This window comes from Papaver somniferum, chromosome 5, assembly GCF_003573695.1.
Source record: "Papaver somniferum cultivar HN1 chromosome 5, ASM357369v1, whole genome shotgun sequence".
In the NCBI taxonomy this organism is placed as follows: Eukaryota; Viridiplantae; Streptophyta; class Magnoliopsida; order Ranunculales; family Papaveraceae; genus Papaver; species Papaver somniferum.
Genome location: NC_039362.1, coordinates 182,815,801 through 182,887,889, shown reverse-complemented (window position 1 = coordinate 182,887,889; position 72,089 = coordinate 182,815,801). Strand labels below are relative to the sequence as shown.

Below are 72,089 nucleotides of genomic sequence, written 5' to 3'. Positions count from 1 at the left end.
AGGAACACGCCATTGTTTCAGAGAGGTAAAGAAAATCTAGAGAGAAACAGAGAGACTGGTTTTTGTGTAAAAAACAGAGGTTTTCTTTGTTTTTCTTATTCTGTTTCTTGTTCTCTTTCTTGAAGTGTTTGTAAATTGGGGGAGAGGGAAACCGGGGAAGAAAGATTTATTATTGAGACTGTTGGAAACGATTGTCCCAGATTATTGCGGATTAGTGAAATAATCTTTACAGATCGTTACATATTTTCTTTTCATTTCATTACAGTTTGAATGGGAATAGATTTTTGCAAGCAAGGGCGGTCAATCCCTTGTTGGCAGGTCAGATAGCCCCCAAAAATGAAAACGACTGGTCGGAATTGGTGGCCGGGTCAGATCAACAGCTCGATGGATCTAGTCTGGGCGGCTGTTCCGGACTGGACAGCACCGGTAGGGTGGGATGTACTTGGCAGGGGTGTCATCGAGGAAGCAGATTAATGCGGAGATTTGAAAACGAGACGGAAAACCGAACTGTCGGCATCGAGAAGGGTCGAGCGAAGAGTGTTTCCCTTGACAACAAGGGGGCTGAGATGATCTGACCACGCCGACGGGACATCAAATGTCCGTAACAGTCACGGTCTAAATGGTGCGGATTAGCTCTCCCTAAAACCACCCAACCCGAGATAACAAAGGGTCATTTTCACTGTTGGAAAAACGCTGAATATGACCCTAGTTTCTATGGCGTGGTTCCGACGTGCAGGTGCAAATTGATTTTGTTTAGGGTCTTTCCGGCGGGACCTAGAAAGGGCAACTATAATGTTTCTTGCCAGACTCCAAAAATTATTGATGTACTTTTAGACAAATTTCTCCAAGTTTTTAATGAGATTTTTTTTACCATCAAGCTGTAGTAAAAAAATAAATAGTAAAAAATCACTAAACATCCCCCACATTTATAGTTAAATTTTTCACAACCAATTTTACATGGTATTGAGCCTATGTATCGTTAACATGGCTTAAAGATAGACCGTTTCCCAAGTGGGGTTCTTCATTTCGAGATTACTGGTGACACATTTGGGCAACAAATACTAGTAGCTTTGGGAATTTAATCGATATGTGTATCAAAACTACTTTTTGGCTTTCGACTTAAATAAGTCAGCAATTTATTTATTTTTTCCATTATATTCGGTTTCGATAGCACATCAGAAATAATTTTTCAACTTTTAGGGATCGGTTTGGCTGTCCAATTTAGAAACGATTTCTAAAAGTTGAAAAGTTAACTTTTTATGAAGCAAAATAAGCTTGCTTCTGAATTCTGCTTCCGGAGAAGCAGAAATAAGAAACAAATTTGTATCCAAACGCACTATAAAGGTAATAACCGGTATAACGGGCGCTTAACCTCACAAACGGAGATAAGAATCCATCCTACCAAAAGTAAGTTCCTAAATAAATGATTGATGGTTGGAAAATTGACACTAAAACAGGGTGAAGAAAAGAATGTTATCTCTGGGTTCAAGGCTCTAATAACAGATTCTTTTCGACAATTATTCGACCCTTCCCGATTGTATTGGCGAGTATAAATAGGTCAATGAATATTGCCGTCAGGATACTTGAAGTCCTACGACAATGTTGGATTCAAAGCTTGTACAACCTTGACCCAACCAAGAACACACATGTTTTGATTCTGATGATGCTTGTTAGACAGAAAACAGAGAGTTTTTGATGTGTTTTGAATGAAAACAAGGACGCTATTTATAGAGAGTTTAACATCTGTTGAAGATGATTCTTCATCTCCAACAAGCATCTTTTCAGAGCGAACAGACATCTCTTCAACAATGGTGTCTGTTGGGAAAACAACGTTTCTGTTCGGTTTTCTAACTGTCATAAGAAAACCCTAAAACAAAAAATTCATACAAGACACTATTTCGCACTCTGCTAGGAGGCGCTGCCTCTAAACCCCCACGACCTTACTGGTCAGGTCGATCACCGAAAATTCTGTATAGTGCCTACAAATTAAGAATTTGTTGAAAATATCCAACAATTGATGTAATAGCAAATTACTACAAACATTCAAATATTTTTCTAAAAAATACAACAAATGTCCTGAATAGACATTTTTTTTATTCTTGAGTAGGCATTTCTAGCCATACTATTGCTGGACTTAACTCTATGGATGCAACATATGTCTTGAATAGACATTTTTGTCCGTAGAGTTGACGGGATTGATCGGATAAAATATCGGATACAGCTCGTATCGAACAAAACAACTGCTATATATAGAGCGACAGCCTTTCTTATCCTTGCAGAACCCAGCATAATTTCCAACGGCAGTTGCTAAACATTGCGAGCAAGCAAATTTAGATAAATCTCTAGTGCACTGTACAAGAGAATACAATGTTTCGAATTCTGATAACTTAGTTTGTCCTTTGGCGAATGCTATTCTATTTTTACGATCCAAAGCTTCCGCTGTAATTTTATCCGTTAAATCTCCGAGTACCTTCTCGAAAGCAGTAAAATCACCATTAACGTTTTCGACGTTAGCGTAAATTATACCGTTAGAATTATCCAATTCTCCTATAAATTCATGAGTATCGTACCGTAAGAAACAGAATTCGTACAAAATTCTTGCGTCAGCTTGGTTAGGACATAGTTTTTGGATTTGGACTGATGCTTCTTGGATACACTTGGAGCATTCTTTGGTGTTTAGAACATCTCCTCGGCATTGAGCTTGACCGTAAACACGGTCATTGCCGGAACCGGAAGATAGAAATGTGTAACCTTGGACTGAAGTTTGAGATACTAATTTGGGTAGTATATCATCAATGTTGGATGAGATTTTTGTACTGTTTATTTTCTTGTTGTCATTGCAGAAGCTCCACCAAGGATCTTCTGCATTGACGTAAGTAAAAGCAAGAAAAAGTGAAAGGGTGAAGATGAGATGGTATGAGAAAAATGACGCCATTGGAGTGTTGTACTCGTTGGAGTTTGGATGTGTTCTTAAATAGATTTCAGAACATAGATAATAAGAGAGATGCGTGGAGGAGAAATGGTGATGCCATTGGCCATGGAAAATACTATTCAATGGCAGCCGTTGTTGACCGTTAATGGGACTTAGTTTTCAAGTTCCAGCAAGATTGTAGTAGACTAAAGGATATTCCGCACTTTTTTAAAATATTGGTTTCTAGTGATGAAGATTGTTGCTCCTAGCAAACGTTCAAGTGCGCACAAGTATTTGGCTGGCCTAATAAATATGCAAGTTTTGGCAACCCCGGAAGTCACTAAGTCGTGTTTGTCTAGTTGGACTCCTAACCTATAACTTGCGAGTTCAATTTCCACTGCCGATCCATCAAGAAGAAAGCTAGAAAATAATGAACGTGACGAACCATCTCCTAGTTGAGTGGTCTTCTGCCGACCTCCCAAACAGGAGGTAAGGAACAGTCCAGGGGTTTGACTTTTAACATGAGTAATTTAAGATATGTGGTATAGCCGTATAGGGTGTTTTGGTTTGGAGTACCCAAAATCATTGCAGCTCTTGGATATTTCAAGACTTTAATCATTTGAATGTTCCGCGTAGCTCATTTCAAAGGAGGTGTTCTGTGTAGTTATTAGTTGGCTGTGCAGAAAGGAGAACATGTTTTATGAGTACCTTTTTGTCAGTTGGGTTTACCGTTTTATTGTTCCAACTATGTATCCTATGTTTGATGCTATCAATCACATGGTTAAAAGCTTTAACTTTGGATTTATTTATAAATAACGGGATCTTAGGTACTTGTCCTTTAGGTAAATAGGACTGACCTGCATTACTTCAGTAATGTCCATTTTTAGCTCAGGAGAAGTATTATTACTGAAAAAAATGCCTGATTTAGCAAGATTTATCATTTGCCATGAGCATTCACTGAACTGAGCTATTAGCAGCAATAGCTTGTTAGCTTCAGTTATATTTTCTTTGAAAAAGATGATGCAATCATCTGCGAAAAGCAGGTGGCTTATGGGTGGAGTCTTTTTTACTATTTTTATTCCATGGATGCTTCCATCATTTCAGCTTTCATTTGGGTTCTAGAGAAGACTTCCATACATAGTATAAATAGGTAGGGGGAGAGAGGGTCCCCTTGCCTGAGTCCCCTAGACGGTTTGAAAAAATCGCAAGGGAAACCGTTTAGCAGAATAACAAGGCAGGTGGTGAAGATACATTGGTTGATTCTATTTCGCCATTCAATGGAGAAACCCATTTTTTTCTAAAACAACTAGGAGGAAAGGCCATTCCACCATATCGAAAGCCTTAGACATATCTATTTTTACCCACATCCATCCTTGACTATCTCTTCTAGTTCTCATATTGTGGATAACTTCGTGTGCTACCATGGTATTGTCGTTTATTTGTCTGCCTGGTATAAATGCAGACTGATAAGGGGAGATGATTTTGCTTAGAAGAGGTTTCATCTTCTGAGCCATGAGTATAGATATCAGTTTGTAAGTAGTATTACATAGTGATATTGGTCTAAAATCACCTGGGGAGGATGGAACTAGAAGTGGCCATTACTTATGGCAATCAAGTGATGGGTGATCTCAAGCATTCGACCCTACTTCTCTACTTTATTTGTTAAGGTTATCTTGTGCGGAAAATGGGTCAATTCTCCAAATATTTTAAATTATGGTTCTAATGGACCAGTAAAAATTAAGTATGGGTGAAATGGACATTAAAAATCATAGACAACTATGTCCTTCATATTTATGTTTTTTTCTTTCTTTTTTGTACTTTCTCTCTCCAATTTGAAACAAAACCACAAAAAAAATCATAACTTCCAAAATATATATCCGATTTTAATATTTCTGGATAGGATTTTAAATTATCTACAAAACAACATCCATTGTCGATAGTAAATTCAAAAGTTTTTTTCCGAAAAAAATTAGCAAGGATGAAGCCGGTTGCATCCTGCTTAAAATTATTCCAAAATTAACTAAGAAGAAACTGGTTACATCTTGGCTTAAACTAATATATGACGAATTATTCGAAAAAATAGATAAGATGAAACCAGTTACATTTGAGTTGAGCTAAAAAAAAATTATTTCCAAAAAATATATAGGATGAAACTGGTTACATCGGCTTAAACAAAGATGAAAACAAATTATTTGAAAAAATACCTAAGATGAAACCGGTTACATCCTGGGTTAATCTAAGATAAAAAAAAATGGAGAAAATACCTTAGATGAAACTGATTACATCCTGCCCTAAATTAACGCTGAAATTATTCGAATTTTTGTTAAGATGAAACTAGATACATCTAGACTTAAACTAAGTTAAAAAAAATTATTCGAATAATAGCCAGGGTGATTCTAGATGCATCCTGGCTTGAATAATCATTTTTTGCACCACCGTCGATAAAAATCACCACAAAAGCAACGACCAATAGCATTAACATGATCCGCTAACATTATCACCGCCAAGACGACAACTAGTAACAAAATCATTTTTGCTTTTGCTTTAGGGTCGACCAATCCACTAAGCTACCTACCTAACCAAACAGAGTATATGTCAAAGGAATCTCCGATTAATTTATCATAGAAATCACTTACAGCGTGATCATCTTTCACATTTACATCCAAACTCAACAAAAGAACAATTCACACACGCATATTTAGATTTGGTATTTTATCCACAGCTTCTTCATTTTTTTTCGTGCTCAAAATTAGCTCAAAGGCTAATTAAATACTTCGTGATTCATCCCTTCAACTGAACCACCAGGTCTACCTCTCTATAGTTCTGTATCAATTTATTTGAATTAATCAATGGCATATCCTTAATCTTGCTCTTATCTGAATCTAGATAAGCTTCAAGTGAACTTAGATTTGACAGTCCATACGAATCTTTTTAATAAATCTGCAAATTCACTATCTTCTCTTGAATCAGTCGAACGATTACCGGTAAAAGTTGCCGGAGTGCTATCGACCTAATGGAGGAAAATGATTAAGATAGGTGATAAATTGCCGGTCAAAAATTTAAAGGGGAAATAAGAAAAAGAAAATTGTTTAAATAAAAGGGTTTAAAATGTTAAGGGATATTTTAGGTAAAAGGTATCTTTTTATTTTTATTTTTCTGGATGGAATATCCAAACAGGATATTTGAACAGTATCTTTTTGATTCCTGTCCATATAAACAGTATCAAAATTTATTAGTCTGTTTCATCCAGTAATTATGAATTTTGATCTTTTTAACCAATTTTGTGTATCTTATGCCGAGGGTACTTTACTTTAGAGCCTACTTAGTAAGTTCGATTTGCATATTTCACCCGCACAATTTGTGAATCGAATATCCAGCCTAAAATGAATTATAGGTGTATTTATAAATTACCGAATTACATGGACAGTGTAATGTTTTTTCACGCCATCCACCGGTCTAAGTCCCATACCACCAATTCACATGTTATCTGGTGATTATATAATATATATTCAATATGTACAATTCATTTAAATAGTTAAATCATAGTGTCTTAGGTGTAATCATGTAAAAAATGATTTTTTTATAGGTTAACATGTATCGAATTTTATATGTTGAATTCGTATTTCTCAAACGAATTATACACGTATGTATGCCTGTCGAATTATCCCTAAATAACAAACTGTTGACCGAATAGTAGACCGAATTTACATTCCGTCAAAACGAATAATACTCATATGTTTATCGTCCCGAACTTTTCCTATGCCATGAATTGCTAACTAGGAATTAGACTATCGATTGGGATCCCAAATTTATGAAATAAATTGCTCCTTTCTTCTCTCGGTCACCATTTTCTTACTTATTAATTTATGGGGAAATATAAATGTATCCCTATTTTTTTGTGCGCATACAGACGTATCTCCGTTTTTTTCACTTGTACAGATGTACCCCTGTTTTAACCGTTTCTTTAAAAAAAAAAACCTAACGGAAAATTATCCTCCATGTCAGCAGTTAAGTCATGTTAAAAAGACCTTCCAGCCCTCTAAATCTAACAATGAAAATACATTTAAATCATCAAAACCATTTACAGAAGACCCAAAATCGAAAAACAAAAATGAAAACCCTAGAAAAAAATTTAATCAATCGAACACACTAACTTTTCTTCTTCTTTTTCTGGTTTCTTCTTCTCCTTCTTCTTTCCACGTCTTAACTTCACCATTTTTACTTGTTCTTTACAAATTTCTTTCATGATACAGAGAAAGCCAAAGTTTTCTAAGAAACACAGAGAATAGAGAGAGGAAAAGAGGGAAGAAGATAGATACAGTTATGACACTTCCTTCTTCTTTTTCCCCGTCATCGCATACCGTCCATTTTCATAGATATCTGATGATATTGAGATCTATGGCTAACATTAGCCCACATGTTCAGATTAATGGCCCAGAAATCCCACATGTGTTGGCGGAGGAAACAAAGAGACTACACGTGTTGGCAACTAGTCAATCTGAACCCTTGATTTTCAACGAAATCTCCTTGACCTAGATGTGTGTCCGGAATTTGTGACATGTCGTACTAATGATAAACAAACACGTCGCATCAAATAAACAAACACGTGACATCATTTTCTCATCTCGGTCAAGGATAAATTGACCATATGACCGAGAAACTGACTTTTCTAACGTTTTTGGATGGAAAACATCCAACATGCCTATAATTCTTAATTTATTTTAAATAACGGGGTACATTTTAAGTCGGATGTAAATATAGGGGTACATCTGTTTATAATCCTTAATTTATTTTAAATAACTTTCGATCGAAAAATTCCACCGTGAATGAGTAAGTAAATTATTTTCATATTTCTTTACTTCATTAAAAAATTATTTAATAACAAAATGACGGATGATGCGAGTTATTTTGATCAACACAATTCTTCGAATCGAAAATAAGTTAAGATGTTTTAGATTTTTTTTTACAATAAAAGGTTCGAGTGTGTGGAGATGCGTGTGCAAATAAATCAAAGTTAATATATCCTATTTCAGATAAAAGGCATAACCGGGAGGATTTTATCTTTCACTCTAACACCCCTTAGCCTAATTTTCTGGTGGAAATAGTGTTTTTAAACATAATTGTTTTCCCATCTAGGGAGATTTTATAAGGGTTGTCTAAATGGTAGTGCAATTAACTATATACCCTTAAATAATTAAATTACTAATATATCCTTACCTTATTATAAAAAACTCAAAATCTAAAATCAAAATCAGTTTCTATCCTAAACATCTCTTCTGCCCAACCCTCGCGAACCGTTTGACAATTTGTTTTCATCTCCACAATTAGTCATCGGTTGGTAAAATTTGATCACCGATTAAATTTAACTATATAATGACTCACACAATGCAAATAGTAAGAAGTAGGCGTCTTGAATCCTCTTCTAATCATCAATTGAAGAATAAATAGAAGATGAAGGTGCAGAAACTGAAATTGAACCAGAAATTCAACCGACTGAAGAACCAACTCCTTAAATGAGAATTAAAAAAGTATTTATTACAAACCGATCTCTTTTTTTATTGTTTATGATTGATAGAATATGTTTAATTCGAGAAAAAAAAATAGTTTTTAACGATCACAAATTGATGTTCGGCTGATAATTGAGACGAATTATCATCCGAACTGTTCATTGTTTTTCACCCTGAAGGTTCTTATGAACAGTTCGTCTTATAAGTTCATATCAATTATAAGCCGAACCTGACACCATTTCTCCATGTTCTATTAATAAGATAGGTTCGGCTGATTGATAGTTTGTTTATAAGCCGAACTTGTAATTTAAAATTGTTCAACTAGTTCTTTATTTGGTTTATAGGTTGAACCTCTAACTTGATTTTTGTTCTCAAAATTGATGTTTGTCGTTTTAGGCTTTGGATGTCTTCTTTATGATGTGGAAGATAATATAAATGATAGAATATGGTGTAGAGAGATGATAAAGATTGAAAGATCTCTTCTTAGGGCTTTGGATGTCTTCTTATATAAAGCTCTCAAAGTTAGGCTTTATAATCCTTCCGGGATCGTATTTTCTTGAGATAAAAGTCAATTTGGTGTCCAAATATCTCCCAGAACAGTGTCAGGTTCGGCTAATCCCTTTCCAATCTTTCCCGGTCGAACCCGAGAAGTGAAATTTTCCCCAGGTGGTTGTCAGGTTCGGCTGAACTGATTATACCACTTTCAAGCCGAACATCTCTCTGTAAACACTTCTAAAATATCGATTTGCGGGTTCTAGGTTCGGCTAGGTCGTGCTGATGAGTTATCAGCCGAACCTTCTCTCTGCAGACTCAAGTCTTTTGATCTTGTTTTGGCCATAACGTTTTCGTCCGATGTCGGAATAACCTTATTGTTTTTGTGTAGTGTTTGTATTTTCATCCTATTGAATTTGGAGATAAGATCTCCCAGTGGGCCTTGGTATTCTCCATCATTAGACTTCAGTTTCTTAACACTTTTAGTAATTTCCACTTTTTTTGTTTGATTCATCCTATGAAAAGGCAGCACAATAGAAAACATATGAATTTAAGTGTTTTATGGAAAATCAGTAACGTGTTCGCTGATATGATGTTTTGAATATGACCCGACTTGGAAAAATATATGGTTTGGCTGATATGATATTTATAGTGAAAATTGAACCTAACTCTCAGGAGAAGGTTCGGTTTGTATTAAAAAAAATTTATTAGCCGAACATTTAACTAGTAAGTAGGTAAGAAGTTACAAACTATAAGTTCGTCCAATAACTATTGTATTTCGAGTAAGCCGAACTGTTCATCTTCTGTAGTATACAAGTTAGGTTCGGCTGATAATTTCAAGCCTAACCTATCTCTAATTCGGCGAACTTGGGTGAACAAAATCAATCTTCTGATGATTTCAACATACATATATGTCATTAAACATAATCTGGAAGTATACTTGTTTCTTGTTAGCATTGGGTTTCTCATCGTTGTATTCATCTTCTGGATTTGGCTCATAAAAATACAAGTTTTTCTTCACTTCCCCTTATTCTTCCTCACTTCCCCTTATTCTTCCTCACTTCCCCTTCTTCTTCTTCTTCTTCTCCAAAAAGCCCAACTTTTTTTTTTCTTCCTCAAAAATTATCATCAACACAAACTTTTGTAACTTATTATTAACACTCATACAGAAAGGATAAATTTGCCATTACCAAAAATATTTGGTTAAGGGGCTATTTGATGAGAAGCGGAAGCTTACAATGAAAATAAATTGAAATTGATAACTTGAAAAGGATAAATAATCAACAAATTTAGTTTCTTCTACCCTTTGAATAGAGGAAGAACCTAATAATGGATATTCTTCTCAAATAACTTACAATTTCTACCCAATTAAATTGGGAACTATAAGATTATGAGAGGCATCTAGTTGATACTCTAGAATTAGATGATCTAATTCCCCCTAGAGATAACAATTAGGTTTGAAAGAAGAGAGCCTCTCATTCGTCACACAATGTTCTAAAACATGACTAAACACTCCCTCTCTCTAACCTTATCTCTTCTAATTTATAATACTACCAAGGACATATTCGGTATTTTGGAAATGTTATAGAAATGGGACACAAATGGTATTTCAATGTTGGTTGGCAACATCCACAATGCATCATTCTCCCCTTCTTTGAACAAATTCGTCCTCGAATTCTTAAAACATATTCTCCACTAGTGTTTGAATTTCTTCCTCGCTTGAAAAAAATCCTTCCTCTAGTCTTTCCATTATGATTATTGCCAAATTGAGCATTTTGTGATGAAATTGTCGAGCATCCCCAAGTAGTAAAGACACACCAAGCATTTCTCTCAACCTTGCACGGTTACCAAATCCATGGAGCTTGTCTTCAATGAAAGCGCAAATTGGATCAATATATATTGACTCCCCATTTTGTTGTAGGTTGAGCAAAGGTTTGCGTCCGGTAATTGTCGGTTCACATATTTGAAATTGTCCCCGAGATCTCCTCGATATGGAATCTTCCAATTTGATATCATAAATGGTTCTCCATCTTCTATTTCGTCAACAAGTACCTTTCCAAATGTGGGACACAATAATGGTTTATGTTCTTTTTTCTCTTTACTTCTACTAGGTAGCACTTGGTCCATGATAGTAAAATAATCAAAGATTTGATCCACACTCATGCCCTCTTGATAGATTGGAAGATCACCCACTATTTCACTTTCCCAATGACTCAAATAAGTATCAAATTTTGGTGGAGACATTTTATCAAACACCTTGTGTGCAATTTGTTCATCCTCATATCCACCAATCAAAATTGATACATCTAGTTCACTTACATCATCACAATCATTAGGTAGAACCCTTACTTGGTTATGGAGACTTACAAGTTTCCAATAATATTCTTCACAAATTTCTCCCATTCTTTGATACATATTATCAAACACTTCATGTGCAATATTCATTAACACGTCCTTTGAATGAATCCTACCCAAATTAACTTTTCCTTTTGAAACCATAGTGAAATCAACATAAGATTGAAAAACCCAATTTGAGAATACTATCAAAGAACACAATAATCAACCCAAAATACTTTATAAAGACATTAGTGTATTCACTTTAAAAACAAATATCCTCACCACCACTTTCCCTTGAGAATCAAACCAAAACTCTGATACCAAATGATGAGAAGCGGAAGCTTACAATGAAAATAAATTGAAATTGATCACTTGAAAAGGATAAATAATCAACAAATTAAGTTTCTTCTATCCTTTGAATAAAGGAAGAACCTAATAATGGAGATTCTTCTCAAATAACTTACAATTTCTACCCAATTAAATTGGAAAATATAAGATTATGAGAGGCATCTAATTCATATTCTATAATTAGATGATCTAATTCCCCCTAGAGATAACAATTAGGTTTGAAAGAAGAGAACCTCTCATTCTTCACACAATGTTATAAAACATGACTAAAAACTCTCTCTCTCTAACCTTATCTCTTCTATTTTATAATACTACCGATGACATATTCAGTATTTTGGAAATGTTATAGAAATGGGACACAAATGATATTTCAATGTTGGTTGGCAACATCCACAATGCATCACTATTGGATTTACTATTTCCAACCCGTTTTTGTCTTTATTTAGTATGCCCTGAAATTTTCTTGTATGCCCTAAAACATGGCTCATGTTTTCATGCAGCTAGGGGTGTGCAACAGACGGACGAATGCGGATTAGAGGTCACCCGCGTCCAATTCCTCAAAGCTGTGGACTTGGAAAATCCAACCGTGTCCGGCCCAATCACCCGTGGATTTGACATCCGTGGATTAATGGGTGATGCGGACCGCATACGGATTTAGTCTCAAAATAAAATAAAATGTCTTTAGCTATATACTTTTCATATACTGATTTTATGCTTCTTGTTACCAGAGTGTGTAGATACCAAAGATACGATTCTCCACGTGGATGTAGGACAAGACACGAATCATACAAGGGGATCTTGCTGAAAGATCTTACACCATCCCCGAAAATCCTCCTCAGTGACTTGTCAAATCAAGTCAGGATCATCATTATTGAATGGTTGACGAAGTGAAACCAGGCGCGAGATATCATATTGAGGCAAGGTAACTCGCTCGAAGAGTCTAAGTTGCGAAAAATCAGTTGGAGTACCCGGCAAGATAACGATCACGAAGTAAAGGTTGGCGAAATAAGGTTGCTTGGGTGAAAAGATAATTGGCGAAGTCAATAAATTATGGAGCAAGAAAAGAGACAGCTGTCCTGACAAACATTCAAATTTGTCAGCGAAAGAAAGGGGAAAACTTTATGGAAAATGACTTGGACGAAGTATAAAACATCTCCATGAGATCCTCACGAAGTAAAAATGAGTTGTACACCATTAGGGTCGATTGGTCTATAAATAGGGGTCCTTGGGTAAATGTAAGGGGGGGTCGGATTCGGTGAGAAGTGATAGCTTTGTTTAGGGAGAGATTATGGTTTCCTTGTACTTGAAAACTTGTATTTTCATTACTTGGAGTGTTTAATTAATAAAGAACTTCTCATATAAACCTTTATCATGTCTTAGATCTGTTTCTTTTTTTACTTGGGTGTGCTACCGGATTTTCGGTAGTTACATTTTGGCGTCCAAAAACAACGACTTAGATCGGGGATTTATCCTCATCTAAGAGTTTGAGAAAGGTTGAAATTATTAGGAGATTAGAGATCTTGGCGACCTATTTTAAGATTAGGGTTTTATAGATCTTAAACGACTTGTTTGTAGTTAATACTAGAAATGTAGGAGAGAGAGTAATCCTTGGGTGCTGCATCGGAAGATTGGAGACAAGAAACTAGTCGGAAGATATCTAACCAAGGATTAATTGATGTCAAGGACACCGAATCGGGCGAGATATGTGATGGCAACACGGAGGAGTAAACGGTTGGAAGCACGAAGAGAAGAAATAAAAGTAAAGGCATCAGTTGTAGATGGAGAAGGCACCGTAGGCCGGCGGAAAGGCAAGGCGGAGGAAAATGCTGAATTTATGGAGGAACCTGTCCAAATCATGAAAGCCAGGGCTATCACAAGAAGGGGAACAACCCGTAAGAAAAGGGGAAAGGATGTTGATAAGAGCATTACGTTGGAAGAACCAAATGAGGCATCCCGTCGGGAGAAAGGGCGAATAAGGTACAAATCTGAGAAGCAAGCGGGAACGGAAAAGCAATGAGGCCAGGTGATACGACAGGATTACAGACGAAGCAACGAGGAGAAGATGGGAAACTTGCAAGAAGAAGATACTAGTTCAGAAGCGATAACTGCTTCGTCCCAAATAAAGATTCCACAACAAGGAAATGATCCATGGGAAGATAACGAGGAAGATGGGCAAAGTACAAAAAGAAGAACGCAGAAAAGGAAGATGCGGGAAGGATATGATCGGGAAAGAGATCTGAGGAGGTTACTGCTGGAGTCGAGATGCGAAAATAAAAAACTAAAATACGAAGAGGAAAGGAGGCGCGAGGACGAAAATAAACGAAATAAGAGCGAAATATGCATTTACGAAGTAAGATAAAGAACCTTAGATCAGGAGATCTTACAGGAGCTGCGAGGTATGAGAATGGTCATCACCTTGGCTATTGGCGAATACCCACTGGAAAAAAAGGATCGAAAAGGTAAGGGAAAGATCTGGGCTATGGACAAGGTATTAGTAGACATGGGAAGCTCAGTGGACATCCTTTTCTACCGAGCATTTAAAGCATTGGGATACGAAGATTCCAACATGATGCCTTCGGCATAAAATCTGTACGGATTCAATGGGGTGGCAACAAAACCAAAGGGTGAAGTATGCGTGAAGATCTTCGCGGGAGAGCTAGAGACGGAAGTTATTGTCTGTGTGGTGGACGTGGAATCGTCGTATAACGCCCTCATGGGCAGGCCATGGATTCATGGAATAAAGGGGGTTGCGTCAACATACCACCAGGCGATAGATTCCCAATGCCGAGCTGTACTGGCGAGATAAAAGGAAAGTGGGAAGACACGAAGGGCTGCGGCGAGAAGGATATCGAAAACTACGAAGAGAGACTGAAAAGGAGGAAAGAAAGGAGGAAAGAAAGGAGGAAGAGCACATTGGAGTCAAAGAAGGAAAGGGAATTAATGGTATACATGACCAAGGAAAATGAGGGATGGACGATACCCAGTGAGCTACCCGAAAAGGATGGTGACCCGATACTAAAATTGAAGGAACCAACCGCGCTAAACGAGCCATGAATTTTTCAGCTGTAGAACCAACGAGGGATATAAATCTGGGTACTGACGAGGATCCGAAAATAGTAAAGATCGGGACAAAGATGGAAGCCGACGAAGAAACGAGGTTAATCCAGTTGCTAAGTGAAAAACGCGAAGTGTTTGCGTGGGGCATGGAAGAAATGCCGAGAATTGGCCCACGAGTAGCATGTTACAAGTTGGCCCTGGATCCAACAATTAAACCGGTAAGACAACGAATAAGGAAGATCGCAACCACCTATCATGAACAAATTAAGAAGGAACTTCAGAAGATGATGGATGCGGGTATCATAAGACCAACAAAATATCCAGAATGGATTGCAAATATGGTGATAGTACCAAAGAAGAATAATGGGATAAGGATATGTATCGATTTTAGTGATCTAAACACTGCATGTCCAAAGGACAGCTTCCCATTACCCAATATCCCGCAAATGGTGGAATCAACAGCAGGATATAAAAGACTCTCCTCAATGGATGGTTACTCAGGGTACAACCAGATACCTCTAGATGAAGAAGATCAAGAACATACAACATTCTTCGCTCCAAGGGGGATGTGTTGTTACACGAGAATGCCATTCGGGTTAAAGAATGCGGGAGCCACATACCAACGGATGGTAGAGAAAATTTTTGCCAAATGGGTGCATACAACATTGGAGGTATATGTGGATGACATGCTCGTAAAAACTAAGGACTCAGAGGATCACGTAGAAGATTTAATGGAAATATTTGAGCAAATGAAGAAGTACAAAATGAAGATAAACCCGGCGAATTGCATAGCCGGAGTTGAATTTTCGAAGTTCTTGGGCCATATAGTTTCGAGGAAAGGAATCGAGGTGGACCCAGATAAAGTACAAGCCATACTAGAAATTCCGCCACCTTCCACTATAAAAGATGTACAGAAACTGAATGCGCAGTTAGCATCTTTAGGAAGGTTTATCTCGAGATCTTCAGATAAATGTAAACATTTCTTTGACATTTTAAAAATGGGTGAAAATTTTTCTTGGACACAAGAATGTGAGAAAGCACTGCAAAGCATCAAAGAGTACCTAATCAACTTGTCTATACTGCAAAAGCCAGAGCCAGGGGAAGAATTACTTATTTGTCTTGCAACAACACCAAATGCCCTTAGTGCAGTACTACTTCGAACAGATGAAGGGGTGGAGAAGCATATAGTTTACTAAGCAAAACATTCAACTCAGCAGAAAGGAACTACCCGAAGATCGAAAAACTGATACTAGTACTGGTATACGCATCTCGAAAGTTACGAACTTATTTCCAAACTCAAAAAATCAAAGTTTTAACAAGAGTACCAATAAAATCAGTCTTGAAGAACTCGAATAAGGCGGGAAGATTCGAGAGATGGAATACACTGATTGATTTGTTTGGGGTTAAAGTACGAAGTTCAGACTTCCACGAAGTCACACATCATTGCAGAATTCTTAGCTGAATTACCATCATCAGAAGATGAAGGGGTAGAGGATATGATGGACGTAGATGAAGGACACCCGGACCCAAAGGATCTGCTACAAGAAAGCCACCCTCGAAGGTGGGAGATATTCGTCGACGGGTCTTCAAACAGCTCTGGAGGAGGTATGGGGATAGTATTCACTTCGCCTGGAGGGGCCATAATTGTATTTTTCTTTCGCTTAGAATATAAGGCGACTAATAATGAAGTTGAATATGAAGCGGTAGTACAGGCTTTGAGGATCGCGATTAAAATGGTGTTGGACAGCGTAAGAATTACCAGCGAATCACAACTGATAGTTCTCCAAATTGAGGGGAGGTATAACGCGGTTGATCCAGTGATGCAAAAGTACTTACAACTCTTGAAGGAGTATTCCACCGAGATACAAAGAATAATTTGGAGGAACATAGGCCGAGATAATAACAGACACGTAGATGCTATCGTCTTTATAGCTTCAATGATTGAAGACCAGAAAATTGGACATATCCGGATCGAGCGGTTTATGAAACCGTCAGTTAGCAGGGAAGAGAGGGAACTAAGGGTTATGATTATTGAATAAAGAGATATGAAGATAGACAACAACGATTGGCGAGCCCCTATCTACAACTATCTGACGAAAGGAGATCTCTCACGAGATAGGAAGGAGGCAAACAAGATTAAAAGCAAAGCCGCGAATTACAAGGTGCGAGGAGGAATACTATACAGAAGATCATATATGGGCCCTCTGATGAGATGTTTTTCGCAGAAAGAAGGAATTGAGATTATGAAATCGATTCATTATGGAGACGCTGGCGACCATAGCGGGACCAGATCCTTAGCTTACAAAACAAGGACACAAGATTACTTCTGGCCATATATGCACAAATACGCAAAAGACATCTCCACGAGATGCGAGGAATGCCAAAGATATCAAGAAGTATTATCCATGAAAAAAGTTGTAATACCAAAAGAAAATTTGTATTTAAACAAATGTTATTAATAAAATATCTTTCGTGTTTGAATTACATTTTTAAAATAACACAAAATCTTGGCAAAATAAGACATACGAAACAGGCAAATAAGACCTCAGATTAAGAGGCATATAAAACCCACAAAATGAACAGTTTCTAGGGAAACTAAAACCCTTCGGTTAGGAAGGATGAGAATCCACGACATGCACCCTAGTTCGCATGAAAGTGAAAGAGGAAAGACCTAACGCATGTCGTGAAAAACTCTCGGAAATGAAGCTAGGGGCAATGATAATACCTATCCGCTGAGGGTCCCTTTTATGATGGCCTTCGGTAAGGAGTGTGGAGTATGACCAAGGCGCCGATGTATTCGGTTGAGCTGCGGGTGCCTGAGACGTCTGGTGCGTTACCGGCCATGACCTTATGGAAAGTCTTGGCTAAAAATCACTCGATCCCAAAGAAACCTCACTTAGGGTGTGACTTCGTAACCTCAAGCCATATTGGCGAAGGGGATAAGAAGTCGAAAACAACTGAATATCGTAATAACTGGATGGGAAGAGATCAACACGTATGTTAGGGTTAACCTCCTTTAAGGGGGAATCAGGGGGAATATAAAGGGATGGAACCCTCCATATTAAGGAGCTGCGTGACCAAAAAAGACGGCAATGTCACGGGGCTAACATTCATGGGAATGGCTAGGTCCGCCGCATTGTCGCGAAATGGGGTTCATAAAAATGTTAAGACGAGGTTGATGGATTATTATTTGAAGAATAATAAGCGCCTGATACTTCTTCGAATTAAGATCCTTCAAAAAGGATGGGGCACAATAAGACCTTAACTAGGAGGCGCAATAAGACCTCGTAGAGCAACAAAGCTATACCTAAAACAATTCGCAGTCGGTCCAGCAAGGAAGGTGAACTAATAAGCAATAAAGGCAAACAATCATGATCATCCTAATCCTGTCTTGATCAGCTAATGCTCAATAAGAACAAGAGGAAAGTATATACTTTTAGATTTTGTGTCCTTATTTAGCATTATCCTCGCAAGACTCAGCGTTTCCCAGTATATACTTGACACACAAGGTAAACGAAATACAAACAATGGCATTATTTACGATGACACAGTGGAGGCATGAAGTAAAGGCAATTATTTACAAAGAGAATATTCTTCCCCCCAAGCTTGGGAGCGCCCAGTCAAAATAAAATTAGAAAAGGTTACAATGCTAGTCCTCTTCGTCTTCATCATTCTCGACGCTGCCAGCTTTCTGAATTAAAGGAGTCGTGCCTTCAGAGTCATTAACTTGGAGATATTCGTCCGTTTTTGTCTCCTCATTGGTAGAAATTGGTTCATCCACAGCTGGTTCATCATCAGAAAATACTTCAAGCACTAGAGGTACGCGAGGAATGCCGCGAGAATCGCAGAACTCATTAAAGAATCTGACCTTATCATCTTGAGCATTTTTGCGAGTTAACTTTGCGATCTTAGCTGCGTACTTTTCCATGGTAGTAAGGTCCTTGTACAGATATCGAACATTATCTTGAAGAGTAGAAACCTTCTCGGAGAGATTGTCCTTCACATCTTTAAGAGTAGAAACCTTCTTGGAGAGATTGTCTTTCTCATTAGACAAAAGAGAAACCTGCTCCTTAAGATCTTGTTCAGACCCTAAAAAAGCAGAGGAAGGTGTAAACCAAGGGGAAGAATAGGCACGTTACTTTTGAATGAACTAAGGAAGCATTAAAGCAATTCAAGAAATAGAACCTACCGCGAAGTTCGCTTATCTGCTTCGCTAAGTTGGACGAGTTCCTTTTCTCATCTGCGAGTTGTTCCCTCATATGGGAAAGTTGAACACTAGACTTCTCTAGTAGTTCGCGGGACGCGCGAAGTTCCACGAGATGAGCCATGTCCCGGTTGTGCCCCTAAATCAAAGACATATCAGAAAATTTTGGGAAAGAGGGGGAATTCAGGCTTAACGTTTTCAAACTCACCAAACCCATTATGGTGGCGTGCTGCTGCAAGGAGAGGTTCAAAGAAACATTCATTATGAAGGATTGATCCTCATCCAAGAAGGTATCATAACTGAAAGAAGCCAAAGATTCAGCGACAACTGATATTAGGACAGGTTTCTGGCGAGTAGAGATGAAGATATCTCTTAAAAAATCCATGTTGGGAACGTAACATGGATCCTCCACCTCGAAAGCCTTGTTTTGGATATCATCCCTGGGAAGTTCATCTGACGAAGTACTTGGAGCAATATGAGAAGGAGAAACCACGTGAGAAGGGGAAAGTTGCTGGTGATGAGGAAACGCAGGCTGGGCAGGACGGTTAATTTGATTCAAACTATCCAAGTCAAGAGATCGACGATAACGATGTTGGGGGTCTTGGACAGGAGGAGGTAAGGAATAACTGTCCTAAAAGTCACGAAGTCAGGAAATGACGCAAGAAGAAGGAGACAAGGCCAAGAAAGAAAGAAATACCTGAGTAGTAGCAGAAGGAACCACATGACGTTTGCGTTTTCTCAAATTGGTAGAAGGACCCGCCATGGCTTAAGGCTCACCCTCCTGCGAAATAGAAGGTTAGAAACCAACAAGGTAATGATTAACAGAGAGGTTGTGAAATACAAACCCGTGCTTGATACAGATTTCGCGTGCGATCCTTCACCAAACTAGGAGGGGGAAGCGGATACTGAAACAAAACAAGGACGTTGGAAAATGACGAGAGTAAAAGATGAAGAAATCAAGATAAAATAAAACTAACCTCGTTGGGCATCTCTGACCAGCGAAGTCTGCCCGGTTCATATTCCGCGAGATGGGCATGCTCTGGAAGAGGACCGGTCCGAGCGTTACCATTCTCATCAAAACCCCACACCAAAGGGCCTTCAACTACTAAAGGATACATCATCTAATCCTCGTCATTAGAAAAACGAAGATACCTATTTCGCTTCGTACCGGTAGGATCAACATCCATAAGAAGGGCCTTAGACGAGTCATCCAAAGTCTTGCGAGAAAGCTTGATAACCCATTCCTGATATACTCTCATGGTCATAGCTTTACCAACGTAATTCGCCGGGAATGAGTCAATATTATAATCCGTAGGGTCAAAATCTTGCACTAAGTGTGGAATCTGGGAGGGACCGCCGTTAGACTTTCTGACGAACTCATTGGAAAGACGAATGAAATTTCCACACAATTGGAAAACACCCCGTTGAAGCTTAACTAAGATCTCGTAAAAAAGGGGGTTCTTTGGATCATATAAGGGAAAAGAAAGGCCCGCTTTCAGTTGACCAACGGTAATCAACATCTTCGTAGGAGTCCAAATTCCCGTCTGAATCCACCGGTAGTTCAGCTCCATAAGTCTGGTAGCTGTAACTGGTGGAGAAACAGTAGAATCAATCGCTGGGGATAGAGAGAAGCCCATTATCTGAAAGTCGACTTTCAATTCCTCATAAGTCCTAGATATGGTAGGGTTAGGGATTTTCTTGGGAGCCATTGAAGCAGAATGAAACAAGTCCTAGATTTGCAGAAGATGGTAAAAGGGAGAAGAAGAAAGGTTAAAAACAAAATTCTAAAAGGACGAGGATATTTATAACTGGTTAAACCAGGTTACCCACGATCGAAGAATACAAACCGATAATCAGCGGTTACATGGGGAAAGAGGCCACGTGGAGAGCAGGAAAGGGGAGATATGGCGGTTATACAACTTCAAACGGTTCTTATTCCACCCTCACTTCGTTCGAGTAGAATAAGAAAAGACAAAATGTAGATACCAAAGATACGATTCGCCACGTGGACGTAGGAGAAGACACAAATCATACAAGGGGATCCTGCCGAAAGATCTTACTCCATCCCCGAAAATCCTCGTCAGTGACTTGTCAAATCAAGTCAAGATCGTCATTATTGAATGGTTGATGAAGTGAAAACCAGGCGCGAGATATCGTATTGAGGCAAGGTAACTTGCTTGAACAGTCTAAGTTGCGAAGAATCAGTTGGAGTACCCGGCAAGATAACGATCACGAAGTAAAGGTTGGCGAAATAAGGTTGATTAGATGAAAAGATAATTGGTGAAGTCAATAAATTATGGAGCAAGAAAAGAGACAGCTGTCCCGACAAACACTCAAAGTTGTCATCGAAAGAAATGGGAAAACTTTATGGAAAATGACTTGGGCAAAGCATAAAGCATCTCCACGAGATCCTCACGAAGTAAAATGAGTTGTACACCATTAGGGTCGATTGTTCTATAAATAGGGGTCCTTGGGTCAATGTAAGGGGGGTCGGATTCGGTGAGAAGTGATAGCTTTGTTTAGGGAGAGATTAGGGTTTCATTGTACTTGAGAACTTGTATTTTCATTACTTGGAGTGGTTAATTAATAAACAACTTCTCATCTAAACCTTTATCATGTCTTAGATCTGTTTCTTTTCTTACTTGGGTGTGCTACCGGATTTTCGGTAGTTACAGAGTGCCCTCCTTTCCCTTTGTTATTATGTCTCAGACTTATTGCAAACTGTAGAAACGATACCCCAAAAAGACATTGAGCATAACATCTGTTGAAGAGGGGTGTAGTTCCAAAGATGTCAGGGAGCGGAGAGCTGAGTTAAAAGTATCAAGATTTCTAAGGCATACTGTTGAAGCGGAAGAATTCCATATGTTGTCATGCAAATCTTTTATTTGTCTATATGGTAAGCATTTCAGCTATATATGCAACCCAACAACAGGAGAACTCAAACGTCCTACACTGATTAGTCATGAGAGAAATGGGATTGGGTTTGGATTTGATGTAACAGAAAATCAATACAAGCTATTTTTATTGCATTTAACTGATGATTTCACATCGTGTGATATTTTAACACTTGGCACCAGTTCAATGACCAGAGCCATAAATGATGACCCGGTCGTGCCTACATACGGTGCGAAATCCTCCTCTCCTACGATAATTTGAGAATCAATTTATTGGATTACCATGCCTATAATGGATGTCCTAAGCCTCCTCCTCTAATTCTTTTTGTGGTTATTGCGGGTGTAGGAGTCCAACCGCAACCAAACCGTTAAAAGTGTGGATTTGAAAATCTCACCCGATTCATAGATTTTGTGGATTGGATTTCACTCGCAACTTTGCGGATGGATACGGGTAAAATTCACGGTTTCGGACTTCTTGCACGCCCCTGCAAGCAGTGCAAACCAATTTGTTTAAATGAATTTAGGATGTCTCGGCAAACCCGGCCCATCAAACAGATACCCGTCAATAGTGTTGTAGATCCCAAGAACAAAAATCATGGGTATAAGTGTTGTAGACCAAACTTTCAACATTTTTATTTATAATAAAGATACATCTATGGGTACAACGAGTGTCTTGAATAGACATTTTGAGCCGTAGCGTTGACGGAACTAACTGCGTAAAGATCGGATACAGCTCGTATCTTACAAAGCAACTACTATATATAGCGCGACATCCTTTCTTATCCTTGCAGTACCCAGCATAATTTCCAACAGCAGTTGCTAGACATTGCGAACAAGCTAATTTAGACAAGTCTCTTGTACATTGTACCAGAGTGTATAATGTCTCAAATGGCGATAACTTAATTTGCCCCTTGCCAAATCCAATCGGGTTTCTACAATCCAAAGATTCTCTGGTAGCTTTATCCGTTAAATCTCCAAGTATCTTTTCAAAAACAGCAGAGTCTCCCATAACGTTTTCGACGTTAAAGTAAATCAAACCACCAGAAGTACCTAATTCTCCTACAAATTTCTGAGTATCGTATCGTAAGAAACAAAATTCGTACAAAATTCTTGCATCAGCTTGGTTGGGACAAGTTTTTTGGATTTGGATTGATGCTTCTTCGATACACTTAGAGCATTCTTTGGTGTTCAAAACATCTCCCCGGCATTGAGCTAGACCGTAAACACGGTCATTTCCGGAACTGGAAGCGAGAAATGTGTATCCGTGGGTTGATGCTTGGGATACTAAGTTGGGTAGTATATGATCTGTATACACATAATTCATCACTCTCCACGTGTCTAAAGAGTTACACGTGGAAGACGCACATCTTGAGACATCAAGGTACGATGCCACATATCAACACCCAAGGGGCACCTGTCATTTATATATAGTCATCATCAAACTGATTCGATGGCTAAGAATCGTGGAGCACCGAAAGAACGAGCCACCGCGAAGTACTGAAGAACACCCAAAGATCTGCTTTATCCCATCTCGAGGAAGATCCAAGATCAATGGTGAGGATTGGTCCCACTGACGAGGATGGGACAAGGGCGTCCGACACCTGTCTGACGCGTGCGGACCGTCCCAACCACCCGCATTAAACACCCTAAACATAGCGTACGTGTCAATCAGTATGTGGAAGATAATGAGGCAACCCTTCGCAACTACACATGACCGTTGGAGCCTTCGGTCAAGAAAAAAGATACCAACGGGATTAGCACAGAGATCAAAAAGATAAGGTTGCAACTATCTCTAATAGTGGACCCCATGTATCAACCCTATAAATACCCCTCTCCACTAAGAGAGAAGGGGTCGACCAGTTTTGATTGAGTATAGGATATCTTAGGAGAGAGAAATAGGAAGAGTAATTAAGTATGAATTCGATTTCCCTCTTTGGCTTCGTAATTCACACAAAGTCATTTGACTATCATTGTAACTCTTCAATACATAGCGAAACTCCAACCCTCATGGACGTAGGTCTTAGTGCTGAACCACGTAAATCATTGTCTCATTTATGTTCAGTACTTTACTTTCTGTTTTGTTATTATGCTTTAATCTTATGCATGGTTTAATTTATTCCCCCGCCATTATACGATGACGAGCCTGAAGGCTCAGAGTCTGATAGGCTTCGAACTTATATTGCTTATATGTATTTTATCTCTCAATGATTTTATATGAAATGTGAGCATTGTTTGTGAACACTTGGATACCATCGTTATTTTCGTGTTCACAATCTCTTTGGCATTAGCTCCACGGCCAACATCTCCTTGACCGCCAGGGGAAATCTCTTTCTCACCCTCCTCGTAATTGTGAGGAGAATTCCCTGTACGCTCTTCATTATCGGTAGCTTCCTCTTCCTCCTCGGCGAGCTCATCGTTCACTGGTAACCTCATGGGGAATTTCAGTCTCCTCAGCAGCAGCGGTGGAAGATTGAACCAGACCTATCTTTTTCTTCTTTGTTATCTAAGGACATAGTACAATGTTATCAAGAAGGAAATTTTCTCCGTACTACGACCAAATCAAACTAATAAGAAAAGGGGAAAATATATACATTATAAACTCACAAAGAGTCATACCTTGACATTAGCAACATCCTTCAGAGGAAGGGTAGCATCGGAGCTTTCCTCTTCGTCTACATCGGCAACATCGAAGGCATACTCAAAGTACATACCATCAAAATTTAACTGCCAAGGACAGAAGTTACCATAACGAGCTGGGGCACTATCACGAGGCTGACTACTAGCAACAGGGCGCCATCCATGCTGACCAGGTACCCAACCATAAGCCCAAGGACCGACAACCTCAATAACGGTGGCGTGCCACTCATAATCATGATCACGCTTGAGCCGCTCACGGACATGGAAAAGGTTTCCCTGAGAAGCTCCTTCAGTACCATGGACGTAACGAAGCTTCGATCCACTCACCTCACTCATGAGACGAACCACACCCTGGGAAGCAGGAATAGTACGAAGACCGACGCTCCATGGATTACGATTCCTACTATTAACATAGTCACCGAAGGAAGCATTGAAGTTCTCAGGAGTATACCAATTTCTCTCAGTCGGGTTAGGAACGTAGCAGGTCATCATCGTCTCCCCCTTACTCCTAAGGTAACACTCCTTAAGTGAACGAAGGTAATTTCCAGACAGCTGTACCACCGAGCGACAATGAGTATGTGGAGTAGATCCCTCACGATGAGCCAAGACGTCGTAATAAAAGGAATCACCCGACTTGTACAGGGGAAACATAAGGCCATCCTCGAAGGCCCTCACGGTTGTCAGCAGATGAAAGTCATCGTACTTATAATTCTTAATCAGTTCATAAGTTAGATCGTCATCGGGCGCATAAAACTTAACGTCGAAAGCTTCAATCTCATGCTTTACCTTGAACGCCTCGAGATCTATGTGTTTAAAAGTAACCTTTTTACCAACCGAGACGCTTCGTATAACTGGGGTAGCATCAGAATCATCAACTTTATCCGACGATGGCCTCTTCAGGGGACTCATATCCGAAGATTTCCTCTTGATTGGCGGATTTCTTGATGAATCAGCCTTCGACGCAACACATTTGGCGGATTTCCCTTTCACTGGAGAAGTAGGTGAAGGGACCGTAGACTTCTGAGAAGGGTTCGTGGTAGGAGAAATAGAACGAAGAAGCTGTATATCTAGCAGCTCAGCACGCTGAGGAGTAGGAGACGACACATTCGTCGGTTCAGCACGCTGAGACGCAGGAGGGCGAACAGCATATCGGGAACCCTGAGAACTCCTCGACGTATCCCCTCTCTTGGAAGATGAAACTCGAGGACCAGACGCAGATGAAGGCTTCTGAACTCGAGGATCTGGCTGGGGAGACCTAGGTGGACCACCCTTCGGTGGAGATACATCAGGACTTTTAGATAAAGGAGATCCATAAGGGCTCGATGGCGGAGTCTGATATGGAATCCGATGACGATCAGCCATATCTATGAACAAGACGAACAAAGAAAGTGAATTTCATGAAATGAAGTTTTTCAGATTTATGTCGTTCACCACAAATATCATCAAGGACACAGAAATAAGTAACCCAGTAAAATCTAGAAACCCCAAAATACACAAATCAAGGAACCTTAATTCAGTCGTGACCATCAAAAACTAGCTTCAAGTGATCAACGGGGAATCCTTAGGTTTCATGATAAAGAACAGGGTCGAGTATATATATTTTCGTATATTTGTTCTTCATCACGAAACCTAGGTGCGGTAGCAGAAAAATAAGATCAAACAAAAGTGAATAAAAGCTAGAAGAATACCATACCTGAATCAGAAGCGTTACGATGGGAGCAAAGACGACCCGCAAACACCTGATGAACAACAACAACTAAAGACTTCATATGTTTATGACTCTGAACAACACCAGCAAGAATTAATGGCTAAAGAACAAAAGAGAAGAGAAGAAAGAGGAAAAAGTTCAGAGAATGAACTGACAAGAGAATGAAGAGGGAATAAAATTTATTTCAATAGCATCCTCTCCCCTATTTATAGCATGCAAGAAACTGAAACCGTCCCATGATTCAAGAAGGAGTTATTACTAGTAATGGGAAACATGCCCTAAAATCTAGGAAAAGTTATTGAGGAGAGATGAAAAATATGAGAAGATAGTTTTCTCTAACTTTGACCGACACCCAAATCAGAAGAAAATAGGCAAGTTGTATACACATAATTCATCACTCGCCACGTGTATAAAGAGTTACACGTGGAAGATGCACATCTTGATACATGAAGGCACGATGCCACGTATCAACACCCAAGGGGCACCTGGCATCTATATATAGTCATCATCAAACTGATACGATGGCTAAGAATCGTGGAGCACCGAAAGAACGAGCCACTGCGAAGTACTGAAGAACACCCAGAGATCTTATTTATCCCATATCGAGGAAGATCCAAGATAAATGGTGAGGATTGGTCCCACTGACGAGGATGGGACAAGGGCATCCGACACCTGTCTGACGCGTGCGGACCGTCCCAACCACCCGCATTAAACACCCTAAACATAGGGTACGTGTCAATCTGTCTGTGGAAGAGAAAGAGGAAACCCTTCGCAACTACACATGACCGTTGGAGCCTTCGGCCAAGAACGAAGATACCAGCGAGATTAGCACAGAGATCAAGAAGATAAGGTTGCAACTATCTCTAATAATGGACCCCATGTATCAACCCTATAAATACCCCTCTCCACTAAGAGAGAAGGGGTCGACCAGTTTTGATTGAGTATAGGAGATCTTAGGAGAGAGAAATAGGAAGAGTAATTAAGTATGAATTCGATTTCCCTCTTTGGCTTCGTAATTCACACAAAGTCATTTGACTATCATTGTAACTCTTCAATACATAGTGAAACTCCAACCCCCATGGACGTAGGCCTTAGTGCTGAACCACGTAAATCATTGTCTCATTTATGTTCAGTACTTTACTTTCTGTTTTGTTATTATGCTTTAATCTTATGCATGGTTTAATTTATTCCCCCGCCATTATACGATGACGAGCCTGAAGGCTCAGAGTCTGATAGGCTTCGAACTTATATTGCTTATATGTATTTTATCTCTCAATGATTTTGGATGAAATGCTGATGGGATTCCGGAGAAACCCTTTATGTGATGACCGCAATCGCACGACGTCTAACTAGTAGACATCGGCAAGTACGGGTCATTCCCACAGGGAGAGGTGGAAATACTGAAATCAATATCTCTAATAAACTAACAAGAAATGATGATTTTTTGGATTTTTAGAATGAGAAATGTAAAACGAAATAATAAAATTAAACTAAACTAATAAAAGAAATTCAATGGGAGAGTTGGTAACCAGGGTTTTATTGATATCCACCACTATTTTCTTCAAATACTGAAATGAAACATAATTATGAATAAGTGTTTATTGTTCGTTCTATTGCCATCACCTATTGTAGATATTAGAGTCGCAAATATCACTGGTATACCCTAAGCATGACACATCAAAATATTAAATCCAAGCATGTACCATCAAATTGCATCAGCAAGAAAGTTGTACGAAACTAAATAAAGGTTCACAAATTCTATATGGCTTTTCTATGCATAACCCATCAAAGTTTTAAACGAAGCATGGATCATCAAATAATAAGACATTTGTATTTGTAAAACTATCAATAAAGCACAAAGGTTTTTTAAAACCGGTGAAGTAACAACTTATGTTTTCGATCAATCAATAAACATTATTCAAAAATTAATCAAATCAAATCATATTGGTCTATTACAAAATCATTCAATTTAGAGTTGCCTAATACCCAAATGATTTCAATAATAAACCCTAGTTACGAAGAAATCTAGCAATGCATCAAAATGGTTTTCTCACAACCCATAAAAATAATCAAGAAAAGATAGAGAGATTAAACCAATCTATTAAGGAAAGTGTAATACTTTCCAAGACCGTAGTGGTCAGTCTATGGAAAGTATTGTCCATGTAAGTCACTAATGTGAGACTGATAAGGTAAGTGATATATTAGGAAAGGATTGTCCATGTAAGTCATGATTTTGAGACTTATAAGGAAAGTCTCAAATCCGTTTCTTAGGAAAGTTTTGAGTCTCCAAGTTATCGGTCATGTATAAATATCTATAGAACTACTATGAATAAAATTAAGAAAGGAATTTACCAAAGTTTTAACATGGCATCACGAGCCAGTTGAAAAACCGAAAAAAAATCGTTGAGAATGGGTGGAGATGGAGAATCAAGCAAAGACAAGAATATAGATTATGATATGCAAAAGAAGAATCCAGTATATCACCTAGGATCCAGTGATGGTCCAGGTATAATTATCACGCCGGTTTTTCTAAAAGGACATAACTATGATGAATGGGCTAGAGCCATAAGAAGATCATTAATAGCTAAGAGGAAGTTTGGTTTCATTGATGGAACAATCCAAGAACCTAAAGATAGTGAACAGTTGGAAGAATGGGTGGCAATTCAGTCAATGCTTGTCTCTTGGATCAGCAACACATTGGAGCCATCACTCAGATCGAGTTTGGGAGACTATGATGATGCCAACTTGTTATGAAACCACTTGAAGAGAAGGTTTTGTGTTGTAAGTGGAACACGGACATGCCAGCTAAAGACATCTTTAAGTGATTGTAAACAAAAGCAAACAGAAAGTGTGGCTGCTTATTTTGGAAGATTGAATAAGATATGGGATGAGATGATTACATATATGAAGGTACCAACGTGTAAGTGTGGCAAGTGCGAGTGTGATATTGCAACACAGGTTAGTACTTTGAGAGAAGAAGATTTACTACATTATTTCTTAATTGGACTAGATGCTGTCTATGGTTCCTTGCGTGAACAATTGTTGGCAAGAGATCCACTACCTTCAATAGATGTAACATATCAAACAATGATAAACTCGGAACGTCTCAGAAGAGGAGATGTAGCTGCCACACCGGAAGCTCATGACAATGTGATGGCGTTCAAGGTACAATCTGATCAACGTACTCTCAATAACACTTATGATCCTAATAAATATTGCAAGCACTGTAGCAGACAAGGACACTCGGATGAAGGTTGTTTTCAGCTTATTGGATACCCTGAATGGTGGGGAGATAAACCTAGAAGTGGAAGAGGATATGGTCGAGGTGGAAGAACCGGTGGTAGAGGTCGTGGTGGATTTGCGAATGGAAGAGGAGGTAGAGGACAAGGAACGAGCAATCAGGTTCGAGCACATAATCTAAATATATCGGAGACAAAGCAGTCAAATGGTCCATATTTCTCAGACGGCTCAGATTTGATGGGAGTAACCGCAACACAACTCAGACATGTGCTTGAGTTTTTGAATGCAAAGAAAAATACGTCCCAACTTCAAGGTAAGCAAACTAAACCGAATTGGATTATTGACACAGGAGCTACAAATCATGTCACGTGTAGAAGAGATGACATGATTGATGTGAAAGATATTTTGAAGTGTACTGTTGGACTCCCAGATGGAAAATATGCACAATCTGAGAAAATAGGGACTATTATTCTGCAGGGCGGTTTGAGACTTAATAATGTGCTTTATGTGCCTCAAATAACTTGTAACCTAATTTCAGTCACACAACTTGTTGATGAATTAATGTGTACGGTACAGTGCACTAACAGTTTATGTCTTATACAGGACCGGTTAACGAGGAAGGTGATTGGAATGGGTGAACGACAAGGTGGACTGTATATTTTCTGTGGTGTGCCTCGAGTTGAAGTTATGGCAGTCAGTGGAGAATCATACGAGCTGTGGCATCGACGAATGGGACATCCATCAGAAAAAGTATTGCAAAGGTTGCCGGGTTTGAGTAGATTGAAGAAGCATAATGAAGTTTGTGACATTTGCCCAAGAGCGAAACAACATAGGAGTAGCTTTACTAGTAGTCTAAGTAAATCCAGTTGTATTTTTGAGTTGATTCATATAGATTTATGGGGTCCTTATAGGGCTACATCGTCTTGTGGAGCACAATATTTTTTAACAATAGTAGATGATTTTTCAAGAGGTGTGTGGATTCATTTACTTCCAAATAAAACGGCAGTTGAACGAACGTTTCTTGATTTCATTGCTCTTGTGAAACGACAATTTGATAAAGATATCAAAATTGTTAGAAGTGATAATGGTACCGAGTTTAATTCATTGCGTGGATATTTTAAGACTAATGGGATAGTTTTTGAAACATCGTGTGTAGGCACTCCGCAACAAAATGGAAGAGTGGAGAGAAAGCATCAACATATATTGAATGTGGCAAGGGCTTTGAGATTTCAAGCCAACTTGCCAATACGGTTTTGGGGAGAATGCGCATTGACAGCTGCGTATTTGATTAATCGTACTCCTACACCTATTCTGGAAAATAAAACGCCGTATGAAATATTGTTTGGAAAGCAACCTCCGTATAATCAGTTGAAAGTGTTTGGATGCCTGTGTTATGTGCATGATCAAAGTAATAAAGGGGATAAATTTGCAAGTAGAGGAAGGAGGTGTGTTTTTCTTGGATATCCGTTTGGTAAAAAGGCATGGCAAGTATATGACTTGGATGAAAGAAAATTTCTTGTGTCAAGAGACGTCCAGTTTTGTGAGAATAGTTTCCCATATAAGAATGAAACTCTTGTTGCAGCAGCCAACAGTTTCGACTCGCAAGAGAGTGATCAGCCTGGTCATTTATTGAGACCGAGGTGACTGGTGTATCAGCTGAGACTGATCAGTTGAATCCAGCGTTTGACTGGAGTGATGATGAAGACGTAACACGACAACAGGAGAAATGTGGCAGTACCAGGCGTAACTGCGACAGCAGGAGACGCTGTAGGCATACCGGGTAACTGCGACAACAGGAGAAGGTGTAGCAGTTCAAGATGTGACTGTGACACAGGAGAAGGTGTAGCAGTTCAAGATATGACTGCAACGGAAGAAGAACGTGTAGCAGTTCAAGAGAGATCTGCTGATTATGAGTCCGGGCAATGATGTTGCAGTAGAAGGTGATATGGGTAAAGGAAAGCGTACGAAAATTCCATCGAGTAGGCTTAAGGGATTTGTGACGCACACCACTCAGAGAAAATAGTCCATCTCATCTTCATCATCACAATCATCCTCCTCAGGTACGCCGTATCCTTTGACATATTATGTTAGTTGTGATAAATTTTCTACACCGTATAAGAAATTTCTTGCAGCTATAACTGCGAGTTCTGCACCTCGCAACTTTAAAGAAGCAATGAAACATCCAGGATGGCGGAAAGCCATGGAAGAAGAAATACGAGCACTAGAAGAACAAGATACCTGGGTTTTGCAAGAATTGCCGGAGGGAAGAGAGCACTAGGAAGTAAATGGATATATACAGAAAGTATGATGAAAATGGGAATTTGGTTCGTTTAAAAGCAAGATTGGTGATCTTTGGAAATCATCAGGTGGAAGGCTTAGATTACAAAGAGACCTTTGCACCTGTAGCAAAAATGACAACAGTGCGCACTTTTCTAGCTGTTGCAGCTGTTAAAAATTGGGAAGTACATCAGATGGATGTGCACAATGCGTTTCTACATGGAGATTTGGAGGAAGAGGTGTATATGAAAATACCACCTGGATTTGCGAAAGGTAATCCTAATATGGTATGTAGAATGAAGAAATCGTTGTATGGTTTGAAACAGGCTCCACGTTGTTGGTTTGCAAAACTATCAACAGCTTTGAAGAATTATGGTTTTCGGCAATCTTATTCAGACTATTCTCTCTTCACTATGATCAAAGGAAAGATGCAACTTAATGTTTTGGTGTATGTGGATGATTTGATTGTTGCAGGAGATAATATAGTGGAGCTAAATAAATTTAAAACATATTTGGGACAGTGTTTCAAGATGAAAGATTTGGGAAAATTAAAATATTTTCTGGGCTTGGAGATAGCTCGCAGTAAGCAAGGCATTTATGTTTGTCAACGGAAATATGCATTGGACATTATTATGGAGACGGGGTTATTAGGAGCAAAACCAGCAGAGTTTCCAATGGAAACTAATCATTGTCTAGCTTTGGCAACAGGGACGTTGCTGAGTGATGCAGAAAGGTATCGACGACTGATTGGAAGATTGATTTATCTGGCTGTGACTAGACCAGATCTAGCTTATTCTGTGCATATTTTGTCACAGTTTATGCAGCATCCAAGACAAGAACATTGGGAAGCTGCACTTCGGGTAGTTAGATATTTGAAAAAGAATCCTGGGCAAGGAATTTTGTTGCACTCTGATAGTAGTCTAAGTTTAAAAGGCTGGTGTGATTCAGATTGGGCAAGCTGTCCTTTGACTAGACGATCGTTGACAAGATGGTTTGTGCTTCTTGGAGATTCACCAGTGTCTTGGAAGACCAAAAAGCAGTACACAGTTTCTCGGAGTTCAGCTGAAGCAGAATACAGATCTATGGCTGCAGCTACTTGTGAATTGAAGTGGTTGAAGCAATTACTAGGTGATTTGGGAGTTTGTCATACACAGGGAATGAGTCTTCTTTGTGATAGTCAGTCGGCATTGTATATTGCTCAGAATCCCGTTTTTCACGAAAGAACTAAACATATAGAAGTTGATTGTCATCTCATCAGGGATGCGATAGTACATAAAATTATTTCTCCCTCTTATACTCCTACGGGGTTGCAGTTGGCGAATATCTTCACCAAATCATTAGGAAGAGTTCAGTTTCAAGGTCTTTTGTCCAAGATGGGCATTTGTGACCTGCATGCTCCGTCTTGAGGGGGGGGGGGTATTAAGGAAAGTGTAATACTTTCCAAGACCGTAGTGGTCAGTCTATGGAAAGTATTGTCCATGTAAATCACTAATGTGAGACTGATAAGGTAAGTGATATATTAGGAAAGGATTGTCCATGTAAGTCATGATTTTGAGACTTATAAGGAAAGTATCAAATCCGTGTCTTAGGAAAGTTTTGAGTCTCCAAGTTATCGGTCATGTATAAATATCTATAGAACTACTATGAATAAAATTAAGAAAGGAATTTACCAAAGTTTTAACACAATCCCTTTGTTATGCGCAAACCTCCAAGACCGCTCCAAGTTCCACCTCTCTGGCCGCCGGCCTCCTCTCTCGAAAACAGAGCTCCAATACCGGTTTCCCCTTCTTTTTCGGGAACATTAATTAAATACCCCTAGAATATAAGGCTTTCATTAATACCCTTCAATTTTATTTAAATACCTCTAAGAGGTATATTTTAAGTGGATAATGAAAATGAACTAGTACTTTTTTTGGATAATGAAAATGAACTAGTATGTTCTTGACGCGTGAAAACGTCATCCCAACCTCCTCCGGAGGTTGAATTGACTTAATATAATTTCAGATGTGCCAAAAGTTAGACCCTAAAACTTAAATTAAACCCCTTAGAGGTATTTGTAAACATCTTAAGTGTATTTGTGTAGACCCCCCAAAAAAGAAGGGTATTTATCCAATTTCCACTTCTTTTTCTCAATTGAAGCTTATATCTTGCGCAGGAGTCTAAACCTAGCACAATAGTTAGGCCCAGTCCAGCCCAAGCATCAAAACCGAAATCCATATCGGACCACAGCACCCATTCCATCTTCCGTCTGTCAAGGCTAAACTCCTAGCTACCACTGCCGATTGCGACCATCTCAGCCAACTAGTGTTGCCTGACCATCTAACTTCAACTCCGTCCCAGACTAGCAACAGGTTAAAGGTAGCCACCATTCCTTGCAGACTCTGTATCCCTAACCAACTCATTACAGATAATCCAGCTAACACCAGCAGTATTGATGTCGCCGGCAATTCATTCTTCATCCTAGCTTCAATAATATGAATTAATCACAGTCCCACTATTTTCCCCTTAATTTACAATTGAAACTGCACCCAATGTTCTCATTAATGACAGTGACCAGCTCGTGCAAATCCTCTCTGCAGAATATCTTCGCAAAACCCATGTATTCTCATGCCTTCTAACACCTTAAATTAGCAGCAACACCACATGCCTTCATCACGAGCTGCACCACCACGAAGAGACTTCGCAGCACCTCTCAGCCTTATTCAGTCCGGTCTTCTGAATTTCTTCACCTGCAGCAACAGCTTCTTAGTTTCTTCTGGTTGCTGCTTCACTTCTCAACCAATCATCACTGCATAGCTCATTGCTTGCCACTACCAGTCGATACAAGTCCCTAGAGAGAACCTTTGTAGACCATCAAACCAACCATTATTGTGCAATATATTCTCTCCATCACGGCTATGGCAGCAACAAACAAAACAAACCCCAAATAAATTTCTTGCTAACAACCACTACTGCCTGCACTTCCTGAAGCCATTAGAACACTCAAACTTTGGCCATGAGAAACTGTTGTCACTGGATTGAAGTAAAACTCTCTAATCATCAGTATCTCTTTCTTGTTTTCGCTCCATTACTGATTTCAATTCCACCAAGAAATGAAGACAAAAACTGTTCCTCATAATGGCCACCTGCTTGAGACTTTCTTTTGTTTGATACAAAAATATGAAATGTGAGGGATAGGTGGACACGTCACTTGCTTATCTCCTCTACTGGACTTGTTTTAGGTGCACTCCGTGTGACAACAAATGCTAAAAGAAACTGACTTTCATTTTGGTATCACTGAACGTGATGGCTAGGTGGAGGTGTGGTACACGTACTGCATTTTTGGTCAAAAACAATCTCTTTGCTTCTCTTGATTTGCTTCTCTTGATAATTTATTGGACAGGGAATCAAGTAATCAAGCAGGTGTCCGTGACACATTAACTCTATCTATGAGCCACTTTGGTGATTTTCGCCGCAAACGCCATTTAAGTTTCAATTTAGTCGTTTATTTTCGGAACGATCCAATTCAGTTGTACTTTTTATAAAAGTACTAAAATAGTGTTATTAGTTAAAATATCGAGTCCTAATTAATATAAATATGGATATAAAATGTAGCACTTACGTGTTTATCAAATGCGAGTATTGTTTGTAAATACTTGGATACCATCGTTATTTTCATGTTCACATGATCAATGTTAGATGAGATTTTTGTACTGTTTATCTTCTTGTTGTCATTGCAGAAGCTCCACCAAGGATCTTCTGCGTTGACGTAAGTAAAAGTAAGAAGAAGTGAAATGATAAAGATGAGATGATACGAGAAAAATGACGCCATTGGACTGTTTCTTTTTAGTGTTTACTCTCTGGATTCTGGATGTGTTCTTAAATAGATTTTTGAGGAGGTGAGAGATAGATAAGGTGGAGGAGAAATGGTTATGTCATTGGCCACGGGAATACTATTAAACGGCGGACATTGTTGACCGTTAATGGGACTTAGTTTTCAAGTTCCACCAAGATAGTAGTGGACTAGAAGCTATATTCCACTCTTCTTTAAAATATTGTTTCTTGTGTTTGTTTGTCGCTGGCTCATTGATGCTATTTTGCTCCAAGTAAAGGTGAAAGTTCAATGCACATGCAATCTGGGTGTTCGGCTTACATGGCCTAAAAGGTCTCCTGTTTTTTTTTTTTTTGTGAAAACTACGGGGAGACTCATTTTTCGGATCTTTTCCACTGTGAAATCCACGCCCAGAAATCTGAAGGCGCGTATCCATTTTTTAAGAAAAAATTATTCTCAAATCCATATTTTATAAAATTATGTTTTGTTCTTTTTTTTTCTTCTTCTTCTTCATCTTCAATTCCTTTTCTTCAACAGCGCCACCAACCCATCATCCATCTTCTAATTTTGGATCAATTCGATTCAACACTCAACAACCCATTCATCTTGTTAACCTCCACCTATTCACAGATTCAACCATTTGATCTTCAGAGCAGATCGATCTTCTTCTTTTGAGTTCAACAGGAAACCATAATCATCTTCATATTCAAACCACCGACCCCTTATCAACAATATCATCTCTATCTCTCAAGAACACTGAAACCCTAACTTCAATTCCTTAATCCCATCTGTTGAGCAGCGACATAAAAATTTCCTTTTCAATTATGCTCAAACCCACACAAATTCGCACCAATCTTCACCCAATTTCATATCTGAAATCACACCGAATGATTGCTCCATCGTTTCTCTAAGTCATAGTAATAAACTAAACATCACCGATGTTTAAACAATCAAAGTATATTAGGCTTTGCACGAAAAAAAAAGACGATTAGGACTATAGAAAAAGATAGTTGGATCTCGTATGTGAAGAAAGTATTCTCCTATGCCAGTGCTTATCAATTCGTTTCCTTATCTTCTTCTTTAGCTGCTGTGCTGCTGTGAATAAGAGTTATGATTCAGAAGAGAATTCAGGGTTTGGAGACGGACACAGTATAATATCTACGTTATGGTTGCCACACACTTTTAAGGATGAATGCTTACAAACTGTTAAAAGAGTAGAGATGAGTGGTTTGATGAAGGAAATAATATCTACGTTATGCAAATACTTTTTTCTTAGTATTGAAACCAACAAAAAGCAAGGTTGCATAACTTGTTATGCACCTACAATAATATCTACATAACAAGTTATGCAGTCAAAATATGACTGCATAATGCATTATGCATCGAGAAAATTGTGGCATAATCTTTTATGCATCGAGAAAATGGATGCATAATTTAAATATGGCTGCATAACGCATTATGCACCAATTTTTTCTGTACGAACTAAAATCAATCAAAACAATGGCTACATAACTTGTTATAGATGCATAACTGTGTTATGAAGATACATAACTTGTTATGCAGTCAAAAAATGGTTGCATAATTCGTTATGCATCTTTTTTGGAGGCTGCATAATGAATATGCAGTCAGTTTTCGAAAATTTTCCCTAAAACGATGATCACCTCCGATTTTTTCGTGAAAAACAAAAATTTGATATTGTTGTTTGTACTCGTTGCGTAGCTCTCTTTAAAAGATTTCCAACGATATAAAATTTGTAAAATTCCAAGGCGCGGATTTTTAGATATATTATATCCAAGTTGCGTTGCCAATTATACCTCTGAAAAATTAGGATGCATAACGAGTTATCCCTGAAAAAACAGTATGCATAACACATCATGTGGATGCATAAACCATCATGCAGACAAGTTTTAATAATTTCGGATAATTATGGGTGTCACAAAAATATTTATGGATATCACGATATCCAAAATCAATTGTGAGACTGACAATGAGAATATTTTGTTTTTGGGTCTCCCCTAAATTTTCCTTTTCTTTTTGCATTCGTAAGTCACGCTTAACTAGGGATCAACAATTCCTGCATGAACCCTTACAAAACACTTTTCCTCACCTATGATGAGCCAAACCCTTGCTTATCATAGGAAAACTGGCCAAATTAAAAAAAGAAAAAAAATCACTTTTGAAACCGAGGTCGTATAAAGTAAGATCGAGTTATGATTTGGTGCCCTGGGATATGGTACTAGTATATATGATTCAAAAAATGTCAAAAATACCGTTGATTCGGTGATCAAACCATTCACTCGTCTGACAAATGTTTAGACGAACTGATCATTAGGACGAGATTGAAAATAGAGTTTTGTTCTGCATGTCAGTATCAATACCGTTACCGACATACATTGACTTGTCCATGCTCGAAGTTATGCAACTGAGCTGAAGTAAACATACAGGGTGTTTATTTAGGAAGACCAGAATTATTGCAGCTCTTAGCGAAGAATTAAATCAATTGAGTGCTCTGCATAAGTCAAAAATTGCCAAAAATGATTTTGATTAGACATCATCTTCTAAAAAGAAGAAATTTTATACATTTGACTCATTTTGCGGCTGAAAGCCTTGTCAAGTTATTAGGATTTGTAGACTTTTAGTTCAATCATTGTCGAACTTGGCAGAGGCCAAGTTGGATGAAGCGCAATTGTTGACGTATTTGGCAGAAATAAATTGAGTAAAGCGCAATAATTGCCAAATATTGGCACGAGCCAAGTTTAATGGAGTGCAATGATTGTTGGATTTGAGTTCAAGCTGTCAGTTACGAATGTTTGCATCACACGCATGCCAGAGCAAAGGAGTTAGTTGAGATAGTTATGAATGTGTGCATCATACGCATGCCAAAGCAAAGGAGTTAGTTGAGATTGTTATAAAGAGGCTTTATAACTAAGTTTGGCATATTCTAATCATCAAGAACAGATTTGGCATCATTTGGCTTGACAACACAAAAGGAAAGGTGGCAGTTGAAAAACAGATTGGCGGTTAGAGGAATTACCATATGGGACATGGTTGTTTCATGCGTATGCAAGTGTTGTGCACGTTTTTTGGCTTTGTAACTACTATATAAATAGTGTAATAGGCATTAGAAATCAGTAGGAGAGAGTTTGTAGAGATGTAGCCTCATGTTTGAGAGAATAAGGCATCATTGAGAGAATGATGGCCTGTTTTGGTCAATGTGATGGCCAGTTTTGTAATATTCCTTTTGGTGCAATAAAATGGGTGTGTTACAGTATATCTTTGTGTTCTTATGCTGCTGATTTGAGAATTGTTTACATGGCAAACTTCTTATGCTTATGGGAGCATGAAGAGTTAGAGAGAAAGAAAAAAAGACTCTAGTTATGTATTTCCTTACGAGTGAAGGCAAATGCATACTTTGATGCAAGTATGCAAGGCTAAGTACTTATAGGTGAAGTTGATTTACTGAACCACAGAGTATTGCCGGTTATGTCCCATGAAAATTTTAGACCCCATGAAAATTTTAGACCGTTAAATGAGCATGTGACAACTTCCAAAATGAAAGTAATTTATTTATTTTTGGTATTATTACATCATATCATGTGGATATGATGCTAAAAGTAACTGCCGATATAACGATGGTTCAAGTACTTCAAGCTCTCAAAGGAAAGATAGGAATCCATCCCATCGTACCAGAAGAAAGTTCCTAAATTAATCATTATGCAATAGCAAATTATTATAAAACTTTTAATAATCTTGAGTAGGCATTTCTAGCCATACTATTACTAGGTTGAACTCTATGGATGCAACATATGTCTTGAATAGACATTTTTATCCGTGGAATTGACGGAATTTACCGGGTAAAATATCGGATACAGCTCGTATCGAACAAAACAACTACTGTATATAGAGCGACATCCTTTCTTATCCTTACAGGATCCAGCATAATTTCCAACCGCAGTTGCTAGACATTGCGAGCAAGCAAATTTAGATAAATCTCTAGTGCACTGTACCAGAGAGTATAACGTTTCGAATTCTGATAACTTAGTCTGTCCTTTGGCGAACCCAATCTTATTTTTACGATCCAATGCTTCACCAGTAATTTTATCCGTTAAATCTCCGAGTACCTTCTCGAAAAAAGTAGAGTCGCCATTAACGTTTCCAACGTTTGCGTAAATGACACCATTAGAATTATCTAATTCTCCTATAAATTCATGAGTATCGTATCGTAAGAAACAGAATTCGTAGAGAATTCTTGCATCAGCTTGGTTGGGACATAGTTTTTGGATTTGGACTGATGCTTCTTGGATACACTTGGAGCATTCTTTGGTGTTTAGAACATCTCCTCGGCATTGAGCTTGACCGTAAACACGGTCATTGCCGGAACCGGAAGAGAGAAACGTGTAACCTTGGTTTGAAGTTTGAGATACTAAGTTTGGTAGTATATCATCAATGTTGGATGAGATTTTTGTACTGTTTATTTTCTTGTTGTCATTGCAGAAGCTCCACCAAGGATCTTCTGCATTGGAGTAAGTAAAGGCAAGAAGAAGTGAAAAGATAAAAATGAGATGATATGAAAAAAATGATGCCATTGGGGAGCTTCTTTTTAGTGTTTACTCTCTGGAGTTTGGATGTGTTCTTATATAGATTTTTGAGGAGACAGAGAGACAGATAAGGTGGAGGAGAAATGGTTATGTCATTGGTCACGGGAATACTATTCAATGGCAGACGTTGTTGACCGTTAATGGAACTTAGTTTTCAAGCTCCACCAAAAGATTTTAGTGGAGTAAAGGATATTCCGCACGTTTTTTAAATATTGGTTTCTAGTTAGTTGTGATGATGATTTGCTCCTAGCAGAGTTCTGTGAAGATAAGTACTTGGTTTGCTTAATAAATCTGCAAGTTTTTGCAACTCTGCAAGTCAAGCTTAATTAGAGATCATCAACCATTAGCACATGAAGGAACCCTTGGAAAATAAAGCTAGGAATGTGATTTTGATTTTTTCTTTTGCATCTCCAAGTTGAGTGGTCTTGTGCCGACCTCCCAAATAGGAGGTAAGGAACAGACTGGGGACCTGACTTTTCACATTATCTCAATAATGTGTGGTGTATGGTCATGTTGTTTTTTTTGGAGTACCCAAAAAATCATTGCGGCTCTTGGTTATATCAATACTTTAATCATTTATTAGTTTGGCTATCAGAGAGGAGAATTTGCATTCATTTTGACTCATTACATCATTGTTAGTTTAGTGTTTTGGGATGATTATTATTAGATATATGTAAAGACAATATTTGTAGACTTTTAGAGCTGTTAAATTAGTTGCAGCCATAAGTGGCCATTATTTATGACAATCAAGTGTGGGATGATCTCAATAATTCAACCCTACTCTACTTTCTTTGTTAAGACGGGTCTAGTGGTGATTCCCAGCCATTTCCCAATCACCTTTACACATCAGTTTGGGAAGGGCCTGACTTTTACAGTTTTTCTCAGAGAAATCCAGAGACGGATAACCGTTAGCCGTTTTAAGCAAAAAAAAAAACGGACAATCAACCGTTCTTCAAATAACGGCCACTAATCGCCCGTTTCCGTGAAAACGGTTATCCATTAACCGTTATTCCTATCTTGACCAGTCAAATCATGTTGAACCGGCTAACCATTAGCCGTTTCCTGTTTAGGCTAAAGTTTCAGGAACAACGAACACAGTTCATTCTGTTCATTTCCCCTTTCTTCCCTCTCTTCTCAAACAAAAACCCTAAATAACCAAATAAACATCACCTACACAATTTTAAGATTTGGGTTTGTTGTGGAAGCTCTTAATTGAAAGTTGGGGTTATTTTTGAGGAGGTTAATCATCTCAATAATCAAAGGTAATCCAATAAACTTAAAAACCTATTTTTTTTTAATTTTTTTTTTCAATTGAAAAGATTTTCATTAATTATGAGATGAATAACATAAATTGAATCAGTTACTACTATGTGAGGACTTGAATTTGTTTAACATTGTTGATTTTAGGGACTTAAATAGTATGTCTAATTGTATAGGTTATTTACAAGTTATATGATTTGGTATGATTGAAAATGAGATAATTTAGATTGTATGTCTAATTGTATATGTAATTTACACGTTATAGATATTAACATGGTCATAAAACGCTGCACTTTTGTTGGAATTCATTTGCAAATGTTGTTAAACTTTGTTATACTTGAATTCTTGTGTTAACTTTGTTAGATGTCCATTTTGACACTATTTTATTGTTACTCCGGTGTGGTTGTTAATTGAAGAATGTCTTTAAGGAGATATATGTCAATCAAATTGGGGGTTTGTCTGACCGATTATTCAAATGACGAAGATACAAATTAAAATCTTCTCATGCTATATCAATGTTTGATGCAACATACTCATAATTTGCATCAACCCGTTCCAACCCAAGTGATGAAGAGAGAATCAATCAATAGTAATCGTGCCGAAGAGGATGCAAGGTTGATGCATGATTATTTCAATGATGGTTGCACTTGGGGACCGAAAAAATTTCATGGCCGTTTAGGTATGTATCCACCCCTTTTCTTAAGAATTATGCATAAAATATGTGAGGTTGACCCCGACTTTCGAAAAAGAAAAGATGCTGCAAGAATTCCAGGTCATAGCCCACACATGAAAATGTATGCCGTTATGAAGTGTCTTTGTAAAGGTATCCCACCTGATAGCATTGATGATTATACTTGTATCGCTGCTTCTACTATTTACTATTATATTAAGAAGTTTTGTGATGCAATTATGTTTGGGTTTAATGCGGAATACATGAGACGTCTCACTGTGAATGATATCAAGTGGCTGATGAAGAAGAACGCATCTAGAGGTTTTCCAGAAATGCTTGGTGGCCTGAACTGTATGCATTGGGGATGGAGGGTGTGTCCGATGGACGAGGTGGGAACACACACAGGCCACAAAAGTTATCCCACCTGTTTTCTTGAGGAGGTTGCTTCATACGATAGGTGGTTTAGGCATGGTTATTTTGGAGTGGGTGGATCAAGCAATGATCTTAATGTTTTGAAGTCCTCCAATTTGTTTGATGACAATCTCAATGGTATTGCACCACCTTGTCATTTTACTATCAATTGGAACCAGTACACACAGGGGTATTATTTAGTGGATGGAATTTATAAGAGTTACTATGTGTTAGTCCAAGATTACGGTGCACCCAGTGGTATTTCAATTCTCGAGTTATTTAACAAATATCAAATGGATAAGAGGAAAGATGTGGAACGGGGATTTGGGACACTGCAAAATAAATTTAGGATCCTTTACCACAGATATAACTAATAGGAAAAGCAAGATATGAAATCTATCATGAGAACCTACTTGATATTGCATAATATCATTGTAGAGGATAAACATCGTGACCCGAAGTGGAAATATGTGCCAGACCCACCTCATGCACCTATAGTCAGAAACTTGAGGCAGACGAGCGAGGCATTACAAAACCCAGTTTTTCAGGAGAGACTTCGTACGGATCTTGCAGCTCATATATGGGAACGACATGGTCAAGGTCCAAGGGATGGTGACATGCCTGGAGATGCGATAGACAACGAGTTGGATTCAGGAGAAGACACGGAAGAGGTTGATGTTGGTCAAGACCATTACGACCCAGGACAAATTTTTTTGGCCTCCGATTCAGAATAATTTTATTATATGTTTTTTTATTTATGTAAGCGGTGAGACATGGTTACTAAAAATTTAAATTTAAATTAAGAAAAAACATTACATTTGCTGGAAAATATTAAAAACATTACATTTGCAGGTACTAAGAAAAGACATTACATTTACAGGAAAAAAGAAAATACATTACATTTGTTAAATAACATAACATAGAAACACACAACAGTAAGATAACCTATAAATTAAGCATATTATATTCTTTAAATAACTTGGTAGATTATAAGATATGTTCTGGATTGATTAACAAATGCACTCCAAATATATCGTTAACGCTTGAGTGACGAAATGTTCCCCTTCCTTGCTCACTAAACTTAATTTTGGATAAAATTACGTCATTATCTGCTTCACGTAGACAAACCCTAAAAAACCCTGCATTTCATCTTGAGGAAAGCTAGGCGACACCGAAGAGCATTCAAGGATCTTTGGGTCACACCCGCTCTTGAATGAAACTCGACCGACATATTGTTCCAAAAAGTTTCAGCTAGCATATCCAAAAAATCTGGTCGATCAACTACAGTGAAAAAGCTTCTCACAAGTTGAATATCTTCTTGTTTACTAAAATTAACCATTATTTTTTCTAAAAACTAACAGAAAACAAAATGTAAACCAACAAATTTGATAAATCGAACGGTAAAACTTGAGTGGTGAAATTTATGTTTGATATTTGATGGTGATGAAGTAAAACTCAACCTCTGATATATATACGTGGTTTGAAATTTGAACGTTAGAGGAAAACGGTTAATTGTTAGACGTTCTTCTAGGTAACCATTAGATTAAAAAGACCGTTGATGATCTAACGGCAACCAAAGTATAACGGGTAACTATCAACCGTTTTAACGGTTAACTATTAGCCGTTTTATTTCTTGTCCGTCAGATCTTCAACGGCTAGAATCATCATGTGGACAAAAATCAAAAACAACTAATCATATGACGTTTTAATATAACTTTTGAAAACGCATTATAAACTAGTGGAAAATGGGGATTCTTCAACCCACTGAATCGACTTCCGATGACCGTCATTTGACCATTTACCGATCAATACGGTCCGGGAATAAGAAAAAAACTCTGAGATGGCTAAAACTAATCGCGGAATAATTACCGTTTTATCCCTGAGTCAACCGCCGACCCAGCGACCGATGAAACACGATTTACTTTTGATAAATTTTATTATTCAGCATATATATACCTCTTTATCTCTCCCCTCTCCAATCTCACTTTCTTTCTTCTTCTGCTGCTATCAGCTCCCGGTCCCCATCTCTAACCTAAGAAACTAGCTCCATGAAAATGGAGAAATCAATAACCCTAGATGCTATTTCAACCAAACTAATAAACCCCTTCTCTTTGTTCTTCTTCTGAAATCCCTCAACTCACTATTCGAGTTGTAGATCTCAAATCTTCTGGGAATAGATTCAATCCATGTTTTTTTTTTCATTTTTAGGGGTTTTATCAAAATCTCTAACTAGATCTAAAAATAATAATCATCTCATGAATGATTACTACTAAATCTGTTGGTTTTAGGGTTTTTAGAACTTGAGAATCTTTAGATGTTCTTTGAAGATTTAGATTGGTTGAAGTCGTCTTCAACCTGCGAAGTAAAAATCAATACCCTCACACCAAGAATCGATTTCTATGGTCGGTACAAAAAATTGGTTACTTTTTATTTTCATCACAAATCGATTTTTTTTAGCTCACTGGATAGATGTCCCCTGTTTAGTTGTTTTAATTGAATCTGAATCGTTTTAATTGAATCTATTTAGTTGTTTGCATTTTGTTTTCTATGATTGCGGTTGGGTCATTCGTAGATGCCATGGCAAGAAACTGAAAGTGGATTTCTGATAGGAGCTGTTGCTGGATAAATTTTAGGATATTTTATATTTGATTCAGTCATATGTATTGCTAGCCTTCTAAGTGGAAGACTAGTGAGGGAAAGAGTTGCTTCAGCCATATGTATTTGCCTTACAAATTAAGGTAATTCGAAATTTTCACTACTAGTAGATTTATGTTAATTGGTTGTGTTTCTGGAATGAAATTTTGAAGTGAGTTTGTGTATTTTACAGGACTCATATGTTAGTGTGGTTCTGGATATTGGTGTTGCTGAACATGTTGCTCAACATTTGCTCTATATTTTTCTTATAAAGATGCTAGGAGTTGAACATCCAGGTGCTAAGGTAAGATTGATACATTAGGAATGCGTATATTTTTTATTCTTTGGGTTTGTTTCTGTTCTTGAGAAGGATTGATGTCAACTTTAGTTTGAGTTATATGCAAATGGATCCACTAAATGTTGATTGTAGTGTTGCTTAAGTTTATTGTAAATTTATTGAGGAAGTTCCTTATATGAGCGAGGTATAATTACAGGGTTTAAGCAGGTTGTTCTGCTTATAAGTGATGTGGCTGAAGCTCTCACGAAGATGAGTGGAACTGGTGGCCACACCTTGGGCTGTTTTCACAATCAGTTTTCTCATCCTTTTTACTGTGGACATTAAATTTTCTGATTGATATTTCTTAGTGGTGAATATAACCAAGAGTCTTGGTGAATGCATCACAACGACATGATATTTGTATTTTGTAATATCTTCAGACATTTTAGGTTTGTATTTACTACATGTTGTTCAAACTTCACAGGGAAGGTGCCACAAAGAATCCTCTGGATTTGAGGGACCCTGGACAACCAACCCCCTAGTGTTTGATAACTCTTCCTTCAAGTAAGACTATTCTATACATTTCAAATTTAAATTTTGTCTATGTTTTAAGAATGCCTGTGTTATATGTTAAGTTGTCAATATATAAGGTACTAATGTTTTTTTCTATATTTTTTATTTGACTTCTTTGTAGGGAGCTTCTAAATGGGGAGAAGGAAGGCTTAATCCAACTCCGAACTGATAAGACACTCTTGGCTGATCCCTTTCTCCGTCCCTTGTTGAAAAATATGCAGAGGTTTGTATTATGTCATAATCAACTAGCATCCATCACCATATTTTTTGAAAATAATTATGGATAATGGATTTATAAAACCATAATTTAGAAGAGTCCATACAAAAGTTCATTGACATTTCAGTGTTTAGGACGATAATGCCATCTTTGCTGACTAAGCTGATGCTTACCTGAAGCTATCTAAATTAGGGTAAGTTTATAGAATTATTAAATTTTGAAATGACCGAAACCCATTTTTTCGCATTTAGTTTTGTTGTGGCATTTGGATTTCTATTTCACCATATTTATTTTTCTTTAATATTGCTGCTCTTTTAAAGTAAGCACAAGTTGTTTCCCATTTTTGTCTACTTATCAGAACCTTGCACCTGTATTGTGTAGATAGCATCAAGAAGCATACAAGGAGAGCTGCAATGAAAACTGCAAACGAGTTCTTATTACGTGACAGGTTAGTGAACTATGTTTATAAAGGAATTGGATTCATGCAAAATGGTTTAGTTAAGTTTTCATTTTTTTCTCCTTATAAGAAACTTGCACCTGAATTGTGCAATTAACATCAAGGAGGATACAAGGAAGTGGCAATACTGAAAATGCTTTAACTTTTGTTGCTCGGCTGGGTCTGTTCCGCACCAAAACCATAGTCTCTTAAACCACCTCCTTGTATTTTTGTTGCATCCAGCCCAAAATGAGCAAGCATGTTCCATGATAAATCTCTTGTAAATGAAGATACTTACGAACCTTTCTTTAGTTAAGTGTTCAATCATAGTCGGTATTATAATAGTGAATATCTTCTTTGTTACCTTTTCTTTTCAAGCGTTTTGAATTCATGCTGTCATAAAGTTTGTTTCATTTTGTACGGATACGTCTCAACAAATTTAAAAAAGAATCTAGCTACCTTTTCAGTGCTTGAAAGCGTGAAACTATTATGCATAAGTAATTGTGAATTGTACTTATTCTTCTAGGATGGTAGCTTGAGATTTACTTTGTTTCCGCTTGTCACTAACTTGATTAAATTTTGGTTTGATTCCTTGTAGGGTGGAAGGGAGACGGAGATCCAGGCTATTCATCTCTGTCTCTTTCTGTTAGCTTATCTGCCCTGTATCAGTAAGGTGCCAATACTTAACCTTAAGGTTTGGCATTACAAGGTTTGGTTCTGTCATCTCACAAGGTTCAGCTTCATGGCTTTTCCAGAGGAGAAGATTTGCTTCTGCTGGTACTTCTCGATGCCAAGTTCACTTCCAACTTAGGGTATTCCTCTATACATCTGTGCAGGTTCTAAATTTCTGCTAATTAGAAAAGGTTCCACTTATTGACTTTCAGAAGTGGTACTCGTATCTCTCATAATTGTGCATTATGATTTGGGTTACAACCTCAACTATGACTTGCACTCCTCAAGCAGTTGATGTACCGAGGAAAGCTAATGTTCTTATTGGTCCAACAAAGGCTGCTGGCACTGAAGGGATATGATTAACTATCCCATGATATAAGTTGTAGGTGAAGTCTCTTGCTCTGAACCTTCTTATACTTTCGTAATCTCCTTGTAGTGTATAGAAATGTTATTGATGGACATTATGGATCCATTTTCATCCTACTCATTCTAGAAAATGATCAGAAATGTTATTGGTCTTTCTTGCACAAATGGACTTATACATTACTTTCTATTTGAAGCTTGTTTCTATGTGGTGGATCCAAACGATTTATCATCTCATCCGGCAGGGGTCTCTGATGTTCAAGGTGAGTCTGCTACGCGCTTAGATCCTGATCATTTTTCCAAATTTGGTATGTTTTCATCTCATTTTCATCTTAATGGTGTGAAGGGAGGATTCAATTATGTTTCTTTCTTGTGTGGTAGTTCTTTATATTTTATAAAATTACAGGTGTTTGTAGTTGAACCTCCTCTGTTCTCAGACCTTGTGGGGTATTTTTAATCTTTGGTGCTTGTTGTTCCATGTTGGATTTGTAGCTGAACCTCCTCTGTTCAGGTACTGTTTGTGTATCTGATGTGCTTATTAAAATTTAACTGAGTTGGTGGGTAAACTAAAAATGGTCGTGCTTCTTTTACTGTTTTTGCATATTCACTACACCAAAACCAGGATTTTGTAACTGTGAAACCTGTCACAGTTTATTTTTCAGTCACAGATACACCTGTGATAAGTCCTGCAACAGTTATAACTGTTATTAAATTTTGTAATCGTGATAATAATTAGGAATATTAAATTTTTTTATTAGTCACAATAATATTTGTTGACAATTTTACAGACAATCACAATTATAATTCAAAGTGATGATTCCACCCAAATATTTCACCACATCTCAAACAACCCCAAAATTATAAAACTTTGAATTTTACTTGTCACTAATTTTCCCACATTTATACAAACTAACAATTATATTTCATTTCTATAAATCAAAATACAATTTTTTTTTTTTTTTAATTTTCTTAATATTAGAAAACATGATCAAGACCAAGTCAACAAGTCATGACTTTATAGAAATTTGACTTTGACATATCTGCTTCTTCCGAAGACGGTGAAAATTACCAAACTATCCTTATCGGAATAAGTGCAATAAAAATTCAGAAGATTGTGAAAATGACCAGACTACCCTTATCGGAAATCAGTAAAGTAAATATTACAGACTCTGAAATGACTATTTTACCATATTACCTTTAATGGAAAAAAAAGTGCAACAAAATATTATGCAGAATGTGAAATTTACCAGACTACCCTTATCAGAAATAAGTGAAGTAAGTATTACAGACTGTGAAAATAAGCATATTACCCTTAATGGAAATTAGTGCAATAAATATTATGGAAACTGTTAAAATGACCAGACTACCCTTATCGGAAATAAGTAAAGTAAATATTACAGACTGAAAATAATCATACAACCCTTGTAAGAAATAAGTAAAGAAAATATTACAGACTGTGAAAATGACCATTTTACCCTTACTGGAAATAAGTGCAATAAATATTATGGAGACTGTGAAAATGACCAGACTACCCTTATTGGAAATAAGTAAAGGAAATATTACACATTTTGGAAACGACCATATTACCGTTACTATGAAATGACCATATTACCCTTACTAGAAATAAGCGCAATAAATATCATGGAGACTATGAAAAAGGCTATATTACCCTTACTGGAAATAAGTGCAATAAATATCACGGAGACTATGAAAATGACCAAATTACCCTTATCAGAAATAAGTAAAGTAAATATTACAGACTATGAAAATGACTATTTTACCCTTATTCGAAACATATGCAATAAATATTATGGAGACTGTGAAAATGACCAGACTACCCTTATCAGAAATAAGTAAAGTAAATATTACAGACTGTGAAAATGACCATATTACCCTTACTGGAAATAAATGCAATAAATATCATGGAGACTATGAAAATTACCAAACTACCCTTATCAAAAATAAGTAAAGTAAATATTACAGACTATGAAAATGACCACTTTACCCTTATTCGAAACCTATGCAATAAATATTATAGAGATTGTGAAAATGACCATATTACCCTTACTGAAAATTAGTGGAATAAATATTATTAAGAGTGTGAAAATGACCAGACTACCCTAATTAAAAATAAGTAAAGTTAATATTTCAGACTGTGAAAATGACCATACTACACTTACTAGAAATTAATGCAATAAACGTCATGGAGACTATAAAATGACCAAACTTCCCTTATCGGAAATAAGTAAACTAAATATTACAAACTATGAAAATGACCATATTACCCTTAATGGAAATTAGTGCAATACTGTGAAAATGACCAGACTACCCTTATCAAAAATAAGTAAATTTAATATTTCAGACTATGAAAATGACTATAATATTTATTGCACTTATTTCCAGTAAGGGTAGTATGGTCATTTTCACTATCTGTAATATTGACTTTACTTATTTCTGATAAGGATAGTCTAGTCATTTTGACAGTCTCCATAATATTTATTGCACTTATTTCCAGTAAGGGTAGTATGGCCATTTTCACTATCTGTAATATTCACTTTATTTATTTCTGATAAGGATAGTCTGGTTATTTTGACAGTCTCCATAATATTTATTGAACTTATTTCTAATAAGGATAAAATATTCATTTTCACAGTCTGTAATATTTACTTTACTTATTTTAATAAGGGTAGTCTGGTCATTTTCACAGTCTCCATAATATTTATTTCACTAATTTCTAGTAAGGGTAGTATGGTCATTTTCACAGTTTGTGTGATATTTATTGCACTTATTTCCAATAAGGGAAGTTTGGTCATTTTGACAGTCTCCATAACATTTATTGCACTTATTTCCCTTAAGGGTAAAATGGTCATTTTAGCAGACTGTAATATTTACTTTACTCATTTTTACAAGGGTGGTTTGGTCATTTTCATTGTCTATGTGATATGTATTGACTTATTTCTAGTAAGGGTAATATTGTCATTTTCACAATTTGTAATATTTACATTACTTATTTATGATAAGGGTAGTATGGTCATTTTAACTGTCTCCATGATATTTATTGCACTAATTCTTAGTAAGGGTAATATGGTCATTTTCACTGTCAGTGTGATATCTATTGCACTTATTTCTAGTAAGGGTACTATGGTCATTTTCACAGTCTCCATAATATTTATTGCACTTATTTCCAGTAAGGGTAATATGTTCATTTTTAATATCTGTAATATTCACTTTACTTATTTCCGATAAGGATAGTCTGGTCATTTTGACAGTCTCCATAATATTTATTGCACTTATTTTCAGTAAGGTAAAATAGTCATTTTCACAGTCTGTAATATTTACTTTACTTATTTTTAATAAAGGTAGTCTGGTCATTTTCACAGTCTCCATAATATTTATTTCACGAATTTCCAGTAAGGGTAGTATGGTCATTTTCACCGTCTGTGTGATATTTATTGCACTTATTTCCAATAAGGGTAGTTTGGTCATTTTTACAGTCTCCATAACATTTATTGCACTTATTTCCCCTAAGGGTAAAATGGTCATTTTAGCAGACTGTAATATTTACTTTACTCATTTTTATAAGGGTAGTTTGGTCATTTTCATTGTCTCTGTGATATGTATTGACTTATTTCTAGTAAGGGTAATATTGTCATTTTCACAATCTATAATATTTACGTACTTATTTCTGATAAGGGTAGTATGGTCATTTTAACTGTCTCCATGATATTTATTGCACTAATTCCTAGTAAGGGTAATATGGTCATTTTCACTGTCAGTGTGATATCTATTGCACTTATTTCTAGTATGTATGGTCATTTTCACAGTCTCCATAATATTTATTGCACTTATTTCCAGTAAGGGTAGTATGGTCATTTTCACTATCTGTAATATTCAATTTACTTATTCTTGATAAGGATAGTCTGGTCATTTTGACAGTCTCCATAATATTTATTGCATTTATTTTCAGTAAGGTAAAATAGTAATTTTCACAGTCTGTAATATTTACTTTACTTATTTTTAATAAGGGTAGTCTGGTCACTTTTACAATCTCCATAATATTTATTTCACTAATTTCCAGTAAGGGTAGTATGGTCATTTTCACCATCTGTGTGATATTTATTGCAGTTACTTCCAATAAAGGTAGTTTGGTCATTTTGACGGTCTCCATAACATTTATTGCACTTATTTCCTCTAAGGGTAAAATGGTCATTTTAGCAGACTGTAATATTTACTTTACTCATTTTTATAAGGGTAGTTTGGTCATGTTCACTGTCTCTGTGATATTTATTGACTTATTTCTAGTAAGGGTAATATGGTCATTTTAACTGTCTGTGTGATATTTATTGACTTATTTCTCATAAGGGTAATATGGTCATTTTGACAATATGTAATGTTTATTTCACTTATTTCCGATAAGGGTAGTATAGTCATTTTCACCATCTCCATGATATTTACTGCACTAATTTCTAGTAAGGGTAATATGGTCATTTTCATTGTTTATACGATTTACTTCACTTATTTCCATTAAGGATAATATGGTGATTTTATTAATCTGTAATATTTACTTTACCTATTTCCAAAATGATATATTTCGTCTTCAGTTCATCCGAACGAGAAACTCAGGTGTAACTCTAGTAATCTTGAACCTGTGATGTTCAAAACTGATATATTTCGTCTTCGGTTCATCCGAACGAGAAAACTAGGTGTAACTCTAGTAATCTTTGAACCTGTGATGTTTAAAACTGATATATTTCGTCTTCAATTCATCTGAACGAGAAACCCAGGTCTATAACTCTAGTAATCTTTGAACCGGTGATGTTCAACCCAGGTGTAACTCTAGTAATCTTTGAATCAGTGATGTTCGAAACTGATATATTTCATCTTCAGTTCATCCGAACGAGAAACCCAGGTCTAACTCCAGTAATCTTTGAACCTGTGATGTTCGATTCTGATATATTTCGTCTCCAGTTCATCCGAACGAGAAACTCAGTTCCAACTGTAGTAATCTTTGAACCCATGATGTTCAATTTTGATATATTTCGTCTCCAGTTCATCCGAACGAGAAACTCGGGTCTAACTCTAGTAATCTTTGAAACTGTGATGTTCAATTCTGACATATTTCGTCTCACGTTCATCGGAACGAGAAACTCAGGTGTAATCGAGTAATATTTGAACCCGTGATGTTCAATTCTGATATATTTCGTCTCCAGTTCATCCAAATGAGAAACTCAGATATAAGTCTAGTAATCTTCGAACCTGGGATGTCCATTACTGGTATATTTCTTCTTCATTTCATCTAAATGAGACACTCAGGTCTAACTCTAGTAATCTTCGAACCCAGGATGTTCAAAACTGATAAATTTCTTCTTTAGTTCATATGAATGAGAAACTCAGGTCTAACTATAGTAATCTTCGAACCTGTGATGTTCAAATCTGATATATTTCGTCACCAGGTCTTATTCGAATCATATGATCGGAAATACCAACATTAGATTTCTATTTAGAACTTAAAACATTGAAAACAAAATATTTTAACCCAACAAAATTGATACACGATCATCAGTAACCTCGGATATGTCAACTTATTTTATGAAAGTGGCTTTTTTTGGTTGGACAATTTATGATTTTCTCTAAAAACACTTTTCAAAAGAACACACATACTTCTCACACACTCCTGTTACACAAAATTTGTTAAAAAGACCAAAATCAACATTTTTTGGGTGAAAAAGACTTGTACATTTTGATACTGTTTAAATGGACAAAAATTAAAAAAATACTGTTTAAATGGAAAAAAATATAAAAATAGCCAGGATGTAACTAGTTTCATCCTACCCATTTTCAAATATTTTTTCTTATTTTCAATTTGAACAGGATGTATCCAGTTTCATCCTTGCTATTTTTTAAGTTTAAGCCGCGATGAATCCAGTTTCATCCTTGCTATTTTTCTTTTGTCCATTTCACCCATACTAATTTTTACTTGTCCATTTGAACCATGTTTTAAATTTTTTTGGACAAATGACCCATTTTCGTCTCCTGTTAATCCGTATGAGCACTTCCAACTGCTATGAAGCACAGATACTTCAAAGTTGGTGACGTATCCGTATCAACGCCGTATCAATATCGGATACTTGGGGATACCTGGGGATACGTATCAGATACTCCATTTAAAGTATCACCTTTTTTTAATTACAAAAAGGGTAGGGATACTCTGGGATACCTCTCAGATACTATATGAGGGGATACTTCCGATAATCTAACATTTATTTTTTTATACAAAATCTATATATTTAGAAATTTATACCTACAATCTAATATTTATAGATATTTGTACTCATGAACATATCGAAGAATTATATCTAAACCTAATAACTTGTTGACTATAAAGAAAAAAAGACTTGGTATTCATTTTTATGGTGCTTCAAAAAAATAAAAAAAAAACAGTCTTAGAAAAATCTAGCTTTAAAGCTTATTGGGCGCTCATGTTCTTCATGTTGTTTAGAGAGAAATCAGAGTACATATGATTTTATCCATTCAATTAACATAAGTAAGACTGAAACCCGAAATGTTGAAAGTTTGATGTTTACTCACTTTAATATTCAAAATACTAGTATTTATCGGATTTTTTTATTTTATGATTTTTTAATCAAAACTAGTCATAAAAACCCAAGGTGACCAAACTTGTGGTACAAAAACCCCACTCAAATGTTGGGATTCATTAAAACTCCATCTTAAACTAAATTATACAAAAAGCCCAAAATTTTAAAAATTTGATACAACAACCCTAAATTTCAAAATTGGTTTCATCAAATTTTATGATGAAACCAAAAATTGGTTTCGTCAAATTCTATGAGGTTTCATCAAATTTTATGATGAAACCAAATTTTGGTTTCATCAAAATTTTGTTTTTTGGAGTTTTTGTGTTACTTTTGTTTTGGCGGTTTTTTTTTTGTGGATGGATAGTGACTCCTTTGGGGTTATAACTTGCGGACCGTTTTTTAATAAAATATTTATTATATTATTGGGTGGATATTATTACATGAAATTAGTTGTAAGCCTAACAAGCTAAGCTCCAACAACATACTATTACATTAATTGAACAGGTTGCTGTGCTAACCTACCAGCATATCTCGTATCCCTATTTTATAAAAATTGACAAATCCCAATATCAGTGTCACCGTATCAGTATCCCCGTATCAGTATCGGTGCATCATTTCTTCCAACCAAATGCTAATCGTCCATTTTTTTGATGGAGAAAGATCAGTCGTTAGATCTTACGTTCTTTTTTAGCTTTGTCATACGTATCGGTGACCTTTCCCAAATATACGCAAAAATTCATTACTTTGGCACAAGTACACCATACCACACTTGAACTAACCCTAATCGATCCTTATCCTTTTTCATTTTACTCTATCCTTCCTTCCCTTATCTCTCAGCGGCGGAACTCCTGGCTTATCTTCTTCTTCTTCTTCTTTTCTCTGCAGCGGAACTAATCTGTAATTAATTTATACAACGATTCAAAAAGCCAATGATGATAACAAATAAGAAAATCTTAGATCATTTTCTTAATCTACAATATATCATGACAGATAGGAAAGAAACGAAAGGTAAATCTTTCGGTCCCTGTATCTCTAGAATTAGTATGTTTAGGGTTCTTAAATTTTTTGATTTTAGTTAATCTTTTTTTTTTGATTTTTCAAATCTTAGTTTTGTATCTCATTGACTGGATGAACAAATAGGAGAAGTGGGTTTGTTTTGAAAATTGAATTTCAGTTAACCCACTAAAGTTTTTTTAATGGTACTTTAGTGGGGTGATAATCTTTAGTATGTTAATTAGGGTTTGTTGGATTCTATTCTTCATATGTTTAGGGTTCTTAAAGTTTAATTTTTTTTTTTGTTTCAAATCTTAATTTTGTATCTAATCGAACTGGATGAACAAATAGGAGAAGTGGGTTTGTTTTGAAAACTGAATTCCAGTTGACCCTTGTTAATTTTTTAACGATAGTTTAGCAGGGTGATAATCGTTAGTTGTTCATTGGGTGACCTCTTTAGATGTATCTTTATTTGGCCTTTATCATGTGATGTTTGTTATTTTGTACAAACACATCTCTTTTTTAATGAAATGTCAATGTGATATCTGATACAGGGCAAGGTACAATTGAAGGGTCTGTCAAGGAGAAGAACCTGGTGATATCTATACGCATATTTATTTAAGTTTGCCTATGACTTGGCATCCAAAGCTTATTTATAGCTTTGAGCATGTTTGCTTGGGACGTAATTTTTCACCAATAAGTTTTAATTATAGTTATTAGATAAACTTTTGTTTTTAAGTAGGCTAGTAAATATTTTCAGACATGGTTTTGTTGTCTTATGTTCGTGTGTAACACAATTCACTTCCATATTGTGTTTACTTGATTTTGTAAGATCAACAAAAATCTTTAATTTTTCTTTTACATGCGGTTTATACATTTCAATTTATACTGTCCAACAAGAAACACGAATTTGCACTATAAATGACTATTATACTTCCTGACTCTAATATCATCTGATTTTGCAAACGGTTAGTAGATTTAAGTGCCTTAAAACTCCACATGCTAGTCATCGCGGTATCCTTATTTTTATTTGTTAGTTCTCCAATGTGTAATTTCACCACACTTTAGTACCCTATTGGAGGTTCCTAGCTTTTGTCTTGTTGTAGTTTTCTGTGAATAGAGATGAATGGATGGGTACCTTTATATTTTTTACTGTTGGATTCTGCTTGATTTTGTTCTTACAGAACACCTGGAGGTTTATCATATATGTGCTTGATATAGAGGCAACACGCTCTGACTGTTAATTTCTTAGAGTAAAGTGATATCTCTGACATGTTGGAACTGTGAATATAATGTTGGCTAGAAAATATTTCAGACAGGCTTTTTTGTCTTATGTTCTAATGTGACACAATTCAATCCCATATTGTGTTTACTTGACTATGTAAGGTCAACCATAATTCTTAGTTTACATGCATTTTGTTAATTTCAATTCATACTTTGTTTAGGAAGAATCACACGTTGGCACTATAAATGCCTGTTATACTTTTCTAACTCCAGGTGTCTTGCCCCTGATTACCTAACTTTGTACGATCAACATGAATAATTAGTTTAATTCCTTTTACATGCATTTTTTACATTTCAATTTATACTCTATTAGGAAAAACACACATTTGCACTATAATGCCGATTATGCTTTTATGACTCTAATATCATTAGCTCTGCAATGGGTGGTAGATTTAATTGCTTGAATATCAATATGCTAGTTGCCTCTGTACCTTTATTTCTCTTTCTTATTTCTCCAATTTGTAATTTCATCACACCTAAGTGCCACATATTACTTGCTGGTTTAGCAGTTCTTTCACATAAACAACTTCAGGTGTCAACCATGTTTGTTTTGATACCTGAAATTGGTTCCCATCTTACTGAATCTAGGTTCCCAACTTTTGTTGTTGTTGTTGTCTATGAATGGATTCTACATGATTTCGTTCTGTAAGAACAACTTGTGTTAATCACCCTGGAGATCTATCATTTCTAACTTTTAATTTATCTGACACGATGCAGATGAAAGCCTCAATGAAATCGTTGGAAGTGCATACTATGTTGCACCTGAGGTTCTACATAGATCTTATATTGGTGTGATATCATATATACTTTTGGAAGTCGTCCTTTCTGGGATCTCCCAGAGTCTGGGATTTTTCGGGCCTTTAGGGCGGACTCAAGTTTCGATGAACCTCCTTGGCCTTCTTTATCTTCTGAAGCCAAGCATTTTTTTTCAAGCGTCTATTGAATAAAGACCCACGTAAACGAGTGATGGCTGCTGAGGCATTAAGTTAATATTCTCATCTTGTTAAAAAAGACTGCTAAATTTATTTCTTTGTGATCCTAATTATATTTCTCTTGGCAGGTCATCCTTGGATTAGTAAATACAATGATATTCAGGCTCATGAAAGCCTATATGCGCTCATCATCTCTACATAAAGCTGCGTTAAGAGTGAGTACTTTAATATTCTCAAAATTTGCTTTGTTGTTGATCATTTCTCATAATTTGTTTTGTCCACGCCCCTTGCTTTTCAAGCATTCTCCGACCTTGTGGTTTACTTTTATGGAAGCCATGCTTGGTACAACAACCCTGCAGATGGAAGTTTCTATGTTGCAGTAGCTGGTTCTGAGGCAGGACAACTACTCTTAAAGCCATAAAGTTGCTCTTCAGAATGTAGAATCCACTATTACCGAACTAAGTGAGATATTTACACAGCTGACGACAATGGTTGCACATCAAGGGGAACTGGCTATCAGGTATCTTATTCTTACTGTAAGGAGAACAGTTCATATCCCCCTTGTGATATTAGTATTTGCATACCAACATCATTCCACAAAAGTAATTCCCTTATAGTCCTCTTCTTTCCTTGTTTTCTTCATTTATGTTTTCACGCTTGTTGCATGATTGTATACCCGGTACTGATGAGCCAATTGCTGTTTACATGACCTAGATCTAGGTTTAATCTGTCAAATTACCTGAAACATGTGCTTCGACTTTGCGCTAATGTACTGACTTGACCTTATCTTCATACTGCTTTGTTAATTATTGACTTGACCTTATGTTAAGGAGGGAATATGAAGTATACTTTAGTAACTTACTTTGTTCTACTGTGTATTAAGAACTGAACAAAGTCATTGCACTGATGTTGATTTGCTTTGCAGGAACGACGTTCTTTGTCGTATGTGAACCAGAGACACAACACATGGATGCTTTACTTGATATCATTTATGAAGTATTGGCCAAGTTCATCATCATCGAAATCAGAATTTCATCCTTTTTTTGTGTAATTTTAAACCTAATGGATAAAATGAATGAATACCTTTTGGAGAACTTCCTCTATACTGCAGTAGGAGGAATCCGACCCTCTGTGGTAAGCATTGATACTCATTTACCCTAAAATCTCTTCACTAGTCTGAATTTCGTGTTACGTGGTCCCTTTATCTATTTTTTCACAGCTTCAGAAATCTATTGACATACTTTTAACTTTGTTCTGCAGTTTGAAGTCCTAACGCTTTTGAGTTTGTGTTCAATAATGATATACATGTAAGTGTTTATTCACTATTTTTTAGTTGTCATCCTAAAATACAACCTTTGTTAGGGAATTTTAGGTTTGATCATGGTTTGTGTTGATTTGTAGAGGCAGCATATGTTGTCCTTGCAGGTATTTTTCGGTATTGTTAGGACTTGAACTGACTACGCATTTTTGTTTCTTGGTTCTACAGGTTTGTTTTGTCTAGATCCGATTGAATATAAGTTAGCGATCAAAGACATAAATGGTGAAGTTTGGCGGGTAAAATTCTATATTGTATGAATAATTTTGAACTTTCTTAGTTAGGTTTGCAAAACAATTTCAGATTGAGCACTTAATTTAGTGCTGAAAAATGTTTGACTTATTTTGCAATTATAACTCTTGTCTGAGACTAATGAAGAGATTGAATTGTTTTTGACTTTCTTTGAGCTTATACATTGAATGTATTGACTTCCTTTATGCAGTTTGTGAATGTATGAATTGCAATTCCAAAAAGAATGGCCTGCAATTGGGTTTCAAGTTTAATTGTATTGTAGGCTTGTACACTGGAAGTACGAGTCCAGGATGAGGACCAGTATTATAGGCCTGTAAACTGGAAGCCCGGGTCTATAATCATGAACTGGGATGTACTTTTTTTTTTAATTGTAATTAAAGAATTGTCACGGGAAAAACCGTAACACAAATTGTTAGTAAAATAAACACGTGTCTTCTAAGTAATAGTTTCAAAATAACAGTAACACTTATATCCGTTACTTTAGTCGTAACAAGAAAATGACACGTGTCTCTTGGTGAATTGTTGTAGTTATGGTGTAACAGTTAAAATCGTTGGTTTATATGTGATAATAAAAACACGTGTCGTTATCATAAAATTAGGTCAATTGTGACAGTTCATTATTGTTACGTTTCTTTTATGTGACTGTATCTGTATTTTGTTACAGATAAAACCGTTACAATGCAATCACAATTATTAATAACGGGCTATTTAGTACGGTTATAACCGTTACAAATCCAATTAGTAACAGGTATAGCATGTGACAAAATCCTGGAAATGGTGTTGTGATTATTTCACCTGAAAAGAGAAAATCTTGATCTAATTATATTTTATGCTGACTGAGTGCAATTTGGTTCCACAGACACTTATTAATTGCTTTCGGTAATCTTGCTGGTTTAGAAGAGTACATTGAAGAATACGTTAACTTAAAGGTACTTAACCTTGCCATAGTATGCAGTTTTCCTGGTTGGGTCCATTTTTTTTGGCGTATGGCTTAGTCCACGAACGTCTATATCTTCTCAAGGAACTCTAGGGTTTCTATCTAGGGTGTATACTTGAACATATATATATATCTCATATATGCGTTCATTATTCTTCAGAAAGGAACTCTATGGAAACTGTTCCCAAAGAAGAAGTTAACCTTACTATGGAGGAAGATCTCAAAGGAAGTGATCCAGCTCAAGAGTTTATTCTGAAAAAGATGCTTGAAAGGAAAGCGTATAACACTTGGATTGGAGAATCTGTCAAGGATTTAATTCTCGTTCAAAATGAATTAAAGAACGAACTTGCTAACCTTCAACTGCAGATAAACCAGCTTATTGATGGACAGGAAAAAATCCTTGGTACTCAGAACATCTTGATTAGGAATCAGAAGAAAGTTATTCTTGACTGCGCTAAGGATCGACATTTTGCTCGCATTGTTGATCGATAAACTAACGTTCTAAATCATGAACATGGTGTCTCTACGGTCAACAAGATCAAGGATATCAGTGATTCCTATTTCGATGGACCATTCCAGAGGTATGAAACTATCAAGGAAAACTGAGTTTATTTTTATTTGCCTAGTATGTATTCTTTTTGATTTAGTTGGAAGAATAACTTGAGCTTTAAATAACAATGATTGTGACTACACATAGCTATTATTTTTTCATCTTCTTGTTCTTTTTTTTTTTGGTTTATTGGGTTAAATTCTAAAAACTGTTTAGAGGATGATGTTTTGCAGTATTAATCTTTATGATTTGTTATATTGCAATATGTTATGGGATACTGGTGTTTACGTCCGTGAACTATGCTTGTCCCATACTTTGTCAAAAGTAAAGTCGTTCGTGATCGATATTCACGTATTGATAAAAGAATGAATGGACTTTTGACAAATACAAAAGTTAAGCCTATATTGTCAAATATTTGATGGAAGATAGGTTAAAATCTTTTGTTTTCAAGGATTATGTATATTGATATCGTTATGCAAATAGTGGTGGAAAATATAATGAATCCTTGTGTATTCCGCAGTATTGATCATCCCTGATCCATATTTTATGTATTACTGTGAGGCTGTGTAATGTATCTTATGTTGAGCAGTATACAACCGAGTTGATTTTCTAGCTTAGTTGGTGTTCCGTGAGATATGTTAGGTCGAGCATATTGAACTAAATTAATCATCTTGTTTGGTTATTTAGTTATTTCTCCGTAAGATTTCTTATGTCGGGAAAAACAAATCACAATTAAATTGATTACTTTTGTAATTAGTTTGGTTGTGTATTACTATTAGATTAATTATGGGTTCTCTTGTAATTAATCTAGTTGAGTATCTTCATGCCTCCATAAGTTCTCTTATGTTGAGCATAATCAATTGAATTGATCACTTTTTGTGTTTAATTTGATTGCGTATTCCGATTAAATTAGTCATAGGTTTACTTGTGATTAATTTAATTGAGTTTTTGGATATAGAAAATCATTCTCATGGTTTTTGGTGTCCAATAAAATCCTTCTTTTCTTTTGAAATTAAGGTCGCTCTTGTTGTTCTTTCGAGAATGACATCAAATGGGGGAGAGTTCTTTTGAAATTGTGCTTAATGGTCATATCTTGAGGGGTGTGCGGATGTGGAATTTAGAGGGGTTATCTTGTATCTTTAAACTACTTGATGAATGCATTTAGCTTCGGCTTTATGATTGCATCTAAATTAGTCGGTATGTATTTTTCTTTTTGTCATGAAATGTCTCTCTCGGAAATTTCATTATGATCCCGTTCTTGTACCTTTTCCAATTTTATTGACAAAAAGGGGGGGAATTAATATGTAGTTCACATTACAAATACATATGGTTTTCGGATCATTGTGTAAGGGGGAGTGGTTTCCATGTGAGATGGAGTATTGACTAAGGGCGAGTGATACATATCACCATAGTATTATTGTTGAAGTTGTGATACAATTGGACTTTGACACTGTGTAATAATACTATGACATTGTATAACAATGATAGATACCAATGCTTTCTTATTATTATTGCTACGGATCTTCAACAACGGTGATGCTAAACTTACAACCTTTGGGATCATTGGAGTACTTGGAAGTGACGAAGATTTCGAGGAATGTTGAAGATTAGACATGTGGAATAGGATCTGCTTAATTTTCTTTATCTTTTTTGTATTCCATATGTATTGATAGTTTTGTCACTAAAATTGACAAAGGGGGAGATTGTTAGTGCATTGCTCGGTCGAACTCGCATGCGTTTCTATCTCAAGCATGTTTGTCAATGTTATTGATCAAAACTATAATTCTTGATTTCTAGTCTATTATAGCTAAGTCTCGGACTAGGATAGAAAGTGTAGTTAAGCTCAAGGACTTCATGGCGATTCATCATACAAGTAGAAGAACTACTCAAGGAACCGGTGGAACTTCTCGACAAAAAGGTATGTGAAGACTTGAACTTATCTATATCACTCAAAAGTCTATCTACTGTATCTCCCACTCTTTGAGACAAGAAGTCGTATGCTATATATATAGACTTTGATTACACACATTTGGTATTTCAAGCCGAGTATACCTCGCCTATCTATATCTCGAAATATGAGTTAGTAAGTTTTTCGCTTTAACCAAGTTTATCTTTACCATGTGACGAAATTCATGATATGTTTCAATCATCTTGAAAATTGCTTTGACGAGAAATGGTATAACAACTATATAACGTCCTCTAAGAATGTTTCAATGATTGAAATGAGAGTTTAGATTATATAACCAATGGTGGACATAAGCATTGTTGTGGAAACACATTTATGTATAAGTCCTATTCCTTGAACTAAAGTTTGCGAACTTTGTTGATCAAGAGTACCATAAGAATGGCGTGAGCCAAGTACGCGAACTCAGTCTGCGAACTTTCGAAGTTCTCAAACCCGAGAATTTCTGATGGAGTTGACAAACTACTTGCCTGAAGCTATTTCCACGAACCCAGTCCGCGAACCGGCGAAGTTCTCATACCCGAGAATTTCTGCTGGAGTTTGTAAACTCTGCCCGGTAACTTAAGTCCGCGAACCTAGTCTGCGAACTTGAGAAGGTTATATAGCTGAAGATGATTTCTGAATTTAAACTTAAAAAGACTAAGGAATGCAATTTGCAAACCGTGGCTATAAAAGTTCATGAACCGATTCGAGTGAATCAAATCATCTTTGCTTTAATTGTGTCTTGTGTAGTACATGATATTTCCTTGCAATTGAAAAACTCTCTAACTAGGTCATTTGAAGTCATTTGAACTAGTTATGGTGAAGAAGAACATGGTTGATATGGAATGCTCATATGGCTAACCTTTTGGTTAACTATTGTTGAACCAACAAGTGCATACGTTTGGGTACGGTTAACAAACCTAGAAGCGTGCATTGTCAAGTGTGTATAACAAGCTAAGTTTTCAATCTAACGGTTGAGAAATATTAGGTTTTCATCTAAATCAGGTTTTCATCTAACGGTAGATATTGATTGCTTTGTTACCAAGGTAACTTAATTGCAAACCTTGATTTGAAAGAATATATAAGGGGAACTCTAGAATCTGTGCAAAAATAATCCCCACACCTCACATGTGATACTAGTTTGCATACTAGATTCAGTTCTCCTTTAACCTTTGGTTTTCTTCTTCTAAAATCAGGTTACGAATTAAAGATTTCATTGTGATTGTGAAGCCAAACTGATACTACTTTTATCGTAGTTGTGTGAACTGATCTTGAATCTTCTATCGTACGAGTACAATCAGATTGATTGGCTTGAGATTGATATCTCTGATAATATAAAATGTAATCACAAACATCTTCGTATTATTGTTTGTGATTTCACAACATCTTGTTTCGCTACCATACGATTAAGATTGTTGTGAGGTGATTGATAACTCTAGGATGTTCTTCGGGAATATAAGACCGGATTATCAATTGGTTCCTGTTCACCTTGATTATTATCAAAAGATGGAACAAAAACTTTAGGATTTTTCTGTGGGAGACAGATTGATCCTTTGATAGACTTGTCTGTGTGAGACAAATTTGTTTATTGTCAAAGCCCGTGATTTTGGGTCGTAACAACTCTTAGTTGTGGATAAGATCATCTAAGGGAATCAAGTGCGCAGTATCCTGCTAGGATCAAAGGCGTAGGGAGTACAACTGTACCTTGGATCAGTGGGAGACTGATTGGGGTTCAACTACAGTCCAGTCCGAAGTTAGCTTGGAGTAGGCTAGTGTCTGTAGCGGCTTAATACTAGGTCCCGGGGTTTTTCTGCATTTGCGGTTTCCTCGTTAACAAAATTTCTGGTGTCTGTGTTATTTCAATTTCCGCATTATATTGTTTTATCATTATAATTGAAATAATAAAGGTTGTGCGTTTAGATCATCAATTAGAATAATCCAACCTTTGGTTGTTGATTTTCATTGATTGATCCTTGGATATTGGTCTTTGGTACCATCCAAGCTATTCCTTGTGTTTGATTAGAGACTCGCTGATTTTTATTAGCTCAAGTAAATCAAAACAAGAGAGAGATATTAACTCCTTGATATACTTTAATCTAGATTGATTATGACTGTCTGGTTGATTCTCTAGCAAAGTATATTGGAGTTAGACCATACAGATTGCTAAGAGAAATATTGGGTGGTGTTGTTAGCCCCCCGCTTTTTCAATAAAGCCTAAGGTGTTGTATCTTTATAATACCTATGTATAAGTAGAGCTTGATGATATTGATACATCGCCTTTCTTGTGTTTCTGTTTTTTTATAAGCATTTTATTGAGTATTGTGACCTCCCCAAATTAATCAACTGATGGATTTTTCTGTGCAGGCACACCATTATGAAGTAGGAATAAGTTCTTCATTATCATCGGAGTTTATAATTTTGTTGTTTAATCAATAGTTTTTAAGTTCATCGTTTTGTAATCGAATCCTAGAACCACAGATTATACTTGTCAGAACTACAGATTTTAATCCTTTGTGTAATTTGAAACCAATGAATCAATGAATGTTAAATTGAATGATTATTTGTGTGCAAGTTTAATTTGATTTGAATTTGGTTTTCATTTGATTCTCATTTGAATACTAATTTGAGTTTCATTTATTCTCATTTGGATTCTAATTTGAGTTTCATTTAATTCTCATTTGATTCTAATTTGAGTTTTATTTGATTCTCATTTGAATTTGGTTTTCATTTGATTTTCATCTAGGTTTCATTTCTGTTTGATTTCAGATTTACTCAGATTCAGTCAGACCAGACAGCTAATCTGAATCTATTTTTTTTATATTAGATTTATATCTATGACTGATAGAAGACAATCATAAAGTTTTGACCGTTAAAATCGGTCGTTGATATAAGCTTTTCAACAACCCCCAGAGACATGTCATAGTTGAAAAAGACGCTCAAACATCGACACTTTCTTCGACCGACAAAACAAGTCATAAATACGAGTTAAATGACTTGCTGTGTCGGTCACGAAACTGCTGATTTTAACTAGTGATATATATGTGATTTTTGGTAATGAAAAATTCACACCAATCCAAATCTAGACATCATATTACTACACTCACCTGAAAATTACTTCAAAATCTTATATCTCTTTGCAATTATTTTTTTTGGTTTGATTTATTTTACTTGTTCCAAAACATAATGGTTAATTTTACACGAGCAGAAGATATGGCAATTGCAAAAGCTTATGTTATGTTTGCATCCGATTCAGTAGTCGGGAGTGTTGATGGTGGTTTTTAGCTTAGGGTTGAAATCGTAAAACCTTATATCTGACATGATGTCACTAGGACCACTAGAGCATTTATTGAATCATTCAACATGCCTACGTAAGAATTACCAGGGTACCTTTTTTTTTACAAATATATATGTGTCCTGTTCCACGGTAGAACCCTTAGTATTGACCGACATCACCTTCATAAACCAAACCCTAAATTCTTACACCACCGTTTCAATGGCAAACCATACCAGCCACGTCTCCGCGCCAAGGCATCCCAACCATGCCAGCCGCATGTGCCAATGGTATGTTGTGCCAGCCACATCTTCGCGCCAAGGCATGCCAACCATGCCAGCCACGTCTCCGCGCCAAAGCATGCTAACCATGCCAGCCGCGCCGCCGTGTCATCCACATCTCCGCACCAAGGCATGTCAACCATGCCAGCCGCACCACCATCCCAATGGAAAACCATGCCAGCCACGTCTCCGCTCCAAGGCATGCCAACCATGCCGGCCGCACCACCGTGCCAATGGAAAACCATGCCAGCAATGTCTCAGCGCCAAAGCATGCCAACCATGCCAGCCGCGCCACCGTGCCAATGGCAAACCATGCCAGCCACGTCTCCACTCCAAGGCATGTCAACCATGCCAGCCGCAGAACATGTGTCAATGGCATGCCGTGCCAGCTACACCTCCGCGCCAACGCATGCCAGCCGCACCACCGTGCCAATGGCAAACCATGCCAGCCACGATTCCATGCCAAAGCCATGCGGGTCCCGCTACATGCCGCTGGCTGCCAAAATGAAGGGTTGCAACAATCAACGGCCACCATTCCATCTGAGATGTAGATCTTAGCCGTCCAAGGTCGCCAGCCAACACATGGTAACCTTTGCCCCAACGCCAAAACCCTAGTTTTGGCCACGCATAAACCGCGCCAAGGCATGCCAACCATGCCAAATATGCCAATGACATGCCGTGTCAGCCACCTTGCTGCGCCTAAACCATACCATGCCGGCCTTCCCCTCACGACTTCCAAAATGAAGGCTTGAGACAATAAACGACCACCCTTCCATCTTAGATGCAAATCTTAACCGTCCAAGGTCACCAACCAACGCATGGTAACCTTTGGCTCAACGCCAAAACCCTAGTTTTGGCCACGCCTAAACCGCGCCAAGGCATGTCGACCATGCCACATGTGCCAATGGCATGCCGTCCCATCCACCTTGCCGCGCCTAAACCATACCATGCATACCTTCCCCTCACGGCTGCCAAAACGATGGCGTGCAACAATCAATGGCCACCCTTCTATCTTAGATGCAAATCTTAACCGTCCAAGGTCACCAACCAATGCATGGTAACCTTTGGCCCAACGCCAAAACTCTAGTTTTGGCCTCGCCAAAACTGCGCCTAAACTATACCGACCATGCCATATGTGCCAATGGCATGCCATGCCAGCAACCTTGCCGCGCCTAAACTATACCATATCGGCCTTCCCCTCACGGCTGCCAAAACGAAGGCGTGCGACAATCAATGGCCACCCTTCCATCTTAGATGCAAATCTTATCCGTCCATGGTCACCAACCAACGCATGGTAACCTTTGGTCCAACGCAAAAACCCTAGTTTTTACCACGCCTAAACCGCGCCAAGGCATGATGACCATGCCACATGTGCCAATGGCATGCCGTTCTAGCCACCTTGCTGCGCCTAAACCATACCATGCCGGTCTTCCTTTCACGACTTCCAAAATGAAGGCTTGAAACAATCGACGACCACATTTCCATCTAAGACGCAGATCATACCCGTCCAAGGTTACCAGCTAACGCAGGGAAATCTTTTGGCTCGCCGCCAAGCCCTAGTTTTGGTCGCGCACAAACAATGCCAAAATCCTAGATTTTGGCCACGCCTAAACTGGGCCATATTAAAGCCATGCGGGCCATGCTTTCATGCCACTGGCTACCAAATGAAGGTTGCAATAATCAACGGCTACCCTTCCTCTCAAAATGCAAAATCTCGACCGTCGAAGGTCACCACCGAGCCGGCAAGTCTCCCAAGCTTAACTTTCCAAACAACAACAACATGCTACATGTTTTCTACGAAAACACTCGAAACATCAACACATTTCACAAACCGGGGGATGATCATTGGGTATTGGTTTGGCGGTTTACAGCGTGCGGCGTAAAACATGTAGTCTCCGCGCGAAAGCATGCCATATGCACCACCGTGCCAATGGCAAACCATGCCAACCACGTCTCCGCGCCAAAGCATGCCAACCATGCCAGCAGCACCACCGTGCCAATGGAAAGCCGTGCCAGCCACATCTTTGCGCCAAGGCATGTCAACCATGCCAGCCGCACCACCGTGCCAATGGCAAACCATGCCAGCCATGTCTCTACGCCAAGGCATGCCAACTATTCTAGCCACACCACCGTGCTAATGGAAAACCATGCCAGCCACGTCTCCGCGCCAAAGCATGCCAACCATGCCAGCCGTACCACCTTGCCAATGGAAAACCATGCCAGCCACGTTTCCGCGCCAAGGCATGCCAACCATGCCAGCCGCACCACATGTGCCAATATCATGCCGTGCCAGCCACACCTCCGCGCCAAGGCATGCCAACCATGCCAAACGTGCCACCTTTCCAATGGAAAACCATGACATCCACAATTCCATGCCAAAGCCATGCCGACCCCGCTACATGCCCCTGACTGCCAAAACGAAGGGTTGCAACAATCAACGACCACCTTTCCATCTGAGATGCAGATCTTACCGTCCAAGGTCGCTAGCCAACGCATGGTAACCTTTGTCCCAACACCAAAACCCTAGTTTTGGCCACGCCTAAACCGCGCCAAGGCATGCCAACCATGCCACATGTGCCAATGGCATGTCGTGCCAGCCACCTTGCCGCGCCTAAACCATACAATGTCGGCCTTACCCTCATGGCTTCCAAAACGAAGGCGTGCGACAATCAACGACCACCCTTCCATCTTAGATGCAAATATTAACCATCCAAGGTCACCAAACAACGCATGGTAACCTTTGTCCCAATGCCAAAACCCTATTTTTGGCCACGCCTAAACCGCTCCAAGGCATACCGATTATGACACATGTGCCAATGGCATGATGTGCCAGCCACCTTGCCGCGCCTAAACTATACCATGCGGGCCTTCCCCTCACGGCTTCCAAAACGAAGGCGTGCGACAATCAATGGCCACGCTTCCATGTTAGATGCAAATCTTAACCGTCCAAGGTCACCAACCAACGCATGGTAACCTTTGGCCCAACGCCAAAACCCTAGTTTTGGCCACGCCTAAACCCTAGTTTTGGCCACGCCTAAACCGCGCCAAGGCATGCCGACCATGCCACATGTTCCAATGGCATGCCGTGCCAGACAACTTGCCGCGCCTAAACCATACCTGTCGGCCTTCCCCTCACGACTTCCAAAACGAAGGCGTGCGACAATCAAGGGCCACCCTTCCATCTTAGATGCAAATTTTAGCCGTCCAAGGTCACCAACCAACGCATGGTAACCTTTGGACCAACGCCAAAACCCTAGTTTTGGCCATGCCTAAACTGCGCCAAGGCATGCCGACCATGCCACATGTGTCAATGGAATCTCGTGCCATCTACCTTGCTGCGCCTAAACCATACCATGCCGGCTGATTGATGATTTTCTGGGTTTTGTAGTAATGAGGTTCAAACTCTCGGACTTGTGAAGGATAATTTTTTTAGAAAATAAATATATATACAAATATTGACAATTTGGTAGAGAGTTACTGGTACTAAGGACTTGGCCATTTCTCATGCATATGGTACATTTTATTTATCCTTAACAATTATCGCTCAAAACATAAAATGTACGGACTCTTATTTTGCCAATATAGATTCTCAGAATATTAGTTATAAATCGTAAGCATGGGACATCAAACATTTAAGCAAGCATGCCGCATCAAATAAAATGATAACTAATTAATCAAAATCATTTTTCAATTTTAAATCAATGCAAAAGTCATAAAAAGAATAAATTAAATTTACCAGAATGACGAAAATCGCCTCCTCCGTTGTCCCAATGTTGGGTTTAGCTCATCATGGTGAAATACCTCTCAATTTTTTTCATTAAGCTCAATTGGTATTTACAAGAAGAGAAAACAATGAAACAGGAAATCTGCAACAACGCATATGCGTTACAAACCGACTGTTTCAAGTCTCAACTGTTATGCTGAAGATATTCGTTACAAATCTGAAGATACAAGTTGCAAACGAGGATGAAGAAACTGTTACAATGAAGATAAAAGTTGCAATCCAGTTGAAGAAACTATTACAACCAGTTGAAGAAACTGTTACGACGGATGAATAAACCGTCGCCGTTTCCCTGTTCTTCACGAGCTGTAGGAGCAGCAGCAACAGAGTTCTGAAAACTCTTGATTCACGCCTCCTGAGATCTCCTCTCGACCCCAAACTCTCGACAACCCTTCTAGGACTCATGTATCTCCTATTTATACATTCCAGGCGCATCAAATCTCGCCATTAATTCCTCAATATCTTCACAGTAAAGGAAAATTATTCTTGAGAATAATTTCTTATTTTCTTTCTCTGCATGCATTAATTGTCTTGATAATTTCCACAATCTGTTGATATGCAACCTAGGAGAATATATGCACTTAACTTCCACAACCCATGCAATATCTTTACGTAATTTTCTTTCCAAGTTTAACCGATATCTCTTCTTTCCTGCATTAATCGAGAATCGATTATCTGGCCAAGTTTGATCGATCCCAACCACCACAATATCTTCTTATATCCATATCACATATACCCATTAAGTTTCAGCGATTTAATCTCCTTATAACACCTTCAAAAATCGATTGGAAAATCTACCAGTGTATAAAGAAAATTTCCCGCCAAAATTTACTATTTTTGGAACTCTATTTTTGTACTAATATTGTGTTTTTATGTATTTTTAGGAAATAAACATTTTTGGAAAATTCGGCTCGAAAAGTTGATTTTGGCACCCGGAGGACAAGTGTTATTCAGACTCTCTCTTTTGGATAAGGGGTAACCTAATTACTAAGGGGCACCCCCAGGTCACCCCCAAGACAGCTGTTATTCGCACCCCTACTCTGGATAGGGGGATACCAGTTTCTTCCCCATTTGAAACGATTTTGGCGGGAAATTTCTAAACAGTTCTGGCAGAATTTCGATCGTCAAAATGAAGGGGTTATGGGTCGATTCAATGGCTGAAATTTGGTATAGAGATGTGATATAGGTTAAGGAACATAGTATGGGTGACATGATCGATCAAATTTGGTTGGAATTTTCGGTATGATTCACACACCCAAAACAGAGCACGTGTACTGTAACACGAGCAAAATTGAAGTTCTTGTGTGCATGGGGGAGTTCTGCTGGCATTGGAAGAGTGTTGAGGCGTGAATAAGTCGAATTGGAGCGTGCTGGACCAGAGAAAACGCGTGAAAATCTAAAACAGGAAAGAAAATATCCTAAAATATTTTCTTTCACTACCGAGGATTTGTGGAGTTATGGAGGAGATTCGATGCATGCTTCGGGTTTAAATAGAGTCCTTGGAGGTCAGAGAAAGGTTGTCGAGAGTCTGGGGGGCTGAGGAGAGCCAGACAAGAAGAAATTTGAGTTTTCCCAAACTCGGTTTCTGCTGCTGCTGATGATGAACATGAAGAACACGAAGAACGGACCTGCAACAGCAGTCGTTTTTCTACAGTGATAACGACTCACACATGTGGGTCGTACATCAGGCAGTCTTATTTTCCACAGCGTTTGCGACACAGCTGCAACAGTCTTATTTTGTCACTGAGGGTCGTAGGTCTCTGGTTTTATTGTATTTCTCATATTCGCATCATTTGTAAACCATTTTTGAGCCATAATAAATTATTTTGAGAGCATTTTTACTATGATGAGTTAAACCCCAACACTGGGACGACGGAGGAGGCCGAGCTTCATACATGGGTAATTTTATTAATTCTTTTTAAGACTTTTGCATTAAAAATTAATTGAAATATGATTTGATTAAATTGGGTGTTATTTGATTAGATGGGTCATGCTTAGCTTAGGTGATTTGATGTTCCATGCTTAACATTTACAATCAATGTTTTGAGAATATACTTTGGCAAAATAAGAGTCCATATATGTTTTGAGCGATTATTGTTGAGAATAAATCATTGAGCCCTATGTTATGAAGATTGGCCGAATCATTAGTCCCAGTACCTCTCTACCAATTTGTCAATATTTTTGTATATAATTTTTATAATCTAAAAATCCTTCACCTTCACAAGTCTTAGAGTTCGAACCTTCATTACTACAACCCACGAAAAATCACCAATCATTTTGGCGCCGCCGACGCGGATTTGTGCTTAGGTAGAATTTTTAGGTTCTTTTTTTTTTACTATTATTTGTTCCTTTTTACGTTTCTTTTTGTGTCTTTGATTTACAGGTTCGAAGTGGAATACTAAGGACTTGGGAACAAAA

General features: G+C 37.5%; 4 protein-coding genes, 1 long non-coding RNA gene and 1 pseudogene across 12 annotated transcripts; 2 read left to right on the top strand and 4 right to left on the bottom strand.

The window, feature by feature from the left end:
- The window catches only part of LOC113280259, a 1,098-nt pseudogene extending 1,085 nt beyond the window's left edge, over positions 1–13 (bottom strand).
- A 1,970-nt stretch (positions 14–1,983) lies between these two features.
- On the bottom strand, positions 1,984–2,949 carry LOC113278296 (cysteine-rich repeat secretory protein 55-like). Its single transcript, XM_026527178.1, has one exon. The coding sequence runs from the start codon at positions 2,933–2,935 to the stop codon at positions 2,141–2,143; it is 795 nt and encodes a 264-aa protein (XP_026382963.1). The 5' UTR covers positions 2,936–2,949; the 3' UTR covers positions 1,984–2,140.
- A 19,201-nt stretch (positions 2,950–22,150) lies between these two features.
- Positions 22,151–23,074, bottom strand: LOC113280257 (cysteine-rich repeat secretory protein 55-like). Its single transcript, XM_026528906.1, has 2 exons — positions 22,464–23,074; positions 22,151–22,235 (listed from the first exon to the last, which is right to left on the bottom strand). The coding sequence occupies exons 1-2, from the start codon at positions 23,072–23,074 to the stop codon at positions 22,151–22,153; spliced, it is 696 nt and encodes a 231-aa protein (XP_026384691.1).
- Positions 23,075–38,972: 15,898 nt separating this feature from the next.
- Positions 38,973–40,015, bottom strand: LOC113278295 (cysteine-rich repeat secretory protein 55-like). The gene has a single exon (XM_026527177.1). The coding sequence runs from the start codon at positions 40,007–40,009 to the stop codon at positions 39,215–39,217; it is 795 nt and encodes a 264-aa protein (XP_026382962.1). The 5' UTR covers positions 40,010–40,015; the 3' UTR covers positions 38,973–39,214.
- Positions 40,016–41,848: 1,833 nt separating this feature from the next.
- On the top strand, positions 41,849–43,096 carry LOC113280256. The gene is made up of 2 exons (XM_026528905.1): positions 41,849–42,620; positions 42,801–43,096. Exons 1-2 carry the CDS (start codon positions 41,849–41,851, stop codon positions 43,094–43,096), a joined length of 1,068 nt encoding a protein of 355 aa, XP_026384690.1.
- Positions 43,097–44,359: 1,263 nt separating this feature from the next.
- LOC113283873 lies at positions 44,360–48,261 on the top strand. Of its 8 annotated transcripts, none has more exons than XR_003327787.1 (11): positions 44,360–44,764; positions 44,935–45,100; positions 45,190–45,300; positions 45,491–45,837; positions 45,968–46,069; positions 46,198–46,256; positions 46,445–46,511; positions 47,098–47,276; positions 47,384–47,557; positions 47,732–47,797; positions 47,941–48,261. It is a non-coding gene; the product is annotated as an uncharacterized LOC113283873 (long non-coding RNA). The 8 variants fall into 8 exon arrangements; XR_003327789.1 differs by having other exon boundaries at positions 46,191–46,256; XR_003327792.1 differs by lacking the exon at positions 46,198–46,256 and having other exon boundaries at positions 45,758–45,837.
- The last annotated feature ends 23,828 nt before the right edge of the window (positions 48,262–72,089 follow it).

What these genes read in the sequence shown, in the direction of transcription:
- LOC113278296 (XM_026527178.1), bottom strand. Translation starts at nt 2,935, where the DNA reads ATGGCGTCATTTTTCTCATACCATCTCATCTTCACCCTTTCACTTTTT.
- LOC113280257 (XM_026528906.1), bottom strand. Translation starts at nt 23,074, where the DNA reads ATGAATTATGTGTATACAGATCATATACTACCCAACTTAGTATCCCAA. An exon ending in CTGTATCCGATCTTTACGCA is followed by an intron (nt 22,236 to 22,463) that starts GTTAGTTCCGTC and finishes CACTGCTTGCAG; the next exon opens with GGGCGTGCAAGAAGTCCGAA.
- LOC113278295 (XM_026527177.1), bottom strand. Translation starts at nt 40,009, where the DNA reads ATGGCATCATTTTTTTCATATCATCTCATTTTTATCTTTTCACTTCTT.
- LOC113280256 (XM_026528905.1), top strand. Translation starts at nt 41,849, where the DNA reads ATGAAGAGAGAATCAATCAATAGTAATCGTGCCGAAGAGGATGCAAGG. An exon ending in AGATTACGGTGCACCCAGTG is followed by an intron (nt 42,621 to 42,800) that starts GTATTTCAATTC and finishes ATATCATTGTAG; the next exon opens with AGGATAAACATCGTGACCCG.